General features: G+C 41.1%; 1 protein-coding gene and 1 non-coding gene across 2 annotated transcripts; both read right to left on the bottom strand.

Moving 5' to 3' along the window:
• Window positions 1–15,103: 15,103 nt before the first annotated feature.
• PPP1R2 (protein phosphatase 1 regulatory inhibitor subunit 2) lies at window positions 15,104–49,984 on the bottom strand. The gene is made up of 6 exons (XM_066241234.1): window positions 49,549–49,984; window positions 33,312–33,419; window positions 28,594–28,671; window positions 27,974–28,068; window positions 21,023–21,190; window positions 15,104–17,542 (listed from the first exon to the last, which is right to left on the bottom strand). The coding sequence occupies exons 1-6, from the start codon at window positions 49,671–49,673 to the stop codon at window positions 17,496–17,498; spliced, it is 621 nt and encodes a 206-aa protein (XP_066097331.1). The 5' UTR covers window positions 49,674–49,984; the 3' UTR covers window positions 15,104–17,495.
• Window positions 34,473–34,548, bottom strand: TRNAI-GAU (transfer RNA isoleucine (anticodon GAU)). Its single transcript has one exon. It is a non-coding gene; the product is annotated as a tRNA-Ile (tRNA).
• Window positions 49,985–72,089: the final 22,105 nt, after the last annotated feature.

Raw genomic sequence — 72,089 nt, 5'->3', positions numbered from 1 at the left:
ACGGCACACCTGTAAGTTAGAGGACGGCCTCTCTAGAGGCTGCCTGTGTTGGGCTCTTGGATGCACCACACACTGTGTGTGGCCTTGGAAATTCACTTACTTTCTCAGTACCTCACTTTCCTTATGTGTAATGTAACCAATATAATGATAATAACAGCACCTACCATATTAGGATTGTTTTGAAGATTTGAGATATTAAATATATAACTCTGTTTCTAAAACAAAAATGCTCAATAAATGTTAGCCATCATCACTTTTAGTTACCAAGTTGTAAAACTAATTGAGCTCTTTAATCTAACTTCCCTAAAATAAAATCTGCAATTTTTTTTGCAAATTTAATTTTAAACAAAATTCACATATAAAGAAAAAACATTTTTAAACAAAGCTAAATATATATTTCTTATACAGTATTGTAGAAATCAGACAACAAATGAAATTAGCCTCCCCCCCAAAGTTCTAAATGATATAAAAGTGCTTAAATATGAAAGCATTTAAATAAGCACAGTGGAGGGTTTGATCTGCACATTGTACCTTCCTTTGGGGCACCAGCCTCCATCCCCACTAGTGATTCTTCTTGGTCCATCTAGTCCCAGTGAGGAATAAAAATGAGATCCACACTCTGCCATCTGCATCCCTGCCCCCCTCTCAAATGTACACACACAATGATTGTTTTTAGAAGGAACAGAATAAAACCCAGACTGGGCCAAATCAGAGTCCTCTTGGGATTTCTGCCAAACTGTAGGGCAGGGGTCCCCAAACATTTTACACAGGGGGCCAGTTCACTGTCCCTCAGACCATTGGAGGACCGGACTATAAAAAAAAACTATGAACAAATCCCTATGCACACTGCACATATCTCATTTTAAAGTAAAAAAAACAAACAAAAAAAAAACAAAACGGGAACAAATACAATATTTAAAATAAAGAACAAGTAAATTTAAATCAACAAACTGACCAGTATTTCAATGGGAACTATGCTCCTCTCACTAACCACCAATGAAAGAGGTGCCCCTTCTGGAAGTGAGGTGGGGGCCAGATAAATGGCCTCAGGGGGCCTCATGCAGCCCATGGGCCGTAGTTTGGGGACCCCTGCTGTAGGGGAAGGATTCTCTCACAGCTCAAGCCTCTCAGGTACCAGCAGTCACCTCCACCTCTGTGTGGAGAGAATGAGGCCAACACAAATAGAAGAAGTAGAGTCAAAATATGTAGACAGCTGGCCGAGAATTCAGTCATAACTAACGTCAGATCTACGTCTATTAAAACTTCCTATTCTGATTAAGAATTTGGTTTCAGCCTTTTGCACCAAAAGTGACACTCCTGATGTAGACTTTCTATGAAAGACACTGCTTTTCTAAGATATCTATAACAAACTGTGTGAATACAACATTCTTTATATAATGCTTAAGAATCCTATGACCAAGCAATTCCTCTTCTGGGAATATATCCAAAAAACCCAAAGCACTAATTTGAAAAAAAAATATTATGTATGCCTATGTTCATTGTGGTGTAATTTATGATAGCTAAGATATGGAAGCAGCCCAAGAGCCCCTCAGTAGATGAATGAATAAAAAGCTGTGGTACAGATACACAATGGAATACTACTCAGCTGTAAAATAAAGAAATCTCACCTTTTGCGACAGCATGGATGGACCTGGAAATTATTGTGCTAAGTGAAAGTAATCTAATGAACAAAAAAACCTAAAAAACAAAATAGAAACAGACTCATAGATACAGAGAACAGACTGTCTCATAGATTCAAGACAGCAGTGTGGGGATTGCAAGAAATGGGGTTGGGGAGCTCGAGAAGGTAAAGAGAGAATAAATGGTGGTGGAAGGAGACTTTACATGGGGTGACACACAATGTAATACACAGATGATGTATTATAGAATTGTACACCTGAAATCTGTATAATTTTTTTTTTTGTATTTTTCTGAAGTTGGAAACAGGGAGGCAGTCAGACAGACTCCTGCATGCGCCCGACCGGGATCCACCCGGCATGCCCACCAGGGGGCGATACTCTGCCCATCTGGGGCATTGCTCTGTTGCAACCAGAGCCATTCTAGCGCCTGAGGCAGAGGCCACAGAGCCATCCTCAGCGCCCAGGCCAACTTTGCTCCAATGGAGCCTTGGCTGCAGGAGGGAAAGAGAGAGACAGAGAGGAAGGAGAGGGGGAGGGGTGGAGAAGCAGATGGGCGCTTCTCCTGTGTGCCCTGGCCGGGAATTGAACCCGGGACTCCTGCACGCCAGGCCGAAGCTCTACCACTGAACCAACCAGCCAGGGCTGAAATCTATATAATTTTATTAACCAATATCAACCCAATAATTCCAATTAAAAAAAGAATCTGACAAATTTAAAAAATCAATACCAATGTTACACAATGGATAAAGATAAAAGTTAAAAATCAATTTGAAGGTTAGCTGATAAACCAAGGCACAGACTTCGTCAAAATTGTTGGTAACCCATGTTTTCAAATCTACAGAGGACCTCATGCTAGTATTAAAAGCACTTTATGAATGACCTATGTCATAACAAGCTTTACCTGTATTTGTTACTTTTCAGGAAAAGTGATTTCAATCTCGGTAGTACTATGGTGGTGCTATTTCTGCCATATTTGTGTGATAATAAAAAGACATCATCTATTTTCAATAGTGTATTCATTTCCACAAACTCACCCTAGTTTATATTTTTATAACTTCTCCCTTACTTTTATATATATATATATTTTTATTTATTGATTTTCAGAGAGAGAGAAGAGTAAGAGAGAGAGAGAGAAGGGGGAGGAGCAGGAACATCAACTCCCATATGTGCCTTGACCAGGCAAGTCCAAGGTTTTGAACCGGCAACCTCAGTGTTCCAGGTCGACGCTTTATCCACTGCGCCACCACAGGTCAGGCCACTTCTCCCTTACTTTTAGAATATTTAGTAAAATCTATTTTTTTGCTGTTTGAATATAGGAAGGAAACTGGAGTAATTGTAATTGAAGCAAACCAGGCTAAGAAGAAAGTAGTTCTAAAACCCAGCTGCCAACCAGCTACTCAGTCACCCATCTTATTTTATTTGTTCTTTTGGGACTGAATAGCAGCCAAAAACAAACCCTCTTCAAAACTGGATCAAGATGCATGTGGATAACAAAAAGCTATTAAATAAGGTTTCCCATATCAATAAATAAAAGGAAAGAGGCAGAAGGAAAACCCCTGGGAATTTATGAAAATATGGCAGAGGTGTTTATCATTTGAGTTATATCAGAAACTAGCCTGACAATAAATAAACACTGAAAAAGGCCTGGTGTGAAGCACAGCATATTTTACCACCATTTGAAATGTATGTAAAAATTTTTTTTTTACTTTTAACCTTTCTAAATTTAGGTACCCAGTGCCTTCAAGAAGCTATTTGTCGTTACGGTACAGTGTCCTGATATCTTCCCTGAGTAAAAATGACAAATCTGCTGAAATTACCTTAAAATTTTTTTTTTAATTTTAGCAAGAGAGACAGAAGCAGAGAGAAGAACAGATAGGGACAGACAGACAGGAAGGGAGAGAGACGAGAAGCATCAATACTTTGTTGTGGCACCTTAGTTATTAATTGATTGCTTTCTCATATGTGCCTTGATTGGGAGGCTCCAGCAGAATGAATGACCCTTGCTTAAGCCAGCGACCTTGGGCTTCAAACCAGCGACCTTTAGGCTCAAGTTTAGTGGCCATTGGGGGGTCATGTCTATGATCCCACACTCAAGCCAGTGACCCCGCACTCAAGCTGGTGAGCTGCGCTCAAGCCAGGACCTTGGGGTTTCGAACTGGGTCCTCTGCATCCTCAGCCGATGCTCTCTCCACTGCGCCACCGCCTGGTCAGGCTGAAATTAACATTTTTATCTCCATGTATTCACTGTATTACTGAAAAATATAAAATATCATTGTGGTTTTCTGCTAACCAGAATTTGGAAGCTGACAGCAAGCCAAACCTGCTTCAGTCGTCTGAGAGAGAGACTTATGTCATCACTACTCCCTATCTCCTTTGATTATTGTAAGGTCTTGCATGAGGTGAGCAAACAGCTCAATCTAAACTGAATAGTTGTGTCTGCGGTAGCCCAAATCCACGTGTTGGAATCTGCGTATAAAATATACCTTGGCAATCCTGCAAATTTGCTGGGGGTGCAAGATCTAGAGAATAGAGGAAGGAACAGCAATGCAGCTGGGATTTTATCTTTACATACAATAGAAAAACAGGTTCACCTGACCAGGCAGTGGTGCAGTGGATAGAGCGTCAGACTGGGATGTGGAAGACCCAGGTTCGAGACCTGGAAGTTGCCAGCTTGAGCGTGGGCTCATCTGGTTTGAGCAAAAATTCACCAGCTTGGACCCAAGGTCGCTGGCTCAGCTCAAGCAAGGGGTTACTTGGTCTGCTGAAGGCTGCGGTCAAGGAACATATGAGAAAGCAATCAATGAACAACTAAAGTGTTGCAATGGGCAATGAAAAACTAATGATTGATGCTTCTCATCTCTCCGTTCCCGTCTGTCTGTCCCTGTCTATCCCTCACTCTGACTCTCTCTCTGTCTCTGTAAAAAAAAGAAAAGAAAAGAAAAGAAAAAGAAAACAGGTTCAAGGCATTGGAACCTAAGCAACCTTTCTTCTTGACTCCCCCCACCTATATCCAGCTGTAAATGGACTCTGGGCTCTATCATCACAGATTAGAATCAGATATTAGTGCTGCACTAGTCTACAATACATCAAGATTCATGAACAAACATTTGTCGTGCACCTTCATACTGTGTTAGAAAATGTAAGAAAATGTCATTAGCCCAGGGGAAGAGAAGACAGGTACAACAATAATTATAACAGAGCAGAACAAGATGAAGGAGAAATAAGCATAATGTACTAGGAATTCAAAGGAAAAAAATATTAGATACAAAAAAGTTCAGTGAAAGACGTAGAATTTTGGTTTTGTTTTTTGACAGAGACGAGTCAGAGAGAAGGACAGACAGACAGAAAAGAAGATGAGAAGCATCAATTCTTTGTTGCAGCAAGTTGTTCGTTGATTGCTTGTTCATTGATGGCTTTTTCGTATGTGCCTTGACCAGGAGGCTGCAGCAGAGCGGGTGACCCCTTGATCAAGCCAGCAACCTTGTGATCAAGCCAGCGATCTTGGGCTTCAAGCCAGCTACTTTTGGGCTCAAGCCAGAGATCCCGCACTCAAACTGATCATCTCGTGCTCAAGCCCGATGAGGCCATGCCCAAGCCACAAACTCAGGGTTTCGAACCTGGGTCCTCCGTGTCCCAATCCAAACCTCTATCCACTGCACCACCGCCTGGTCAGGCTGGAAGAGGTGGACCTTGACCTAAAAGAGAGATGATGATAGAAGGTTGATAGAGAAAGAAGAAGAAGAAAAGAAAGCAAAAGCTATGTTAGAGGAAAAGCTAGCAGTCTAGCTTCATCCAAGCCCCGGGAACACATAGAGTGTAGAAATATGGCTGGAGCCTGACCTGTGGTGGCGCAGTGGATAAAGCGTCGACCTGGAAATGCTGAGGTAACTGGTTCGAAACCCTGGGCTTGCCTGGTCAAGGCACATATGGGAGTTGATGCTTCCAGCTCCTCCCCCCTGTCTCTCTCTCCTCTCTCTCTCTGTCTCTCTCTCTCTCTCTCCTCTCTAAAATGAATAAAAAAAAAAAAAAAAAAAGAAATATGGCTGGAAAGGGGACCAGGGCCATAGCAGAAAAAGGACCTAGGAGCAAACTGAGTTTTGATTTTACACTGCAGGTCTAGGGAGCTGGAGGCTTCTAAACAAGGATTATGTAATGTATGGTTACATTTATTTTCCGAGTAAGTTAACATCCAGGACACAGGGTGGATGTGGATTAGCAAGGGTGCCAGAGGAGAAAATGAAGGAATGAGACTAGCTAAAGAGAGGGTAATAAAGGATTAGAGTGAGAATGGAGAAGCTATATAAAGGACAGATTTACAGAGAAGCCAGAAAAGAACAGAATCAAGTGGTATTTTGAATGTAATATTGACAATTAGTAATTTGTAAGATATAAGGATGAGTGAAAAGAGGGCATCAAAAATGACTGCATTGGCCTGACCTGTGGTGGCGCAGTGGATAAAACGTCAACCTGGAAATGCTGAGGTCTCCGGTTCGAAACCCTGGGCTTGCCTGGTCAAGGCACATATGGGAGTTGATGCTTCCAGCTCCTCCCCCCCCCCCCCCCCCGTCTCTCTCTCTCCCTCTCTCTCCTCTCTCAAATGAATAAAAAAAAAAAAAATGACTGCATGGCCCAGGTAACTGAAAAATACCACTCCACAATTCTGGCATCGTTTTGTAGGAAAATTTTATGTTTAGTTTTGTAGAAATGGTGTTTAAAAAAAAAGAATGTAAACTTAAAATCTGCTTTTTCTCAGATATCCTTTTGAAAAAATTTGTTTTGACTGCTGAGTTCCAAAATTAGCTCCAAGCTTTCTAGCTCTGTGCTCAAGTGTCTTGTTTGGGGCACTGGAATATCCCCTTTCCCTAAGACCTGCCACTTTTCCTGTCCAAAATTTCATTTTACAAAAAATAGGGGGTGGTTGATTCACCAATGTTATCCCAATAAATTCAATAAAAAAGAAAAAATAGGGAGTGGTAATTTTAAGTGTTTGTCTCAAAAGCCTCTTTTTTTGCCAACATTAAATATTTTAATTTTTATTAAAACAAAATTTTGCATGTAGTAACATTTGTTAATAAGATGTGTGAACAAAAAGCCATAAAGTTGGAGGTTCTAACTTAATATATACCAAAGCCTCTGACTCTAAAAATGATTTTTTTAGTTGTTGTGCCATCTGTTTAGAAACTAATTCATGTTTTAAAAATAGATGATCTTTTGGAGGCAAATGACATGAAAATAATGGAAAATATTAATATGGATTTCATAAACCACACTATCAAAAACAATGATGATCTTGGGCATTGCATTAAAAGAAAAGGCTGAGAAGATGCTTAATAAACATTAGGTATTCATTAAATTATGCATTAATGAGGAGGTAGCTACTGTAAAGAACAGCAAGACAGGGTTATTGATTAGGTACTTTCATAGGTATCTTTTCAAAAGGTCATTGCTGATGATTCATTTTTAAACTTTATCTTGTAAAATTGCATCCATACCCATATACAAAAGGTGAAATTCCTCTTCTATATCTTAAGCCAATACTAAAATATTATAAACATACAAATCTCGGCTTAACCTTACCTATTATTCTATCTCCATCTTCCCTTTTACAATTAAACTTCTTAAGCAAGCTGCCTACTCATATAGTATCTGTTTCCACATGTTCCACTCATTCCACAGCCCCTGAATTATGGCTTCCACTTTCACAAAGCCAATGAAGATCAATTCTCATCAAGGTCATCATGATGTTAAGTGACCCTAAATCTAATGAAGACTTTGTCATGTTAGCCCTCTTGTTTGGGGGATTAAATGAGTTAGCTAATGTAATATACTTAGTATTTAAAATATTCAAGAAATGGGCCTGACCAGGCAGTGGTGCAGTGGATAGAGCATCAGACTGGGATGCGGACGACCCAGGTACGAGACCCCGAGGACGCCAGCTTGAGCATGGGCTCATCTGGTTTGAGCAAAAGCTCATCAGCTTGGACCCAGGGTCGCTGGCTTGAGCAAGGGGTTACTCAGTCTGCTGAAGGCCCACGGTCAAGGCACATATGAGAAAGCAATCAATGAACAACTAAGGTGTCGCAATGAAAAACTGATGATTGATACTTCTCATCTCTCTCCATTTCTGTCTATGTAAAAAAAAAAAAAGAAATGTTCACAATTCATCCTTTATTGGTAGATCAATACTCTCTCACTATAAGTAAATCCAGCAAATGAATATTTTCACCTTTTGAAATGACTGAAAAGTAATCACATTAATTCACCTTTACAACTAACCCAGAAAAATATCTAAAAGATAAAGTATGTCTTTCCATTTTAATTCTTTAATTTTTTTTTTCCATTTTTCTGAAGCTGGAAACAGGGAGAGACAGTCAGACAGACTCCCGCATGCGCCCGACCGGGATCCACCCGGCACACCCACCAGGGGGCGACGCTCTGCCCACCAGGGGGCGATGCTCTGCCCATCCTGGGCGTCGCCATGTTGCGACCAGAGCCACTCTAGCGCCTGAGGCAGAGGCCACAGAGCCATCCCCAGCGCCCGGGCCATCTTTGCTCCAATGGAGCCTTGGCTGTGGGAGGGGAAGAGAGAGACAGAGAGGAAAGCGCGGCGGAGGGGTGGAGAAGCAAATGGACGCTTCTCCTGTGTGCCCTGGCTGGGAATCGAACCCGGGTCCTCCGCTCGCTAGGCCGACGCTCTACCGCTGAGCCAACCGGCCAGGGCCTCCATTTTAATTCTTTAGAATGATCTCACCAACATGTTAATTTTCCAGAATTTGGACATAAGAGAAATCTAAGTCTTCCAAGTCTGGTTCTCAAAATTCATAGAACTTTTTTTTTTGTATTTTTTCAGAGAAGGGCGGGGAGAGGGAAGGGAGGGAGTCAGGCAGACTCCCACATGCGTTTGACCGGGATCCACCCGGCATGCCCACCAGGTGGCGATGCTCGGCCCCTCTGGGGTGGTGCTCTGTTGCAACCGGAGCCATTCTAGCACCTGAAGTGGAGGCCACAGAACCATCCTCAGCGCCCAGGCCAACTTTACTCCAATGGAACCTTGGCTGCAGGAGGGGAAGAGAGAGAAGAAGGAGAGGGGGAAGGGTGGAGAAGTAGATGGGTGCTTCTCCTGTGTGCCTTGGCCAGGAATCGAACCCAGGACTTCCACACACTGGGCTGATGCTCTACTGCTGAGCCAACCGGTCAGGGCTCATAAAACATTTTTGACTCATGTTCTAGTTTAGTCACAGAACTTGACAACTGATATCTTTTCAAAAATGTAAAGATCTTCCTAAAACAAGTAGAACTGGACATAGTTCAGGGAGTATTTATTATATTATATAACAGCCCGTTTTCCCTGGTGTGAGTTTTTTGGCATTTATAGCCATAAACAAAGACAGGAAGCTGAAAATGAAAACAAGCTTTGTGACATCAAGGAAAGGTCACAAAGTGCACATCCAGAAGCTAATAACTACCCTCAGATGTCTTACTTCTGAAAAAGACCTGAATGTTAAGGCTTGGGAAAAAGACCTTCAATGAGTTCTTGAAAGCAAGACTGTATTTTAGATAATACAATGATTAATGTTCATAAGAACAAACTGGAGTCAATAAGTAAAGATTATGTCTGGGGTCCTTGGTTTGTGAATATTGGGAAATGCGCCATTCTTTTGCAAGATGTATTCCCAAAATGCTTAAAAGTCAGAGATTTGGTACTAGGGCTCAGTTTTGAGAAATTCTACTTGGGTGAAATTTTCAGATGATCCTGAATAATGAGTTCTTAACTCTCTCCACATAGAAAAAAAATACAACCACTAGACCAAGACAAGGACACAGCTGTTTAATCCAAGGAGAGATTTATTGTGAATATAAGGAGTCAGAGAAACTAGATTTTAGTCTTTCCTCTGCCAAAAACCAGCTGGGTAATCTTGACCTCTCTTAACCTGGGCTGACTTCTTTGAAAAACAAGGACATTAGACTACTTGATTTCTAAAATCCTTTCCAGTTCTAATATTCAAACATTAAATATATGAAGATGCTATAGGGCAACAAGAAAAAAAAAAGGTTAATCACATTATGAACAATTAGCTTTCCTTTATTCATTCAATCAACATAGATTGAGACTTCTATTGAACTGGCCTGTACAAAGCTCTAAAAATACTGGAGTTAGTAAAAGAACTGCTGTCAGGCAATAGCCAAGCAAATCAATCAGATAAGGAAACAAGAGTCTGAGAATAACAGGAAAGACATCTTTTTTAGAAAAGGTGGACAGGGAATGGTACTCCTGGAGAAGTTATGTCTGAACCTAAATAATGAGGAGAAAATTCATATGAAAAATTAATGAAGAGCATTTCAGGCAGAGGAACTTAAACTAGTGTCTAGGCCTTAAAAAGGGAAAAAACTTTGTGAATAGGAGAAAATGAAAAAAGTATGACTGTAATAATAAAGGAGAATGGTACAAGAAAGATTTAAAGAGGTAGGTGGGGCCAGTAGTTTTGTAAGTCATTCTACAAATGGTCTTATTTTTAAGTGTGGTAGAGAAATCACTGAGGGCTTTAAGTAGGACAACACCATTTGCTGTTATAAAAAATGGATTGGAAAGGCATATATTGGAGGTGAGGAAATCACTTAGGTTGTGACAGGAGTACAAGCAGACTATAATGGTGGCTTGATTGCAGTAGAGATTGGAGAAGAGGAGAGATTTAAGGTACATCATGGAGGTAGAGTCAAAAAGGTTTACTCATGGGCTAATTTTTAAGTATTTGAGAGAATGAAAGCAATCAACATTGATAAATAATATGGTACTAAGTTATTGATTTGGGGAGAATGTTTTGAATGAGGATAACACAGTTAAGAATAGTTGGAAGAAAAATAAAGAGTTCCGTTCTGGACATGGTGTTTGAGATCTGTGAGACATCTTATGTAAGCCATAGACATCTTGAACTCTCTGTTCTACCTATATTATGTTTTGATTTTGGCCACAGTGACTACACACCTTTTTTCTAAGAACCACCCTTTATTTACCTTTTTATGCACACTACCCAGCAAATACCTGGGCATATAGTTGGTGCTTAATAAATATTTAATAATGTACTAAAAAATAAACACCTTTTCCCTTCAACTTGACATTACCAGAGTGCCCTCATCCAGGTCATAAAATTCTAGATGACTCTAGTCTAGGTCTACAGAATAATGCTCGAAACTTAGAGTAGGAGGGATACTGCTCTCTTCTGGTCCCAGGCACTTTGGGTGCCACAGTCCTTGGCACAGATATGACCAAGTCCAAGAACCACACTACGCACAACCAGTCCCTATATGGAACAAAAATAGCATCAAGAAACCATCATGACAAAGATATGAATCTTCCAAGGGGGTGGACCCCAAGTTCCTGAGGAACACGAGCTTTGCCAAAAAGCACAAAGAAGGACCTGAAGATGCAGGTCAACAATGCCAAGGCCATGAGTTCATATGCTGATGCTATCAAGGCCCTCATAAAGCCCAAGGTGGTCAAGCCCAAGAGTGAACCTCAGGGCGGCAACTTCAAACTCAATTGACTTGCCTACATTGCCCACCCCAAGCTTGGGAGTGATTTCAGACTCTGCTGGCCTAAGGCCAAGGCCAAGGTTCAAACCAAGCCCCAGGCTGTGGCTCCAGCTCAGCCTCAGGCCCCCAAAGGAACCCAGGTCCCCTTGAAGGCTCCACTGAAGAGGTCTCCGCCTGCCAAAATGAGGATGGAAGGACTGGTGTGACCCTGAGCAGCTGTCTGCATGGAGTTGGTGTCCTCCTGTGCTATTTGTATAAATAAACCTGAGGCAGGATTTGTAGGGAAAAAAAAGAGGAATACCATTCTGGGCCCAACTCACTTTGCTATCTGGCCAATTATGTGTGTGTTTTCCCTAGGGCTGCTTTTAAAAATCCTAGATTGAATTCCGTACTTTGTGATTTACCATGAAAAACTCAAGACACTCCAATTTGGGGAATTGAAGACCCATTTGCTTGTTAAAAGTTAGAACTGAACCAGAACACATTTCCTGACTTTCAAACTTGAATGGGGCTCCCATAATTGTGGTTTTGACCCAGACCCTCCCCACTCCAATAAAGTGATTTACTAAATGACAGCAGCTTAAGGGGCAACAATCCACAAGTTCAACTTTTGTTTTCAATCTTTTTTTTTTTTTTTTTTTTTTTTTTTAGTGAGAGACAGGGACAGACAGGGAGAGGGATGAGAAGCATCAACTTGTTGCAGCACTTTAGTTGTTCATTGATTGCTTTCTCATATGTGTCTTGACTGGGGGGCTCCAGCAGAGCCAGTGACCCCTTGCTTAAGCCAGTGACCTTTGGGCTCAAGCCAGGGACCATGGGATCATGTCTATATTAAACGCTCAAGACAGTGACCTCGGGGTTTCAAACCTAGGTCCTCGGCATCGTAGGCCAACATTCTATCCACTGTGCCACCACCTGGTCAAGCTCAAGTTTAACTTCTGAAAGTCAAGATTTGATTGTTTTGTTTTTAAAAAATCATTTGATATTTCTGATTTCTGTAGGATCTTTCTATATTGCCAATTAACAATTTTGTGGCAATGACTAAAGAGATCTTACTTTGTTTTTTTGGGAAACTACATAAAATTCTGCTAAGTAACAAAGTCTTGCTAATTGAATTAGCTTAGCCTTCCCTACTATAGAGGCCCCCACAGAAAGGCTGAAGTGTACTGTTTACTTCTTCCTTGTTCCCCCAAAGCAGCCCTCTTAGCTCTGTATGGACATGAAAGCTTGAGAGTGTTTTTCTTTAAGATTTTATTTATTGATTTTAGAAAGAGGAGAAAAAAAGGGGGATACGAGTAGGAAGCATCAACTCGTAGTAGTTGCTTCTCGTATGTGCCTTGACAAGGCAAGCCTGGGGTTTCGAACCAGTGACCTCAGCTCTATCCACTGTGTAACCACAGGTCAGATGGAAAGACAAGAGTCTTATGCTCACATCTCCCAGTTAGTTTGGCATGGTGCCCTACAATAAAATGCTTTTTTTTCACTTGGGCATCTCTTATACATAAGGATATGAAAATATACTGTCTTTTAAGTAATTGTTTAGGTAAGAGATTCTCAGATACCAGAGAGTGCAACTAAAGCAAGAGTACAACTAAACTTTCTTCCTACGTGTTAGGTTTGTTGCTGGTAACAATTTTTCAAGTTGAACAACTTTATATTACACCAAGGCATACTGCAAAGCTGCTTATACTCTCCTTTGCCTAAGTGAGGTCAAACTATATTAAGACACAAAAGATCAGTCTGCACAATCCTCTTCTATTTCTAGTCATCAATCCAAAAAGAATTAAACAGAGAACAAAAATATATAGGTATTCTCTTCCAATTCCAATAATTCCCATTGGTAGTATGTAACACGTAATATATTAACATTCACTTGGCAGATCTAACTGAAAAAAATTTACGGTTGGGCAGTTGAGATAAAATCATGACTAAACATTTGCCAATTCCACCCTCACTTAACCTACTCTCAGAATTACCTCCCCCAAATAATTCCTCAAATAAAAACCTAGATGAGTCAAACCCACATTCAAAGTGTAGGAGCCAAACCCCGAAACCCCTACCACTTTAGCTGGGGGAAGATAACTAAGGCTTGGGGGTGTGATCCAGACCAGGGAGACTTGCTATCTGCTCTTTTATTTTACCAGTGAGTAACAGATGTACTCTTCCCCCCCCCCCCCCCAGACAGAGAGTCAGAGAGGGACAGAGAGAGATGAGAAGCATCAATCATCAGTTTTTCATTGTGACATCTTAGTTGTATATTGATTGCTTTCTCATATGTGCCTTGACTGTGGGCCTTCAGCAGACTGAGTTAACCCCTTGCTCAAGCCAGCGACCTTGGGTCCAAAGCTGGTGAGCTTTGCTCAAACCAGATGAGCCCGTGCTCAAGCTGGTGACCTCGGGGTCTCGAACCTGGGTCCTCCGCATCCCAGTCTGACGCTCTATCCACTGCGCCACCGCCTGGTCAGGCGCAGATGCACTCTTGTCAGCCTGCTTAAAGCAAGTCTTTGAGCAACACAGGCGTACCTTGGAGATATTGTGGGTTTGGCTTCAGACCACCGTAATAAATTGAGTTACACAAATTTTTTGTTTCCCAGTGCTGTTGAAGGGTTTAGCCTTCAAATTGTAAAAGTGCGGTATCTGCAAAGTACAATAAAACAAGGTATGCCTGTAGTTACAGCAATGGTAAACAATAGTAGCATATACCAACCACATCAAACACACCCTCATCTGATAAGTAGTTTCTGAGTAATTTACCAAAATCTAAGGTCTTATGCTTGGGAAATACGTATAATCCATAAACCATACAGTACAGTTATTTTTAACATGCCTTCCCTCTTACTGTTCTCTTCTTTTAGGAGGAAGTTTAGTTTTCATGAGATATTGAAGACCCTGGTCTACCTCCCCTATTCTTACTGGGATGCTACTTGATGAAAAGGAGAGGAGTGGGGTGATTATGGTGAAATATGTTTAAAAACAGCTAGGTTAAACCAAGTATTAAGCATGTTTTTTTTTAATGCAGGTTGTCTCAAGTCCTTTAATATGATGATGTAATTATAAATCTTCATGAGGGTAAGGGAATAATCTGAGTTTAAAACATCCTGCTTAGAAGCAAACTTGCAGAATGAAACCAAATTACATGCATTTAGACATTTCCAGCCTCTGAGTATTTGTGCTTTTGATTTTTCCTAAATGGCGTATAACTCTAAAACAAATTTCCAAATTTTCCTGTTTAAAAAAACCTCAAACACCTAAAGCAAAGGATGTGACTAACCAAAATTTAATTTGTAAAGTGTAACTTCTAAAATGAATTTTCTGTATCTAAAAAAGCATGGATAAAGAGCATGAAGTTTATAATTAAACCTGGAATTGAATCCTATAATTTAGCATGAATAAGACATACATGGAGACTGAATAACGTGACCAAGAGCTTTTTTCTCCTTTACAAAGTGCTGATAAGAGTAACTGCTTTACATGGTTGGTTTGATTATACGAGATTTAGCAAAATGCTGGGCAAGAGCAAATAAAAAGTTCCTAAGAAATTGTATCACTTTCCCCTCCCTCCCTCCTTTCTCTCTCTCTTTTCTTTCTCTCAAGATTTTATTCATTGATTTTACAGAGAGAGAGGGAGGGAGATGGGCAGCAAGAAGCATTAACTCAGTTGCTTCACTTTAGGTGTACGTTGATTGATTGCTTGTTGTACGTGCCTTGACCGCGCAAGCCCAGGGTTTCAAACCAGTGGCGTTATCATTCTGGGTCAACCACGCTCTATCCAACATACCACCACAGGTCAGGCCCTTATTATTTCTATCACAACTAAACAAATTATCCTACCAAAAATGTAGTCTAAGATCCTTTCTTGGTATCCAGAACACTTGGCCAATGGAATCCGATCCTGATAGCTGGATAGCAAAAAGTAAAACCCATAGACAGGCTATTGTCATATCACTGTATTTTATTACAATGTTTAGTGTACCGATTTAAAGGGAAAAATATAAACAAAATAAGTCTAGGGAAAATGGCACTTCACCATAATCTCCAATTTAAAGTTATTCTTAGTTTAACAATCCATTTACACTATTTTATTACTATATTTTAAAGAACATCTCTGCTGAATTTCAGAAGGAAAAATGAACAGAAGAGATGACACCAGGAGTTAAGCAGAGGAAGTGATATTGATTAAAAAGCTGAACATAAATTTTACCTTGGCTAGAACTGAACACTGACAGATAACTTTCTCCAAAGGAAAATCTAACTTGAATCATAAAGGTTCATTTTTTTATGGTCCAATACCATGTCAATTAGGAACTCATGACTTAATGAAAGTGATTTTTTTTACTCAATTACAGTCAACTACCTAAAATCTGACAGGTCATGCTATTTGCCATACCTTACTTCCCTGATACAATTGTCTACACTTCCTAAAATGAGAAATTTGTTTGCCTGTGATTGAAGTTTCAAAAAATAGTTTGTAGAAAACAACAAATGAATCTGTTGTTAAAGGTCATAACTTTACAGCAGCTTTTCCTACAAATAAAAAGTATGTGGATAATTTCTAAGAAATCAAAATGAGAAAACCAAAAACAGAGGTCTGTGTGCATGAACATATGTACAAACACATATAAGCTTAAATCCCCCCAAATGGGTTTCAATAGGTAATACCTCAACATTCTAAATTCAAAAAGCAGAGATAAACACCATTTTGTGATTTTACTAGCTAACATGTTATATTTAGAATACTATACCTATAGTTCAGAAGTGCTTTGACTGGATCCCATTTTTTAAAAAGGACATTCAAAATAATAAAAAGATTCTTCTAACAGCACAGAATACTCCCACTTTTTTATTTTGACATACTGATATTTTCATAAACTTGTAAGTGGAAGATAAGCTGTTCAATAAAAGCCATTTCATATATACAATATACAGAAACTACTTAAAAAGTCTGTTTATATAATGGATTCTCTGGGTACTAACAAAAAATTAAAATACAGACACAATAATTGCCTAAAAATGAAACTATCACTAAACCAAGATACACAGGAAATGCACTTTATTTCAGAGAAAAAAAAAATCTCAGTCTTACTGTGTTAGAAGAATAAAGTACATTTGTCATAGTATATACATTATCATAGTCCCTTAAAGCAGGGAATAAAGTTTTTAAATTAAAAAGTGTTTAGGATTACTTCTGCCTATACATTCAGGAACTATCATCATATTCACTGGTTAAATTCTGTCAACATGCAAAAAAATAACAAAAAACCTCAGTTGTTTTCTAAGGTCTATTTAAGTGAAACAATAAACTAGTAATAGCAATTTAATTAGCAAGCTGTAAATCAGAGCAGTGTAGAAATTCTGCAGTTGAATTTATTTCCTGTCTATAGTACTGTGGCTATCAAATACATTTTCTCTATGTATTAGGAAAAAAATATGAAAAATGTGCATTGATAGTCAAAATAAGATTTTCATTGTTGCAGCAAATGATAGAATATGTGAGAGAAGAGTCCCTAATGTCATGACAATCTTTAGAATCCTTTATAAAGGTCAAGGATTACTGTACGGGAATATGTGGAAAGGAGTAAGAAAGAAAGGCAGGTGGTTAGGACAGGAATATAAAGGGAACGCTGAAATAACATTAGAATTATATTTATTAAAAAAATGATCTGAAGTCTGCCAACTGAAGTGTACAAAAAAACAGCAGACGTTAGTGCAAGTATAGCCTGATAACTTATTTGTAAATAAAGCTAATTTTGGTGAGAAAAAGCTCAATCCTTTCCTTGTAAACATAAAAAAACTCAAAAGGAATTTTAAAGGCAGTAGGCCAGAAAATGCAACATAAACTCTTACAATACTTTTCAATCTGACAGATAAATCAAGCTGAGGTGTCTGTTAAAATACTTCTCAGGCTGAATATTTACCAGCCTGTTGTTCCAATTGGATTTTGATTAAAAAAATCTTTTTATAAGAACTATTACATTTAGAAGTGAAGAAAATAAATTAGATCCCCTGCCCCTCCCCAAGTATTGTTTAACCTCTAAACATAAAAAGCTATCTAATATTTTATACAAGTTAACCAGTGTTCTTACAAAAGTAACACAGTTTTGGACTGGTTATATTATGCTGTATTTGTGGTGAAGTACTAGGCACAAGAATATATGTATCAATTAGGCTTTTTCAGTCTAATTAGTCTCAAGTTATTTAATTCTTGGCAACATATAATAACTGGTATACATTTTGGTACTTGAGTCATGAATTGTAGAGAACAAGAAGCAGAATATATAGTAACAGGGTTTGTATTCAACAAGTACAGTGCTGGACAAATCTCTTCTATGAACTCGGTGATTTATTTTGCAGTTGGTCACCTGTAGTAGATCCTGCAATGACAAAAGAAAAAAACAATCAACGTAAGTTGTTTCTTATGTACTGCCAAACTTGGAACTCCCTGAGCTATAAAGGGGCCTTCCACTGCCATTGATGATAAACAAATATAAAGATCTAAAAAATAAAGTATGTATCATATAGGCAAATTAGTCAGCTATGAAAGAATCTGCATACCCCCTAAATATTCTAAAAAGTACAACTAGAGGGTCTACTTGGTGATAGGATAAATGGGTTTCAGACTAAATATTTCTGTGAATAAATCACGAGTGGATAGCTGGATTTATTATAACTCAAATATTCAAAGCTATAAAAAGATTTGCATTTATGGTATCAAAATTCCAAAATATTTCCTTAGAGTCTAAACATGCAGCTTTTCTTTTTAAATAAACAGTAATAAAATGGAGGTCAGGGGACAGAGGAACAGAACAATGCTTAAAAAGTAATGGATTCCGCCTGACCTGTGGTGGTGCAGTGGATAAAGCATCAACCTAGAAACACAGAGGTCGCCAGTTCGAATCCCTGGGCTTGCTTGGTCAAGGAACATATGGGAGTTGATGCTTCCTGCTCCCCCCCCCTCTTCCTCCTCTCTAAAATGAATAAATAAATATTAAAAAAAAAAAAGTAATGGGTTCCATAAAACCAGATTTTTTAAAAAGAACCAGAGGGTAGAACAGGGGTCACCAAACTACGGCCCGCGGGCCACATGCGGCCCCCTGAGGCCATTTATCCGGCCCCCACCGCACTTCCTGAAGGGGCACCTCTTTCATTGGTGGTCAGTGAGAGGAGCATAGTTCCCATTGAAATACTGGTCAGTTTGTTGATTTAAATTTACTTGTTCTTTATTTTAAATATTGTATTTGCTCCCATTTTGTTTTTTTACTTTAAAATAAGATTTGTGCAGTGTGCATAGGGATTTGTTCATAGTTTTTTTTATAGTCCAGCCCTCCAACGGTCTGAGGGACAGTGGATTGGCCCCCTGTGTAAAAAGTTTGGGGACCCCCGGGGTAGAAGATAAATAAGGAAGTTTCTTCCCTATGCCTTGTGTAATCTTGTCTATCTATCTTTGTGGACTTTATGAAGCTAAGTAGAATAGACCCCTATGTAAGGAGTACTTCATCTCCACTGAAGAAATATCAGGCACTGAGCTAATGCAAATTTTAATAATAATCTTAAACTGAAAAAGGTATTTATGTACAAAATGTGTGAAACTACTGTCTTACAAGTAGAAATACACGATAGGCCAGAGTTGTTTTTCAAAAGCTGTGGTTTAAAAAAAGAAATCCCTTTAACCTTTGGCACAGTATTGCTGTGCAAATTCCCAGTGGCAAATAAAGGAAGTATTCCCAGTCCTTGGCCAAAATCATTAAGAATTGATAGTGAAAGTCTGAGTGGAAACTGATGAAAACTTATAACCAAAGAAACATTCACTTCGAAGACATAAAAATAAATCCCATATATATATGTAAATAGAAAACAAAGACCAATTAGAATATAGGGCAACTAAAAATGGATAATAAATAAAAAGAGACATATTAGTCAAAATAAAGTTAAAGTGAAATATAAGCTGGTCCTGGCCAGCTCTGTGGAAGAGCATCAGCCTGGCATGTGGATGTCTGGGTTTGACTCTTGATAAGGGCACACAGGAGAAGCGACCATCTATTTCTCCACTCCTCATCCCTCCTCTCTCTCTTTCCCTCTCACAGCCATGGCTCTATTGGTTCAAGTGAGGTGGCCCGCAGGTGCTGAGGATGGCTCCGTGGAGCTTCTGCCTCAGGCACTAAAAACAGCTCAGTTGCCAAGCATGGCCTCAGATGGGCAGAGATGGATTCTGGTCGGGGCGCATGCGGGAGTCTATCTCCCCTCCTCTCACTTAAAAAAAAAAGTTAAATATAAACTAAATAGAGTATAGTATATAAAATGGAAATAAGCTGCTGTATAAAGCAAACTGTATGGAGGGCTAAAATGAAGTAACAAAAATCCATACAATAATATTTTTATTATAATGAGACACAATCATCAAGTTCTATCACAGAATCACTCATATTTCGTATATGCTAACCAAAACAATAGTGTAATTACTTATTTTCCTAAGACTTAGCCATCCCAGGCACAACAACAAGTTACAACTCCACTGAAACACATCCATTTGCAAGTACAAAGAGTAGGTAAACAGGTACAACATCTGCATTAGTGATATAGAAGATTCACTTTCACTGAATACCAAAATAACAGTTTATTAAAAATAAATAAATTTAAAAAATCTTTTTCCTGTAACTAATCAAGAGTTGGTAGGCTGCAGGGACAGATTGAGATTAAAAAAAAACAAAACAAGCCCTGGCCGGTGGCCCAGTAGATATAGTATCGGCCTGGCATACAGACATTCCAGGTTTGATTCCTGGTCAGGGTACACAGAAGCAGCAAACATCTGCTCCCCCCCCGCCCCTTTCTCGCTCTCTTCCACTCCTGCAGCTAGTGGCTCTATCGGTTTGAGCGTGGCCCTGAGTGCTGAGAATAGCTCCGTTGGAGCACATCAGCCACAGGTGCTAAAAATAGCTCGGTATTCAAGCATCAGTTCCAGATGGGGTTGCTGGGTAGATCCCAGTCAGGATGCAGGCAAGAGTTTGCCTCACTATCTCCCCTCCTCTCCTCTAATTAAAAAAAAGAAAAAAAAATAATCAGAAAACCTGATAATCAACATTGGAAAGATATGTAATATACTTTGTATCCAAAGGGATTTTAATCTTACATATTACATGTATTTTTTTTCTTCTTTTCCAAATGAGAGGGGAGATAGCCTCCCGCATGTACCCCAACTGGGATCTATCTGGCAATCCCCCATTTGGGGCTGATGCTCTGCCCATCTGGGACCATGTTTGCAACCGAGCTATTTTTAGTGCCTGAGGTGGAGGCTCCAAGGAGCCATCCTTAGCACATGGGGCTAATGTGCACAAACCAATTGAGCCATGGCAGCAGGAAGGGAAGAGAAAAAGAGAGAGAGAGAAAGAGAGAGAGAGAGAGAGAGAGAGAGAGAGAGAGAGAAGGGGGATGGGTGAAGAAGCTGTGTGCCCTGACTGGGAATTGAACCCAGGACATTCACATGCTGGGCTGACACTACCATTGAGTCAACCTACCATGGCAAAAATATGTTTCTTTAAAAAAGTTTAAACCTTAACTTAGATTGACAGATCTAAAACATTAAAAACAAAAATAGCTTAATATGAAGGCAAACATCATTGCTTAAAATAAAGTAAATGAAAACACACAGCCATATTATATGTGGTCTTAAATCTACTCTGGGCATAAAAATCTTATTATTCTGAAATTGGCCACAGGGGTTTAAATTTTAGAAACTTTTGGCATAATTGAATGCCAGTAAAATACTCTGAGGTTCTTCAAAAGTGTAAGGCAAAATAAGTATATTATGTACGCACAACGGATCACAAGACTCTCGAGATATTTCTGAAACATCTCACCTTGATTTGATTCTTCCATATTCATATTTTCTCCAGCTGCAGTGTCTGACATTTCTTCATCTTCCTCATCATCATGTAGGTCTTTTGAGATTAATTGTCTAGCTAATTTAATATTCAGTCCTTCATTGTAGTGAAGCTTCCTTTTCATTTCAAACTGTCGCTTTTTTTCTATGAAAAAAAAAAAAAAGAAAAATGCTTAGGAAGTCTTTAGCACAACGACTGGCAAATGATAGCCTGGGTCTGTTGGTAAGTATTATTGGAACACAGTCATGACCACTTGTTTTTGTAATGCTTAAGGTTGCTTTTGTGCGCAAAGATAGAGTTGACTAGTTTCAATAGAAACCATGTGGCCCACAAACCAAAAATATTTACTCTCTAGCCCTTTCCAGAAAAAGTTTGTCAACATCTGCTTTATATGGTTCAAGTACATTTTGATTGAAATATAGGATTAAAGCCATTACTAATTCTATTTGTGAAGAGAATTTTAAGATACTGAATGGGAAAAAAAGTAAGGTATAATACTGTGTATGTGTGTGAATATCAATAGTCTGAATAGAACTTCGTAAGTATTATGTACAAATATTATATACAAAGCTTGCATATATGTGCATGCAAACACACAAAGAAAAACACAATAATTAACAGTGGTTAATTCTGGGTCAAGGAAGTACAGGATAATTTTAATATTTTCAAGTTCTCTATTTTTATAATTAATAAAAATTCCTTAAAACATCTTTATAAGCCCTGGCCAGAGAGGTCCGTTGCTTAGAGCCCCCTCCTGGACGCAGGTCGCCGGTTTGGTCTCCTGTCAGGGCACATACAGGGACAGACCAGTGCTTCTCCTTCCCTACTCTCTCCCTCCCTCTTCGTCTTGCTCTAAAATCAATAAATTTAAAAAAATTCTTATGATTCATTAAGAAATTGCCATGATTTAGATTTCAACAATCCTGGGTAAAAATACAACCTCATTCCCAGAGTAATTCTAAGAAAAACCTGTTATTAATAGTGAAGTAATTCTGCACTATTCTTTCATTATATTCTTCACCATAGAAACATTAACAGCAAATAAACATAGCTGATCATATTTAATTAATAGATCTTTTAAAGATCATTTGTTTATGAAGAAATAATTCTGAGATTTAAAAATTTCTAAGGCCAGTAAATTAAAAATCATAAAAGGGGGTTGATATAAAATAGCCAACTCCTTAGTCTGTCAAACAAGAGAGTGCTACAACTCAATCACCACAGTTTTATTATGGTATTCATAAACATATTTTAATGCCAAAAAGGCATAGAGAGAAATCTCTCACATTCAAAGTACTTTCTCAATGTCCTCAAATTCCAAGTTTGTACCATTGTGTATACATATGTTTTAAAAACATGTATTTACAGTTCACATCACCACTCATCAACCACTTTTGAGGAAAAGTTCTGAGACCAACATCCCTTTCGGCATCCCTTGAAGATCTTGCAAGGCATCTTTCATCTTCTCTGGTTATAGACAACTTTTGTAATTTGTTTTACTCTTTCAGAGTACCGTATTGTAAAGAGGAGTGAAATTAAAAAAATTTAAAGACCATTAAAAAACCAAGTCCTCATGATTAGTTATATCTTTAAGTATTCAGATGATGTACAATATAAAAAACAAAACAATAAAAGATCCTAATGGCCTCCAATACCAGATAAATTTACTAAAAAATAACTTTTTTTCTCATTACATAGTAACAATTTCATGGGAGAAACAAAAACAAAAAACCTTTTAATTTCCTTAGTCAGAAATTAACATTAATATTTTATGACTCCATACTTTCCAAAAATGTTTTTATAAAAAACAATCATATATTATTGTATTTGCTGTTTTTTTTCCCATTAGGATGACCATAATGTACCAGTTTACCCATGCAAGCCTAGTGTCTAATAGAACTGTAACAGCAACCTTTACTTTAATCTTAAAATGATGCAGAGTTTAGACAATAGTTTAGATCAGTGGTAGTCAACCTGGTCCCTACCACCCACTAGTGGGCGTTCCAGCTTTTATGGTGGGCGGTAGCGGAACAACCAAAGTATAAATAAAAAGATAGATTTAAGTTACTTCCCTACTTTATAAATCACCATTACTGTGGAACCAGTGGACGGCTAGAAAATTTTACTACTGACAGAGATACAAAAGTGGGCAGTAGGTATAAAAAGGTTGACTATCCCTGGTTTAGATAATAAAGTATATAAGTAAAATTCTGCCAGGTACACAGAAAATTTATATAATTTTTAAATGGCTATAAAGTATGAGGTGTAACTTTATCCTTTGTTCTTGATCAAAGAGTCCTGATCTCCCCCTTTATACTTTCTAAGTTATTATGATGTAATACACATACATTTGTGTATTTGTTCCACTATTTTCTCAATACTTAGCATTTTATTCCAAACTATGCCTCATGGCTCTTTAGTGAATCAAAGCCAGCATTTAAAAAAAAAAAAAAATGAAAACAATGAGATAAAACATATCACATATCGTAAAGGTGAGTACTCACATTTGTGAAATTTTAATTTTGGTAATTTTATGCAGACATGTATATTAATTGAGACTTGGTTAAATATATATTTTAAAACATTAGAATAAACCCTAGGAAAAGAATTAGTACATCAAATACATTCCATACTATACTCCAGAAAAGCCACACCATTTTACATGCCCACCAATAGTATATGAATCCCTTATTTCTCCACTTGCACACCAAAAGATATACTGTTCTTTTTAATCTTTGTTGATCTGAAAGGAAAGAAAGGTACTATGACACCTTTAATTTGTAATTTCTTGTTCCTAGCAGTTGGTATTATAGTATTTAATTTTTGTGAATTATATTTATAGTCTAAAAAAATTACTTCTTTTCAATTCTAAGAGATACTAAACTTGGTTTTGCTTGTTACAGATATATTCCAATTTTGGAATACTAAGTATTTATTATATAATTTAAAAACATACAATGTACCCATTTCATAGAAAGCTGCTAACACAAGTTAGTAGCTAACAATATAGAAAGCTGTTAACTCAATCTTCTTTGAATATATTCATTTTATTTATAATTCTTGTACAGCAGAGCAACACAATGCAAATAGTACGGGACATTCAGGTTTCATGTTTAGCTGTAATAATAATTAACCAAGTGGACTAGACAAGTGAATTATCCTTTTCATACTTTCTTTACTATTCTACAAAATAACATAATGATATACCAATTATTTTAAGTTCTTAAACTTAATATTTACTGAGCAGTGATACTATATATACATATAATATATATATTTATATATATATATATTTCCCCCCCCCCCTGAAGTGAGAAGCAGGGAGGCAGAGAGACTCCCACATGCACTCCACCAGGATCCACCCAGCATGCCCACTAGGGGGCGATGCTCTGCCCATCTGGGGGCATTGCTCCGTTGCAACCGGAGCCATTCTAGTGCCTGAGGCAGAAGCCATGGAGCCAAACTCAGCGCTTGGGCCAACTTTGCTCCAATTGAGCCTTGGCTGCAGGAGGGGAAGAGAGAGATAAAGAAGAGGGGGAAGGATGGAAAAGCAGATGGGCGCTTCTCCTGTGTGCTCTGGCTGGGAAACGAACCTAGGACTTCCATAGGCCAGGCTGACACTCTACCACTAAGCCAACCAGCCAGAAACTATAAATATTTTTATAGTTTCTAAATTAGAAATGAGAAAATGGAGGCTCATAGAAATTAAGCAAATTAGGCAAGTGACATACCTGGAATACAAACTTAGATCTGTCTGACTCCACAGTCAATAGCTTAATTATTATGCTATCAGTTACAAGACATTTTTTTCTAATTATTTCTGTCAATAAACAAGAATTTTCAGACATATAATTTGTTTAAATTCAATAGGCATATATGCATCAGTAACTCTACTAGTGGGAAATGATATATGAAATTGCAACTAGTCAATGGTTCCCCCTGCTGGCTAATGTTCAGCAGTACAATTTGAGAAAAAAAACCCTTAATGAAAATTGTCAATAAATAAATTCCCTGTTCTCAATAGAGTATAGTTTTAGAGAATAATGAAGAAACAATTTCCACTTGAAATCTTTTTTCAACGGCCTTTTGGAGTATACTTCGGAAAAATAAGTCAGGAAGTCACTAAGGGTAGAAGAGATATAATAATATAATACAACTTGAGATTATGCTTTTACGTAAAATTTCTCTCTTTCATAATTAAGCTCAGACCATCATAATTGTTGAATAAGCTATATTCTAAACATGAGAGGATGGAATAGCAAATTATACCTTAGCAGCTACATATGACAAAGATACTGACATTTAACTAGCAAATATTTGGAATCTTAGTTCTGAAGTCTCTGAACTTCTTTTACAATAGAATATAGGTAAGTCCCCACATTGCCAAGCTTCAAGTACACTACTACTCTCCTTTTCTTTTTCTGAGTGTGTGTGTGTGTATGTTTTTACATCTTTTGTCTCTGGACATAGGCTTAGTTTTTTTCTCCTTTTATAAAGTTAAAAATAAACTATACAAAGAATTTTTAATTCTTAGAAAGATTATACATTCATTCACATGGTTCAAAAGTATAAAAGCAACAAGGTGAAATATCTTCCTTCTCGCCTTACCTCCATAGATAAACCACTGTTACTTTTAAAAACAGGAACAATGTATAGGTAGCAATGCCCTAAACGTGTTATGTGCTATATGGGCTACAATACAGTAGCCTTTTCCATCCTGGTTGAGAGGCTATCTTTATCTCCTTTCCTAAGACACTACCATTCCTTTTGTTGGATGAAACCTAATAAAAATCTTCACACTATGTCTGACTATCCTGGATCATTAAGTTTCACCAATGACTTAAAATAGAAAAAGCACAAGTAACTGGGATATTAGCGTTTATTTCCAGCCACTTTCAAACCATCCAAACACTCAATGACTCTAAAAGCATTAATTTAATAAATATTTACTGAGCATGTACTCTACTAGGCACTAAAAATTCTACTAAAGAACACCAGTAATACTTTCAAGATAGAAATTTTCCCAAATTCTGGAAATCAATGGGGGAAAGGCTATTATACAATAAACCCACACAGGCCCTGGCTAGTTGCTCAGTGGTAGAGTGTCAGTACTGTGTGTGGATGTTTCAGGTTCAATTCCTCATCAGGGCACCTGCTACACCACTCCTGTCCCCTTCTCGCTTCTCTCTCTATTCTCCTCCTGCAGCCATGGCTTGACTGGAGCAAGATGGCACTGGGTGCTGAGGATGGCTCCATAGCCTCTGCCTCAGGGGCTAAGAGCTCGGTTGCTGAACAACGGAGCAAAGCCCCAGAAGGGCAGAGAATTGCCCCCTAGTGGGCTTGGCTTGCCGGGTGGGTCCCAGTCGGGGTGCATGTGAGAGTCTATCTTTGCCTCGCCTCCTTACAATGAATAAAAAAACAACAAGTCTGACCTGCGGTGGCACAGTGGGTAAAGCACTGACCCAGAACGATGAAGTTGTAGGTTCGAAACCCTGGGCTTGCCTGGTCAAGACACATATGGGAGTTGATGCTTCCTGCTCCTCCCCCCTTCTCTCTCTCTCTCTCCTCTCTCTAAAATGAATAAAATCTAAAAAAAACAAAAAAACCAAACACCCAAACAACAAAAAACAATAAACCCACACAAGTAGAATATGAATTTGAAAATGTTGCTCCCTAATCTCTCACCACCAACTAACCTACCTCCCTCCCTCCCTCCCTCCCTCCCTCCCTCCCTCCCTCCCTCCCTCCCTCCCTCCCTCCCTCCCTTCCTTCCTTTTTTCACAGCAATAGAGAGAGAATCAGAGAGAGGGATAGATAGGAACAGACAGACAGGGACAGATGAGAAGCATCAATTCTTCGTCGCAGCTCCTCAGTTGTTCAGTGATTGCTTTCTTATATGTGCCTTGATGAGAGGGCTATAGCAGAGCGAGTGACCCCCTGCTCAAGCCAGCGACCTTGGACTTCAAGCCAGCGAACTTTGGCTCAAGCCAGCGACCCCTCACTCAAGCTGGTGAGCCCACGCTCAAGCCAGCAACCTCAGGGTTTGGAAACTGGGTCCTCTGCATCCCAGTTTGAGGCTCTATCCACTGCGCCACTACTTGGTTAGGCTCACCATCCACTTTCCAAAAAGGAAAACCATTTTAAAGACTTCCAAATAATGTTTTTTTTGTTTTTTTTTTAAGTAATAGAGACAGAGAGAGGGAAAGATATGGACAGATAGACAGGAAAGAAGAGAGATGAGAAGCATCAATTCTTCATTGTGGCACTTTAGTTGATCATTGATTGCTTTCTCATATGTGCCTTGACGGGGGGGGGGGCTCCCGCAGAGCGAGTGACCCCTTGCTCAAGTCAGTGACCTTGGGGTCATGTCTACAATCCCACACTCAAGCCAGTGACACCCCCTGCCCCAAGCTGGTGAGCCTGTGGCTCAAGCTGGCTACCTTGGGGTCTCGAACCTGGGTCCTCAACATCCCAGTCTGACGCGCTATCTATTGCACCACTGCCTGGTCAGGCATCATGGATTTATTTTATTTTATTTTATTTTCTACAGAGACAGAGAGAGAGTCAGAGTGAGGGATAGACAGGGAGAGACAGAGAGAAACAGAGAGATGAGAAGCATCAATCATTAGTTTTTCGTTACGCATTCCAACACCTTAGTTGTTCGTTGATTGCTCTCTCATATGTGCCTTGACCATGGGCCTTCAGCGGACCGAGTAACCCCTTGCTTGAGCCAGCGACCTTGGGTCCGAGCTGGAGAATTTTTGCTCAAACCAGATGAGCCCGTGCTCAAGCTGGTGACCTTGGGGTCTTGAACCTGGGTCCTCTGCATCCCAGTCCGACGCTCTATCCACTGTGCCACCGCCTGGTCAGGCTTATTTTAGAACAATTATTAGCATAATGCTGAAAGCAGAAAAGGAAATAAACCACCTTGTTCTTCAGGTGAGAGGTCGCTTTCTTCATCTCCACTGCTTTCTTGTTCATGAACCCGATACTTTGGCTCCGAGCCTTCAGCAGCAGCTAATCTAAATAATCATTTACACAGAAATCAACAGTGTGATATTCTTAGATTATTAGCCCAGTAACTTCTTCAACTTCTGTGTCTCATAAAAATATCTAAAGTTCATTCATATACTAGCTATAACCTAATAAGGAAAATAAAAAGAGACTGGGCATGGGTGCAGAAATAATAAACAAGGAGAGTGGGGGGTGACATATCAATGAACAGCAAAGAAAAAGAGCTTTTGTTTAGGAATTAACTTATTTTTGCCCTTCTTACTTTCTACTTTAAAACCCAGGAGGCAGGATAGTAAAACAAAACAATAAAACCCACAATCTGTGTATTAGGCTCTGGTATCAAATCTTTCTGCCACTTGCATACCTTGATTTTAATAAAAAAATCAAGATTATAAAGTTTGTTATAAATATCCAGATAACTTAGCACATACTTTTTATTTACACTTGTACAAGTAAAGTAAAGTAAGATGCCTTTAACTCTGCATAATTAAAAACAGTGTAAGTGAAAAGGCTTTATAATCATCAGTACTTACTTCTTAGCTAACATATCTGGGGTCAGAGCTTCAGTGGTTTCTGAATCACTCAATGCACCTTCATCATCAGCTACCATACTAGGACAGCAAACAGATCATAATAAATAACTACAATTTTTCAAGCAGAAAAACAAGCTAAACATAATTCTGTTGACTTACTTAAAATATCAACATTTAGAGTTCTGTTGTCATCTTTAAAGTTTAATATTAGTTGCAATTCAATGCAAATATTTTAAAGTAACACTACTACAACCATGAAGATATTGAAAAGTCAAATTATCTGAAAAAAATACTTCAATTATTCCATCCAGTAGGGAGGAGTAAATAACAGTAGGGAGTTTTGCAAAAAATGCAAAAACAAACACACAACAACAAAACATGCTCACTGTCTGGTTTTAGAATACGTATTGGGGCTCTGGCCGGTTGGCTCAGCGGTAGAGCGTCAGCCTAGCGTGCGGAGGACCCGGGTTCGATTCCCGGCCAGGGCACACAGGAGAAGCGCCCATTTGCTTCTCCACCCCTCCGCCGCGCTTTCCTCTCTGTCTCTCTCTTCCCCTCCCGCAGCCAAGGCTCCACTGGAGCAAAGATGGCCCGGGCGCTGGGGATGGCTCTGTGGCCTCTGCCTCTGGCGCTAGAGTGGCTCTGGTCGCAACATGGCGACGCCCAGGATGGGCAGAGCATCGCCCCCTGGTGGGCAGAGCATCGCCCCTGGTGGGCATGCCGGGTGGATCCCGGTCGGGCGCATGCGGGAGTCTGTCTGACTGTCTCTCCCTGTTTCCAGCTTCAGAAAAATGAAAAAAAAAAAAAAGAAAAAAAAAAGAATACGTATTGGTACATCAACCTAAAGATGTGATAGAGGATCTATGCGACCTAAGTTTAGCTAAAATAACAAAATTGGATCCTAAAGACCTAATTCAGGAAGTTTAAAAGTTATTTAGCTTTCCCAATCTACCTTCTAATGAAAAATCTGCTCCCTACACTAAATTGTAAAAATGAGCATCTTTACTACTTAAGCCACCGAAAAGTGTATAAAGCATTATTTGGCTATATATATGTAAAGTGCTGGTTTATACCTTTCTTGGTTTATTAAGAAGGCAAGTTAAAGTTAAGTAAGTGCTCTAGTTTTAGATGATGCTTTTTTCCCCAAGGGAATCTGAAATAAATTCATTTACATTACTGGATATAATTAATCAGAGTAGGATAAAATAATCTATCAATTTGTGGAATTATTCTATAGAAAATTTTAGTTTATGTTACAAAGAGGAATTATATGTATACACACATGCACACACATATATACATACATGCACACATATATACATTATAGAAGCACACACATATATACTGCTCATAAGAATTAGGGGACATTTCAAAAATGAATTTGAAGCTATAAATTATCTCTTAAATTTTGTGAGTAGGGTAGAACAAAAGTAGGTTTACAGTTGTGAGTATGCAAAACACATGGTTTATTCTTGTATTGTTTTCCATATGAACAACTATAAACTTACTTTTGCCCCATCCCGTATATACATAAAAGCAATTAACTTTTTGTTATACTAGCATGTGAGATTCTCAGGTAGTATAACTTGATCTTTCTATAAAAAGTGTATTTTTGGGGGGGAAAAACCTCTTCCAAAAAAAAAAAAAAAAAAAAAAGCTGGTAAACCGAGCACTAAACTGATAAAGTTGAGTACATACATGTATATAGCTTCAATCAGTTAGGGACCAAATAACTTTAAAGACTCTCAGAAGAATAATATAGGTAAGGAAAAGAGAGAAAAAAAGCAGCAGCAAATATCTACCTACCATTCTGATTTATTATATTTCAAATGTAAAGCCTAAAAATAATAACTACATTTTTTGACTCATGTTTGATCTAAATTCTTTCAGGATAGCTATCTCTAACCAACACAGATAAGTAAGGGATATCAACTAACTTTATTTTAATTTTTAATTCTTCAATTACAGTTTACTTTCAGTATTATTCTGTATTAGTTTCAGGTGTGCAGCACAGTGGTTAGCTATTCATATGCTTTACAAAATGTTCCCCCCAATATTACCAGTGCCCATCTGGCACCATATATATCAACTACATTCCCTATGTTGTATTTTACATCCCTGTGAAAGTGGTGAAGGGATTAAGAAGCACAAATTGGTAATTACAAAATAGTCTATTTTTATTGAAAAGGAAGAAGACCCTGACTTTTGCTTCTGGTACAAATAAAAGTTTTAAGATACATTTTCAAGTATATATCTGTAATTAGGAGAAAAGAATATAAACTTTTCATAAATGATATGTCTATTTCTTCCTCAAATTTATTAGCATTAGTTTCAGGATCTGTACTTCCTATTTTACTATTTCTCTCTACCCTTGACACAATCATCATGTTTATTCTTGTTTTTACTGTTTTTGCTATTATCAAGTTATTTCAACGTATCTTCCAGAATTCTCATCCAATCACTTAAAATTAAAAGGTGAAGGGATTAAGAAAGAAAAAAAACCTTAGAGACCCAGAGAACAGTGTCGGGATTGCAGGAGGGAAAAGGGGGGGGAGGTAGAAGAGGGTAGAGGAAGGACAGATGGTGAAGGGAGATTTGACTGGGATGGTGAACACCCAAAGCAATACACAGATGATGTATTATAGAATTGTATAACTGAAACCTGTATACTTTTATTAACCAATGTCACGCTAATAAATTCAATAAGAAAATAAATTGTTAATTTTTAAGATGTATAGATTGCAACTGTTTAAGAAAGTTAATAAATTTTGAAAAAACAATTTCTTAACTATAATAACAGTAACTTCTGGATTTATGATGTCTTACTTTCAAGACAAAATATTTCAGTCCTGAAAATTTTTATCAATTCAAGTTAAGGCATGATCTGAATTTGGTATTTCTACTTATTTTAACACATTGTTGACCACTCCCGAGGTAACTCGTGTTTGCACTTGCATTAGCTATTTCAATTTTTGAAACTCAGGGTAATACAGGATTATTGTATTTGTGACTCTTTGCCCTGAGGGTCGAAGTTCGAAAAACAGCACACAGTTCTATGTTCTCCTGCGGACTCCTTTTCTTCCCACTCCTCCAGGCAGGAGACCGCAAAATCCAAGGTACGTAAACAAAAACAATCCCAGTGTCCAGTCGTTTAAACTTGGACTGTCTTCTAGCCGCTCGCAGTTTGAACATACATATCAAGGATATTGTACAATCTTCTTCATCGTGTTCAGTTTATTTTCTTGATATTTAGGTTTTTAGAGCAATTATAGTGTTACAAAAGTTTCAAGCATAACGGATTGTGAAGGTGAAGAACTTTTCAATGAATTATATGCAGACACTTTATCTGATTGTCCAAGTGATTTTGAAATATATTGTAGTGATGTAGAAACTAACAGTTTATGAGAAGACAGTGATGAGTTGGATATTAGACCACCAAAAATGACAAAAAAGAAATGTAGTAAGATCTGATAGTGAAAGTGATTTTGAACAAGAGAGGATTGAAAATGATATTACACCAACTTTGGAGGATTATTCAAATATTTCGGGTGTAACTGCCAACCTCAGTGATCCAGGGAGCATCAGCGAAGTGACAGAATTAGGTTTTAGTGATGATTTTTCTGATTTAGTTGTTTCTCAAACCAATTTATACCACCACCAAATGGAACCGATTTTACAAAAAATCTACTAAAACTGTACCTTAGACGAAAGTTACCAATACCGATTTAAAGAAGTTTCTCAGTTTGTTGATATAAACCAAGTATACTGAAGTTTATTTAGGTTGCTCCACTTTCATACTCAGTTATGAAAAAATAGCCAGCGACATGAGATAACGTCTGCGTAAAATTGCCTGCCGGTCAACAATGTGTTAAAACTCCATCTTCTCAAAATGGTTATTGGTACATTATTTTTGTCTTTATACTAACCATCACCACACATTATTATTATTTTAAATTTTATTTTAAAAATTCTAGAAGACTCAAAATTGCAAATAATCACAATGCAATTATCCAAATTACAATATTACATAAGTTCAAAAATAAGGACATCCAACAGTAGTAATGACTTTTCCCCCCATTGACTTGAGAGAGAGGAAGGAAGAGAAAGAGAGAGAGAAGGGAGGAGAGGAGAGGGGAGGAGAGGGGAAGGGAAGGGAGGGGAGGGGAGGGGGGGGAGAGAAAGCATCAACTTGTTGTGCCACTTAGTTGTGTACCCACTGATTGCTTCTCACATGTTTGTGCCCTAACTAGGACTTGAACAGGCATCCTTGGGGTTGAACCAGTGACCTCAGTGCTCCAGAATGAAATTCTATCCACTGTGTCACCACACCAGCTAGGGCATAACCACTTGTTTTTGAATGGGTTAAAAAATAGTTACCATCTATGAAGTTATCATTTTCTGCAAAAAGACTGAGTATGCTCTGATTTTTATTTCAGAAGCTAACAAGCCCAATCCTCATCTTCCTTCTTATAAATAGATTAGCAGCTAGAAATCACTGAGACAAAACAAATAAACACTACTAAAAATATACTGTACAAAATAATCCCATGATTTTAAAGTTATATATTAATCATATTACTACACAAAAATACGCAGTTGGGTTAATTAGTGCTCCAATAACAAATATAAAAAAATTCAAATCAGCCATTCTCCAGAAGTTCATATCAAATACAAAATGTAAACAAGTCAAAAAAGAAATGATGTCTACAAAACATTACCTATGGTATGGAGTGCTTGGTTCATCTATTTTCATTAAACCATAGTCTTTGTCTGCTGGATGATACGTTGCTAGGATGTTCATTTCATCCCACTTCTGGGACTTTTTCCTAAAAATTAAAAGAAAAGAATTTTTCCTCAATGCAATAAAAAAGATGTGCACATCTAAAATTCACAAACACCTAAATCCTACATTTCAATTTCTAGTTGACTGCTAACTTCTATTTGTATACTTTATTAGAATAGAAACTGACTTAGGATAAAAGCCTTTAATTAAAACCTCAGTAAATATTTTATGGCTCTGCGCTAGAATGTTGGCTGGATATGTGGAAGTCCCAGGTTCGATTCCTAGTCAGTAGACACAGGAGGGGCGACCATCCGCTTTGCCACCCTTTCCCCCATCTTCTTTCTCTCTTTCCCTCCCACAGTCATGGCTCAAAGGGTTTGAGCAAAGTTGGCTCCGGTTGGCTCCAGATGGCTCCATGGCCCTGCCTCCAGTGCTAAAATAGCTTGTTGCCAAGCAATGGAGCAGCAGCCCAGATGGGCAGAGAGTATCACCTGATAGGGGGCTTGCCAGGTGGATCCCTGTAGGGGCACATGTGGGAGTCTGTTTCTGCCTCTACACATCTCACTTAGTAAAAACAAAAAAATTATGAAATACTTAGTGCCCACATATTAGAAGCATATTTTTAGAATATGCTTATTCAAACACTATATGACGTTTTGTCTTCATCGGGTCTAGAGAATTTAAACAACAAAAATGGAAATTTATACATTGTTCTCAATAGTTAAGGATTTCTTAACTACTATATATTAGTAACAGTTTGCTAAAAAACCTAACAGGAGTATTGATATTTTCCTTGGCCTCATTTTTTTTTTCCCCCCTGAAGCTGGAAACGGGGAGAGACAGTCAGACAGACTCCCGCATGCACCCGACCGGGATCCACCAGACACGCCCACCAGGGGGGCGACGCTCTGCCCCTCCAGGGCGTCACTCTGTTGCAACCAGAGCCACTCTAGCGCCTGGGGCAGAGGCCAAGGAGCCATCCCCAGCACCTGGGCCATCCCTGCTCCAACAGAGCCTCAGCTGCGGGAAGGAAAAAGAGAAACAGAGAGGAAGGAGAGGGGGAGGGATGGAGAAGCAGATGGGCGCCTCTCCTGTGTGCCCTGGCCGGGAATTGAACCCGGGACTTCTGCACATCAGGCCGACACTCTACCACTGAGCCAACCGGCCAGGGCCTTGGCCTAATTTTTTCAGATATGTCCCTAACAATCTAAAGAATCAGAATATGAAACTGTAGGAAAAATCTAATTAAATTAAATTAAAATTTCTATTGTGTATTTTTATTTATTTAGGTTGCAAAAAATAATTTTATAGCTTAGTTTTTCTTAATCTAGAAAAATATGGCTTTGCTAAGAAATGGTACACTGCAGTCCCCCTTTATCTGTGGGAGATACATTCAGACACCTGAAATAGCAGATAATACTGAACCCTATATATACTGTTTTTTTTCTATACATACATACTTATAATAGTTTAGCTTATAAATTAGACACAGTAAGAGATTAACAATGATAATAAAAAAGCACAATTATAACTATACACTGTACTCCTCACCTTTCTGGTGATGATGTGAGATGACATAATGCTTACATGATGAGATGAAATGAGACAAGTAAATGATGCAGGCATTGTGATATGGCATTAGGCTAATACGAGGGTTACTTGAACAAAACTGCTATAGGCCTTACCAGGCAGTGGCGCAGTGGATAGAGCACTGGACTGGGATGTGGAAGACCCAGGTTTGAGACCCTGAGGTCGCCAGCTTGAGCGAGGGCTCATCTGGTTTGAGCAAAAGCTCACCAGCTTGAGCCCAGGGTCGCTGGCTCGAGCAAGGGGTTACTTGGTCTGCTGAAGGCCCGCAGTCAAGGCACGTATGAGAAAGCAATCAATGAACAACTAAGGTGTCGCAATGCGCAATGAAAAACTAATGACTGATGCTTCTCATCTCTCCGTTCCTGTCTGTCTGTCCCTATCCCTCTCTCTGACTCTGTCTCTGTAAAAAAAAAAACAAACCCAAAACAAACAAACAAAAAACTGCTATAATATCTCAGTAGTTTATCCGATAACCAAATGGTGACTAAGTGTAGTGTATACAGGGTAGATAGTATACAGTGTGAATATGCTAGACAAATGGATGATTCACACTGAGATTTCATCATGCTACTCAGAATGGTGTGAAATTTAAAAGTTAGAAATTGTTTATTTCTGGAATTCTCCATTTAATATTTTTATTTTCTTTTAAAATTTCAGTCTTCAATTAGTTTACATTTAATATTATATTGTACTAGTTTCAGGTGTACAGCATAGTGGCTGCAACAATCTGCATTCACACAAAAAATACAGAAGGGTTCCCTTTTTGCCACATCCTCACCAACACCTGTTTGCTGAATTACCAATCAAAACCATTCTGACAGGTGTCTGGTAGTATTTCACTGTGGTTTTTTGTTGTTGTTTTTTTTTTGTATTTTTCTGAAGCAGGAAACTGGGGAGAGACAGTCAGACTCCCGCATGCGCTCGACCGGGATCCACCCGGCACGCCCACCAGGGGCGATGCTCTGCCCCTCCGGGTGTCACTCTGTTGCGACCAGAGCCACTCTAGTGTCTGGGGCAGAGGCCAAGGAGCCATCCCCAGCGCCCGGGCCATCTTTGCTCCAATGGAGCCTTGGCTGTGAGAGGGGAAGAGAGAGACAGAGAGGAAGGAGAGGGGGAGGGGTGGAGAAGCAGATGGGCGCTTCTCCTGTGTGCCCTGGCCGGAAATCGAACCCAGGACCCCTGCACGCCAGGCCGACGCTCTACCACTGAGCCAACCGGCCAGGGCCTTTCACTGTGGTTTTAATTTGCATTTCTGATGATAAGTAATGTTGAGCATCTTTTCACTTGTTTGTCTATTGGCCTTCTGCATGTTCTCTTGGGAGAAGTGTCTATTCCAATTCATTGCTATTTATTTATTTATTAAGTATTTTTCTGAAGTGAGAAGTGGGGAGGCAGAGAGACAGAGTCCCATATGTGCCTGACCGCGATATGCCCACCAGGGGCCACAGAGCCATCCTCAGTGTCCAGGCAAACTTTGCTCCAATGGAGCCTTGGCTGCGGGAGGGGAAGAGAGAGAGAGAGAGGAAGGAGGGGGGGGTGGAGATGCAGATGGGCGCTTCTGTGTGCCCTGGCCGGGAATTGAACCCGGGACTTCCATCCTCCAGGACAACACTCTACTGCTGAGCTAGTCGGCCAGGGCTCATTGCCCATTTTTTAATTACACTGTTTTTTTGGTACTGGGTTAGATAAGTTCTTTCTACATTTTGGATATTACCCCTTATCAGATGTACCATTGGCAGATATCTTCTATTCAGTAGGTTGTCTTCATTTTGTTTATGGTTTCCTTTGCCATGCAAAATATTTTTACTTTGTTACAGTACGATTTGTTTTATTTCCTTTTGTTTCCCTTGCCCAGGGAGATAGATTAGAAAAAATGTTGCAGCCCTGGCTGGTTGACTCAGCAGTAGAGTGTCGGCTCGGCTCAGCGTATAGAAGTCCTGGGTTTGATTCCCAGTGAGGGCATACAGGAGAAGCGACCATCTGCTTTCCCACCTTCCACACCAATGGCTCCAATGGTTCCAGCAAGGTGGCCCTGGGCACTCGCCCATGGCCTCAGTTCAGGTACTAATAGCTTGGTTGCCAAGGAACAGAGCAGTGGCCCCAGATGCATAGAGCATTGCCCAGTAATGGACTTGCCAGGTGAATCCCGCTAGGGGCCCATGAGGGAGTCTGTCTCTCTGTCTCCCTGAGTTTCACTTATTAAAAAAAAAAAAAAAGTCACTATGAGAAATGTCCAAGATTTTACTGCCTATGTTTTCTTCTAGGAGTTTTATAATTTTGAGCCTTAAATTTGTCTTTAATTCATTCTGAGTTTGCATATGGTGCAAGAAGGTGGTCTAGTTCAATTTTAGTTTTTCATTTTTCTGTTCAATTTTCTCAGCATCATTTATTAAATAGCCTGTCTTTACCCACTGCATGTTCTTGCCTCTTTTGTTATATATTAATTGACTATATAGGCATGGATTTATTTCTGGGCTCTCTATTCTGTTCCATTGATCTATGTGTGTTTTTATGCCAGTACAATGCCATTCTGATTCCAGTGAGTAAGCAGACCTTGTTTTATACTGATGTTCAACTGTCTTATCAGTAATAGCTGGTCTTATGGCAGGAAAAACAACAAAAAACTTAACTTGAGACATATTTAAGGTTCAATTTCAACAAAAACATTTTCTTGGGCTATACTTACTCTACGTGGAAATTATAATAAAATATAAGTTTTAATAGCAGTCTTTCTTTCTTTTTTTTTTCTTTTTTCTTTTTCTGAAGCTGGAAACGGGGAGAGACAGCCAGACAGACTCCCGCATGCGCCCGACCGGGATCCACCCGGCACGCCCACCAGGGGCGAAGCTCTGCCCACCAGGGGGCGATGCACTGCCCATCCGGGGCGTTGCTCTGCCGCGACCAGAGCCACTCTAGCGCCTGGGGTAGAGGCCAAGGAGCCATCCCCAGCGCCCAGGCCATCTTTGCCCCAATGGAGCCTTTGGCTGCGGGAGGGGAAGAGAGAGACAGAGAGGAAGGAGGGGGTGGGGGTGGAGAAGCAAATGGGCGCTTCTCCTATGTGCCCTGGCCGGGAATCGAACCCGGGTCCCCCGCACGCCAGGCCGACGTTCTACTGCTGAACCAACTGGCCAGGGCCGCAGTCTTTCTTACTATACAGAATTGTTGTAAGAATCAATTGGAATAGCATCTGTGAAATCAAATTATTTAAAAGAACCATACAAACATAAGTTTTTAAAATTTATTTTATATTTTTATGTGACAGAGAGAGACAGAGAGAGGGACAAATAGGGACAGACAGGAAGGGAGATGAGAAGCATCAATTCTTCATTGTGGCACCTTGGTTGTTCATTGATTTCTCATATGTGCCTTGACCAGGGGCACTACAGCAGACAGAGTGACCCCCTTGCTCAAGCTGGTGACCTAGGGGTTTCAAACCTGGATCCTCTGCATTCCAGTCCAACGTTCTACCACACTGCGTCACCACCTGGTCAGGCCATGAGAAGTTTTGATAATTTCAAAATCTAAAGCTTTGGGTTAAAAATCCTGAAACCAGATCTCACTTAGCACTGTAGAAAATGGTTTGAGATAAGCCATTCCGAAAAGATAATTAAATTGCTTTTGTACAGAATGTCTTCTACCTTTGCACTGCAGGAATCAAAATTTAAAAGATTTTGAAATATTTAAGATCTGCCATAGAATGAGGTTTCTAAAAAGTAATCAACTTTCTATTTGACTAAACCTATAGTTTCAGACTTTTTTTTTTTGTTAAACAGTTCTACTATTTACAAATTACTGTAAATTTATTATAGAAAGCAAACAATTGGTCTGTTCATGGTCCTATTCTATATAAGGAAACTCACAGTGAAAAGAGATAGGCTTCTCTAAAGATTATAGCAGAAATGATCAAGAAGTTTCTGAATAGAATAATGAAAGAAAAGTATTCAAGTTTTAAGAGAAGCAGATTAATTTTGTGAAGAAAGCAAATTAAAAAGCAACAAGAGAAGGGAGACCAACGCTATAGTTACTAAATGTTCCCTCCTGATAGACAATGCCTTTGAAAAGATAGCCAGAATTAAGTCCAAGTTCAAAACAGAAAAGCACAGCTAAAAGTTTCATGAAACCTATATGGAGAGTCCCATTAAGATTTCCTATTAAAGATATTATAAAAGAAAGCTAGCACATCTCTATGTAAAGTTCAAAAGCAGGCAAAACCACAAGTCGGTAGAGATGTATACTTAAGTGATTACCTTAAGTCAGGATGATTGGTTAAATTAGGGGGGAGGAGATTGGAAAGGGCAGGAAGCATTTCTGAAATAAAGGAAACATTCTTTTCCTTGACCAGGATGGTGATTACAGAGATATCTGTTTTATAATAATTTCTTAAGTTTCTAAATATACTTTGTATGTGTATAAAATATTTTAAAAACAAACACATATTTACAACCTTATTAATCTCAAAGTAAAACAAGTTATTTTCTAAACAATGTTAACAATATTGAATTAAAAATGACAATTTATCATTATTACTGCTTAGGAGAGAAGAATAAAGATGGCCTCTTAAGAGTTTAAAAGACTTTTCTAATGGGGGACGAGGGCCCAAACAACTTGTAAATCTGTTTTTTGAGTCAATGGGTAGAAAAATGACAGTAGGATAAAAACAGAAATGATGTTTTCTTTAAATTAAGGATAAAATTTTAATTCCAGCACCCTAACCCATTAATAATTTTAACTTCTGCATATTCTTTCCATTGTGTATAACATATAAAAAATACATAAGTACATATAAAAATACACATACTGTGCATATATAAAATACACTATTTATAAAATATACTGATATAAAAGCTATCAGTATATGTACTTTATCATAAGCTGCTCGTATTTTCTAGTCCCTGCGTTTTTAATAACTTTATATTATTCAATAATAAACTCTTAACCTTTTTTTTCTTTAGGTGAAAGGAGGGAAAATAGTGAGGCAGACAGCCACCCATCTGGGCCGATGCTAAAGTACTGAGCTATTTTAGCACCTGAGGTTGATGCGCTCCAAGGGAGCTATCCTCAGTGTCAGGGGCCACACTGAACCAGTCCAGCCATTGACTGTGGGTGGAGAAGAGGGAGAGAAGGGGGTGGGGAAAGCAGATGGTCACTTCTCCTGTGTTCCCTGACCAGGAATCGAACCCAGGGACATCCATATGCTGGACCAAGGCTTTACCCACTGAGCCACTGGCCAGGGCCATGAACTCAATCTAATATTAGATATTTAGATTGAATCCAAGGTTTTCCTATTTAAAATAAAGCAGAAATGAATGTATTCGTGTATTTTTTTTTTTTTTTTTTTTTTTTTTTCTTCATTTTTCTGAAGCTGGAAACAGGGAGAGACAGTCAGACAGACTCCCGCATGCGCCCGACCGGGATCCACCCGGCACGCCCACCAGGGGCGGTGCTCTGCCCCCCAGGGGGCGATGCTCTGCCCATCCTGGGCGTCGCCATATTGCGACCAGAGCCACTCTAGCGCCTGAGGCAGAGGCCACAGAGCCATGCCCAGCGCCCGGGCCATCTTTGCTCCAATGGAGCCTTGGCTGCAGGAGGGGAAGAGAGAGACAGAGAGGAAAGCGCGGCGGAGGGGTGGAGAAGCAAATGGGCGCTTCTCCTATGTGCCCTGGCCGGGAATCGAACCCGGGTCCTCCGCACGCTAGGCCGACGCTCTACCGCTGAGCCAACCGGCCAGGGCTCGTGTATATTTTATTCAATGATATTTTTAGGAAAATTTGCCAGGACTGGCATATCTAGATTAAATTTTCGCAAGAGCTTTATAGTTTACTCTATGCTGCCATATAGCTTTTTTAAAAAGAGAGGAGTATTTGTAATGTCCCCAAATAATTACTAAAACTTTGCCAAGATTAGGTATTTGTGTGTGTTTTACACCTGAACAAGTAAAATCAGTATTTAAAAACTGTTTTGCTTATTACTGAATAAATAATATGAAAAAAAACTTATTTTACTTTCTTTGAATTATGTTTAAATCCTATGCCTATCGCTTGGGAACCTCTTATAAACTTATAACAGGTTTAATCCCAAAGGTACTAATAAGGTATAAACTACATTATATACAACCCAAAATTTTCCCATAGGAATATTTGCCATATTCCTTTCCTCTATAAACAGAATCAAAGCTTTATATATTCAAAGCTTCACTCTACTTCAACACAATACTACGAGGAAAATAAATCCTTAGAACAGCGGTTCATATTTTCCGATGGCTTTAGGCGACCCCGACCCCTGTGTTTTAGTCGTTCGACCCCCGCCAGGGTCGCGACCCACAGGTTGAGAACCACTGCCTTAGAAGTACTGTCTTCTGAGTCAAAGACAGTAACAGTATCTTGCAAAAACATGAATTTAAAGGCATAAAACAATTTAAAGGCTCCAAAAAAATGCCAGGTCTTCTTAGGTACAAAGTAGTGAAGTAGAAGAATCTTAGCAGAGTACACTACATATGGAAATTAGTATCTCTAAAATTTTGGCAGAATATTAGTTGTGGAGTAACAAAGCCCAAGGAGTGAAGCTGAGTTTATTCCAACAGTATCAGAAACTCTTCTTTGGGTCATTATCTCCACTTAAAAAAAAATAGGGGCACCACCACTTACCCTGCAGACCTGCTGTGAGGGTAAAAGCACTTACTGGTTTCAGTTTCTCTTCTCACTCTTAGATGAGCAGTTTTCCTGCAGCCTAAATCTAGTCCAGAAAAAGTCACCACTTCTCACTTCCACTCTGATAGCTCATATAATGACAACTCAAAGACCTACTCCTACCTTCCTTGTTGCTTGTGACCTGATCATTTGACAGTTTTAGCCGCCTTTGAAGTGGGAAGCTTCCAGGTGTTAAAACTTTAACTGCACATTTTAAGAAATGATTCTTTCTATAAATGAAGGCTCTATTTATGCAGACTGACAAGACTTTGAACCCTAACACCATTATTGAACTATTACAGTAAGACAACAATAAAAGCAATAAAAGCTATATCACATATTCCTTTATAGGCAGAAAAAGACAAAGTTAAAGCATGCTTGTATAAAATTACTAAAGGAAGTTAATTCAAGCACAAATTTTTTTTTTCCCCTGAAGCTGGAAACAGGGAGAGACAGTCAGACAGACTCCCGCATGCGCCCGACCAGGATACACCCGGCACGCCCACCAGGGGCAACGCTCTGCCCACCAGGGGGCGATGCTCTGCCCCTCCGGGGCGTCGCTCTGCCGCAACCAGAGCCACTCTAGCGCCTGGGGCAGAGACCAAGGAGCCATCCCCAGCGCCCAGGCCAACTTTGCTCCAATGGAGCCTTGGCTGCGGGAGGGGAAGAGAGAGACAGAGAGGAAGGAGGAGGGGGGTGGAGAAGCAAATGGGCGCTTCTCCTATGTGCCCTGGCCGGGAATCGAACCCAGGTCCCCCGCACGCCAGGCCGACGCTCTACCGCTGAGCCAACCGGCCAGGGCCCAAGCACAAAATTTTTTAAGCAGAATATGCCTTAGGTAACTGTAGTTACCTAAGACTACTAGAGAATTTGAATCACACAATTATTCTAAAGCATTTTGTGTAAAACCACCCACTGAGATGTGGGAAAAATGAATTTTTATATTTATTTCCTAGAATAAGACTTACATTTGAGGATAAGGTACCATATTAAATACATTTATTAACTCATTTAATAATTTTTTTTTTAGCGGGTGGGGGAACAGACAGACAGGAAGGGAGAGAGATGAGTTGCATCAATTCTTTGGTGTGGCACCTTAGTTGTTCATTGATTGCTTTCTCATTCATGCCCTAACTGGGGGCTCCAACCGAGCCAGTGACTCCCTTTGTCAAGCCAGCGATCATGGGGTCATGTCTATGATCTTATGCTAAAGCCAGCGACTCCACACTCAAGCCAGAGACTGTGCTCAAGCCTGATGAAGCCGCACTCAAGTTGGTGACCTTGAGGTTCCAAGCCTGCATCCTCAGCATCCCAGACCAATGCTCTATCCACTGTGCCACCGCCTGATCAGGCAACTCATTTAATAATTAAACTAGGAATGGACATAATGCGTAACTCTGGCAGTCACAGAAATAATAAGTAGCAGACAAGATCCAAACCCAGGCAATCTGGCCCCTGATTAATTACTAGCCTATATACTTCTTGTAAGAGAACTTTCATAACATATTTTCAATAATTCCAAATGTATGTTTTCTCATTTTAATATCTCTGGAAACAGAATATATCTTAAAATAGATAGCATCTTGCCTGACCAGGAGGTGGCGCAGAGGATGGAGCGTCTGACTGGGATGCAGAGGACCCAGGTTCGAGACCCCGAGGTCGCCAGATTGAGCGTAGGCTCATCTGGATTGAGCAAAGCTCACAAGCTTGGACCCAAGGTCGCTGGCTTAAGCAAGGGGTTACTCGGTCTGCTGAAGGCCCGCGGTCAAGGCACATATGAGAAAGCAATCGATGGACAACTAAGGTGTTGCAACGAAAAACTGACAATTGATGCTTCTCATCTCTCTCCGTTCCTGTCTTTCTGTCCCTATCTATCCTTCTCTCTGACTCTCTGTCTCTGTAAAATAAATAAATAAATAAATAAATAAATAAACAAACAAAATAGATGGCATCTTATAATTAGTGATACTTTTTTCTTTCTTGGTGGTACATAAAATCATGGTACAGCTTAGAATCAGTGGTGGCTTATGTTTGATGAAATAAATGCACTTCGTCACTAGACTTGTTATATTTGACAGAGGTTTTCAACCTTTTTCATCTCATGGCACACATACACTAATTGCTAAAATTCTGCAGCACACCAAAAAATACTATATTTTTTGATCTGACAAAAAAATAGGTATAATTTTGTTTTATTCACACTGGATGGCTATTGTGTTGGCTGTAATAATTTTTTCTTATCTGACAATCTAAGGGAAAAGAGATCAGTGCCCCTGACTAAATAGCCAGATACTGTATGTTTCAAAAATTCTTGTGGCACACCGGTTGAAAATCACTGTTTTAGACCTTCACAAGTATGCAACATATTCAAGATATCTAAAAGAATGGGAATTCCACAGTCATGGGAGCTAACATTAGAGTTCTAACTATTTCCACAGTGTGCTGCAGTGTGCTGAGATTTACCTATGCCTAAGTAAGTGGATCTAGAGAGTCTATTAAGTTTAATGGTACCTGAAGAAATCAGTCATTGAAGATAATAGTACAAATGCAAAGTATAAAGAGAATAAGAAAATAACAGCAGAGACATAAAAAAAGATGGCTTGACAAAAACTATAAAAATATTCTAAAAACCACTTGAAATATGGCATTATATGAACCTCACTTTAAGTTTATATTTAGCCTTGAGATATTAATGATAGTAATATATGTAGATATAAATATCTATATTTATAGATATATATAGACACATATATATTATGAACATGAAGCATATTTGAAAATTTTCCCACTAAAAAGATTCACAAAGTTTAGAGACCATAGGAATAAGACAACTTAACTCTGGCCTTAAAAAATAAACCCCCTTGATAAAGTCCCTTTTTGTTAAATAAAATGGGTATGCTAAATCAGTGGTCCCCAACCTTTTTTGGGCCACGGACCAGTTTAATGTCAGAAAATATTTTCACGGACAGGCCTTTAGGGTGGGATGGATAAATGTATCACGTGACCGAGACAAGCATCAGGAGTGAGTCTTAGACAGATGTAACAGGGGGAATCTGGTCATTAAAAAAAAATAAAATTGTTCAGAGTTAAATATAAATAAAACAGAAATAATGTAAGTTATTTATTCTTTCTCTGCGGACCAGTACCAAATGGCCCATGGGCCAATACTGGTCCGCGGCCCGAGGGCTGGGGACCACTGTGCTAAATAATAACATCATCTTGCAACTGATGGAGGTGGGAGGGGAGAGTGATGTGTGCAGAAAGAGGAAACTACCACTGCATTTCAAATGATAAAGGCACCAATAAAAGATAGGGTTACTCGAAGATTCCGTATTTGCAAATAAAAGCACTTGCTGAAATTTATCTGCATCTTCAAAATAAATACTCAGAGGCACTTTCTCTGTCTCTCAAAGATATTTGCAGAGCAAGGAAAAATTTGAGTTGCCCAATGCACATTCCCAGCTGAGGCTAAACAAGGGGATGCTTTACGCTTTTTTTCAGCTCTCAGACTGTAAATAAGTGTCATTTTCACAGTATATTTAGTACCAAGTTATTGTTTTTTGTGTGTGTGTGCTTTTTGTTGGTGAATTTGTGGCTTAAAATGTCTCCCAAGTGTAGTGCTGAAGTGCTAGCGTTCCCAAACGCAGGAATGCTCTGATGTACCTTAAGGAGAAAATGTTCAACTTCATTCAGGAATGACAGTGCCATGTGTTCAATATTAAATAAAACAATAATATTGTATATATTAAATAAGATGTCTATAAACAGAAACAACATCTTTAAAAAGTTAAATTCTGACTGGTTGATGAAAATGTGACCAGAGGCTTACAGAAACCTAACTTTGTATTTCCCCTGGGAGCAATGATTCAGTATTCACTAATTCAGTGTTTGTGGTGACTTTATAGAACATACCCACCAAAAATAACCAGAATTGACCTACAACCCTGGTCATTTTTATAATATGAGATTCTTTCTTTTTTTCTTTTTTTTTTTTTTTGGTGACAGAGAGAGACAGAGAGAGGGACAGACAGGAAGGGAGAGAGATGAGAAGCATCAATTCTTTGTGTCAGCTCCTTAGTTGTTCATTGATTGCTTTCTCCTATGTGCCTTAATCAGGGGGCTACAGCAGACCAAGTGACCCCTTGCTCAAGCCAGAGACCTTAGGCTTAAGCCAGCAACCTTGGCCTTCAAGCTAGCGACCATGGGGTCATGTCTAAGATCCTATGCTCAAGCAAGCGACCCCACGCTCGAGCTGGTGAGCCTGCTCTCAAGCTGGTAACCTCAGGGTTTCGAACCTGGGTCCTCCATGTCCCAGTCAGACATCCTCTATCCACTGCACCACCGCCTGGTCAGGCCATACTATGAGATTCTTTTACCTTACACTCTGTTTCAACATTTAAGGTTAGACCACTACATTACACTTATTAGTTTCTTATAAGTGCACTGTAATTTAAAGTTATTTATTTTCAGTCCTTTTATATAAATGGGGGTGGAGGGTAGGGAGATACTGGTTGTATTTAAATTAAAATTATACATTACAAAAGGTTTGTTTAAAATGTGTTCAACTATACTTTTATTGTTTCTGCTCAGAGTCTCTCATAAAGTCACTAATATTGTTTGCATGAGCTGTAACATAAATACATAATAATGTGTATTGTACAGCTGACCACAGAACAACTCTGGGGTTGAGGCGCCAACTCCCAAAAAACTTAACTACTAATAGCTTATTGTGATGAGAAGAGTTACTGATAAAACAAAAGTCAATTAAGTATTTTGCATGTTATATGTATTACATGCTATACTCTTAAAGTAAGCTAGAGAAAAGAAAATGTTATTAAGAAAATGGTAAGAGAAAATACCCATATAAGTGGACCCATGTTATTTAAGGGTCATTATTACCAATAAGAGTAGTTCCTTTTACAGTCATATAACACTGATCATGGAAAAAGCCCACCTCCCCCTATATTGCTTAGAGCCAAACATCATGAACCTCAATGAATTAGGGCTTAGTAGCTCCCTTTAAAGAAAAGATTACGACACTCCACCTAGACAAGTCAATAAAAGCCACCCACCTTGTAAAAGGCCCCTTTGAGTTAAATCTGCCCTGCTGGCAGCTCCTACAGAAGGAGCAGCAATAGGTAGCTGAGTCAGTCTAATATAGTGGCTTTTGAGATAGAAAGATCTGGAGATAAGTCCCAATTATAGAGGCCAGCCCATATATACAGTGTGTCCGTAAAGTCATGGTGCACTTTTGACCAGTCACAGGAAAGCAACAAAAGACGATAGAAATGTGAAATCTGCACCAAATAAAAGGAAAAGTCTCCCAGTTTCATATCTATTGAGTGCAGTTCGATGTGGGCTCACGCACAGATTCTTAGGTAGCTATCCCGTATAGCCTCTACAGACTCGTCACTGGCTGATGGCCTACCAGAACGGGGCTTCTCCACCAAACTGCTGGTTTCCTTCAACTGCTTATCCCACCAAGTAATGTCATTCCTATGGGGTGGCGCTTCATTATAAACACGCCGATATTCACGTTGCACTTTGGTCACGAATTCAAGTTTAGTGAGCCACAGAACACACTGAACTTTCCTCTGTACTGTCTACATCTTGACTGTCATGGCCGTGGGCTGCTCTGCTGTATACACGGTGTTACGTCATCATCTGCACGTGTGCACATGCTGCCACATCATCCTACAGAAACTGGGAGGGTTTTCCTTTTATTTGGTGCAGATTTCACATTTCTATTGTCTTTTGTTGCTTTCCTGTGACCTGTCAAAAGTGCACCATGACTTTACGGACATACTGTAGAGTGAGGCCACAGGATTTAATTGGCAAATCAAAGTTAAGAAAGCAAGAAAGACATAAGAAAAATATAAGCCACTTGGTAGCCAAACAAAAAGAAGCTCACACTGTAGAATAGCTAAAACCAAAAAAGCCAGTAAGAACTGTTCTCCAGCTGCTGAGATACCCTGAAGCTACATAAGAGCCTTCTACAGTTTGATTTTTTAAAACTATTTTGGTCTTCCTGTTGTATCAATGTTCTGGTAAGATTCTGCTTTTTGAAGACCTACAACTACTGACTACCACCCCATCCACATTTCAAGTGGCTTTTCTCCAATAGAAGTTGGAAAATTGTGTTAGTGAATGTAAGAGTCAAGCATTCAAAAAGAGTAAGGGTGGAGTAGTTGCTAGTCAAACTAAGATTCCTTTCAACTCTGAATTTTATATTATTTTATTTTTTGTTTTAGTGAGAGGAGAGGCAGAGAAACAGACTCCTGCGTATGCCCCAACAGGGATTCACCACCTGCAAACCCACTAGGGGGGATGCTCTGCCCATCTGGGGCCCTGACTTGTTTGCTCAGCAACCCAGCCATTCTTGTTAGCACCTGAGGGGAGGTCATGGAGTCATCCTCAGTGCCCAGGGCCAACTCACTTGAACCATTGGGGCCATGGCTGCAGAAGGGGAAGGGGGGGGTGAGAAAGGGAAGGAGATCAGGGAGGGAGAGGGGGAGGGGTGGAGAAGCAGATGGTCACCTCTCCTGTGTGCCGACCAGGAATTGAACCCAGGATATCCACACGCAGAGTGGACGCTCTACCACTGAGCAAACCAGCCAGAGCCCGAAGGTCATGATTCTAGGCTGTGATCCTACTTGTTTTCAAGGTAATTCAAATCCAAATATATTTACCATCACAGAGTAGTAGCTCCTTTTATAGACCTAAAATGGTCCTTTAAACAGGTGTGCCCTAGTTCCAATATTCTAAATTTTCCTGAACATATTTATTTTAGATTTATGACTTTACAGACTTCAATAAATTTTCTTAAGCCTTATTCCCAAAATGTAGAGTCTTTATACTTTTAGTATCTTATACCAAGCCCCTTAGCACTAACCCAGTGGAATATTTTACAATATGTATGCCGTACTACAATTTTTTTTCATTGAGCATTGCTCCTTAGGTATCTTTCTCTGTACATAAAACACCTATCTCATTTGTTTTAAAAGGCTGCTATGTGTTCCATTATACAAATGCACCATAATTAATATTTCACCAGTCTTATTAATGGACTTTGGGTTGCTTCCAATTATTTATTATTACACCCAATCCTATGGGTCAGTCAGCATCTTTTCACATGGGTACCTGTGAATAATATGCAAGAGTAACTCAATTATCACCAAATTATTTTAGGTTGCTACTTTCTGAACTGCCTGGTCTTAGATATGTCTTGCAAGAAGAACAAAGACTAGAAAGCACTCAAACTCTCACGGCAGATGCAAATATAATAAGCATTAAGTAGCTTTCTATTAAATATAGATTTTTAAAAAACCTCAGAAAATGTTGGTCCCATCTAGGTGCAGAGATAATGACAAACCAGGACCGGAGAGTTTGTAGCATGATGCTTTTGATAATCTTCACGTAAAAAGGAATGACTGTGAAAGAACAATAATTAGAAAAAGAAACTGTCTTTATGGAAACTCGAATTCGCAAGCCAATAAAGTATTTTTAATTACTGAAGAATTTTAGATAGCTCGGATACGAAGAAATAATAAAAGCTTAACAGGTGAAGCTTTGAAACTTCAACTTGGTTCGTTCTTTAACATTCCCAATATCCGAAAGTTCAAAGGTTATGACGGATGCTTTAAAATATTATATATGTGTATATACTTTTAAAAAAAAGATAAACACGTCATAGCTCCTGCCTTCTTTAAAAATCACTCCACCCTTCAGCCTGGCCAAGAGGAGGGAGACCCGAGCGGCGCCGCAGCCGCACCCACGCAGCCGCCCCGCCTGCCCGCCCGCTGCCCCGCGCTCGGGGTCGGATCCGTAACCGCCGGGCGGGCGAACGGCTTCCCGGGCCAACCTGGGCGATGAGCAGCCGTCCTTCGAGACTCTCACCTCAGTTCTTCATCAACACTCCTGCCCGGCTGCAGTTCCGCGGAGGCCACCACAGAGGAAGTAGTAGAGCTCTTGTTCTTCAGGATCCCCTTTATGGGCCGGTGGGAGGCCGTGGAGGCCGCCATTGCCCGCCACTCCGGCGGCTGGCTCAGGGTCGCTGCCTGGCGATCGGTCCCGGAAGGAAAGCGGTAGGCGCGAGCCGAGACTCGCCAGGCAGCCGCCGAGCCCGCTGGGGCTAAAGCGGCCGCACCTGCTGTCGCGGAGACAGCGTCGTTTTCACGGCACAACGACCCCGACCCTTTGGCGTGTCGCTGACACCGCGCAGCTGGCGGTTCAACGCGCGCCCTTGGCCACCGGCACTTTATCTGCGGTCTACACGGTGAAGCCGCCCTAACGCTCCGCGCCGGAGCGACGCCGACAGTCGAAGCCAAGCGGGCCCGCCCTCTCGCGATATCTAGGGCGGGGGCGGGGCGAGAACAAAGCTAACCTTCTCGCCCCGCCCACTCCTGGCTTTGTGACGGTACCTCTGGCGCATGCAACCCAGGCGTCGTTTCAGAGAAACTTCGGAGAGGTTCCTACCTTGGTTCTGTGCAGAGTTAGTTATACATCTCTCCAACACCCACCATCTTATGAGGTCCATACTGGTATTTTTATATCTTGTAGATGGGGAAAGTATGAGGCTCAAATGTGACATTTTTCTTTAAAGGTATTATCAGAGAAATATATCTCCTCTTTTCTTCCATGTAACTTGCATAAAAAATGTTTAACTCTCCATTATAAATTCGTGGGTTATCAATGTTGAAATGATCCTTAAACACCTATTGTGAAATCATAGAAGGTCAGTATTGAAACAGCCTAATTTATTTTTAGAAATAAATTTTGGAAAAATTGAAGAACACAGAGGGGAAATGACCTGATCACTACTGTCACACAACCCATCCATAGAGTATGGTCATAGAACTTTAGACTTATGTCTTCTAGCCTGATGTTTTCATGTTTTACCACATTCTCCCTCTGCGTTGGTGATTCCGTGAAAGGTATTACAGGCAGAAGTTCCCAGAGTTGTGGTTTATAATGTGTTCCCCTAAAATCTAGGGAATTCAATTAAGGTAACCATGTATGCAACACTGGGTGAAGTTGGAAGCTGTCCAGGTCTTTGTGAGCGTTTGAAAGAAGAAAAACAAAAAACAAAACCCTCATTCACAGGTTTTCTGTGTTTGGATGTAAATAAAAGCTCTCAGGGAGGACTTTGATAAGAGAGAAGGATAGAGCTCAAAACTCCAGGGTGTCAGGCTATGTGAGTGTCTGGGTTACTGGGAGTGCTGTGGGTATCATGAGGGGAAGTGGTTGTATGGAGCACAGGTGAGGGCAGAAGTTTGAAACTCTAGGAACAATCTCAAAACTATGATGTATCTGAAGTCCAGCAGGGCCAGCAGAGGGAGTGGTGCCCGCTCTAGTCACCCAGCCTCTCTACATGCAGTGTCAGCCCTGGGGTTGTACCAATGGGAAAAAAGGAGGTCCCGGTGATTAAGCAAATTGCCTCCTGTTATGTGTTGAATTGTGTCCCCCTAAAATTAAGCCATGTTGAAGTCCTGATTTCCAATATCTCAGAATATAACCTTATTTGAAAATAGAAGCCCTGGCTGGTTGGCTCAGTGGTAGAGCGTGGGCCTGGCGTGCAGAAGTCCCGGGTTCGATTCCCGGCCAGGGCACACAGGAGAAGCACCCATCTGCTTCTCCACCCCTCCCCCTCTCCTTCCTCTCTGTCTCTCTCTTCCCCTCCCGCAGCCAAGGCTCTGTTGGAGCAAAGTTGGCCCGGGCACTGAGGATGGCTCCATGGCCTCTGCCTTAGGCGCTAGAATGGCTCTGGTCTCAACAGAGCAACGCCCCAGATGGGCAGAACATTGCCCCTGGTGGGCGTGCTGGGTGGATCCTGGTTGGGCGCATGTGGGAGTCTGTCTGACTGCCTCCCCGTTTCCAACTTCAGAAAAATACAAAAAAATGAAAATAGAGTAGTTGCAGATCAAATTAGTTATTAATATGAGGTCATACTGGAGTAGGATGGGTCCCAATCTAATATGACTAGTGTCCCTGTAAAAAGATAGACATGTGGAGATAGATGAGGAAGACTCCATGCAATGACAGAAAATTGTAGTGATGTGTCTACAGGCCAAGGAACATCTGGGCTACCCAAGGCTGGGAGAGGCATGAAACAGTTTCTCTTTTAGGACTCTCAGAAGAAACCACTCTGCAGATACTTTAATTTTGGATTGTGAGACATTGTTACTGTTGTTTAAAGCCACCCAGTTTGTGGTACTTGGTTATGGTAGCCCTATTATATATATACAGTGTGCCCATAAAGTCATGGTGCACTTTTGAGTGGTCACAGGAAAGCAACAAAAGATGATAGAAATGTAAAATCTGCACCAAATAAGAGGAAAACTCTCCCAGTTTCATTCCCATTCAGTTCGATGTGGACTCATGCAGATTTTTAGGGCTCCTTAGGTAGCTATCTCGTACAGCCTCTACAGACTCGTCACTGACTGATGGCCTACCAGAACGGGATTTCTCCACCAAACTGCTGGTTTCTTTCAACTGCTTATCCCACCAAGTAATGTTATTCCTATGGGGTGGCGCTTCATTATAAACACGCCGATATTCACGTTGCATTTTGGTCACGGATTCAAATTTAGCAAGCCACAGAACACACTGAACTTTCCTCTGTACCGTCCACATCTCGACTGGCAGGGCCATGGGCTGCTCCGCTGTATACACGGTGTTACGTCATCATCTGCACGTGCGCACATGCTGCCACATCATCCTACAGAAACTGGGAGGGTTTTCCTTTTATTTGATGCAGGTTTCACAATTCTATTGTCTTTTGTTGCTTTCCTGTGACCGGTCAAAAGTGCACCATGACTTTACAGACACACTATGTATAGACCTCCTTCCCTTCTACTCCTAGTCCTAGTCCCCAACTTCCTCATCACCAGGCTTTTTTCTACCACTCTTTTCTGATCAGGCCTTTTCATCATCCTTATGGCAGGTCAGAGCAGAGCAGACTAGTCCACACAGAACTGGCCCCACAGCAGACCAGACCCTGGTGAGTTCACAGACTACTAGGTCTGGAAAGGGCCTTTCCCACCAGGTAGCCATCTAGTCTCTTTTCCAACAACCCCGGTGACCAGGAGCTCACCACCCCACCACACAGATCATTTTATCTTTGGCAGAGCTAAGAAAGTTCTTCTTTAGATTGAGCTGACACCTACTTCCCATCAATGTCTTGGCCACTGGTGTAGGGGCTGGGAGGAGAGAATGTGGATGGGGAAAGGACTATTTTCGTCTTACACCAATGGCATAGATCTAACTCAATTCTCCTACCTCTGGGCCCCAAATCTCATCTCCCAACATAGCATCTATGCCTAGAAGAGCAACATTCAGTTCATTGTCCTTAGAACTCTGCTCCTCAGGAATGACTTCATGACTTCACAGTTCCTGAAGATGACTTGTTTTTACTACCTCGCCCCCAGCCTGTAGCTGAGCTCCTGGCGTGGAACCAGTTTCAGTAAAGAATGGAATGTTGAATGAAGATGATGGGGCAGGGGGGGAGTGAGCAGGAGTGAAGAACAGCAACAACTTTGCCAGTTAGAGCTGTATGTGTTCTCGACGGATTTCCCAGGCAGAGACCTTCACAGCGACCCCATGGCACCTCCCTCTTTTGGCCCCACCCCTGTTCCTAGCCCCAGGTTTCCCACTGTTTGGTGGATCTCACCTCACATTCTGACAGCGCTGTCCAGCCCCTGAGGCAAGAGAGAGGGTTCTCACTCCGGGACACCGGACAGTCACCTCCCCTCCTGAATCCTTTTTACCACAGGTTCCAACACATGCTTCCCCTGCCCTGTCAACAGGAGCTCCAGTCAGTGGCGGTAATGCTGTTTTCAAGGGGATATGTAAAACCTCCCTCAGTGTTCTAAATTGTTGGGCTGATATGCTTTGTTCCTGCTTGGCCCCTGCTTGTCACCTTCTTGAACCTAAGGGTGACTGGGCCCTCAATTAAGCACTGCCTTGTTTTGAGACCCTTTAATGAAAAAGGCTACCACAGTATGACATGTGTTTTATTACAGTTAATAAATAAGCACAGGAACAGGTGATGAAGAGTTCTTTGAAAAATGTTTCCCTCATTAAGTCAAACTTTTGCTTTTATTATTTCTTCCACTCCCAACCCCACTCAAAGTGAATGCAGATTAAAAGGCCTTTTTATTTTAATGTTTTATTTATTGGTTTTAGAGAGAGGAAGGGAGAGTGAGAGAGACAGAAATATCGATTTGTTTCTGTATGTGCTCTGATCAGGGATGGAACCAGTAACCTCTGCACATCGAGGTGATACTCTCCAGCCAGGACAAAGAGGCCTTTCTTAATGTTTTAAAAACTAATAAAATATTAGTTTGACTGCAAGATTGTGAATGCCAGTACAGTACACATATATATACTTATACATATACATCATATACATATACATATACACATATAATAGAATCATTGAACCACTTCATTCCTCAGTGTAGTACGAAGAAGATTTCCAAATGCCTCTAACCAAAGCTCTCCTTCTGTGCCTCCGCTGAGATCGGCCCTTGTAGGAAATCATCCAGACCACACCCTGAATTTTGCTGTAATTGTGTTGTGTTTCCTGTGTGTCCAAAAGATGGATTGTGAATGGAATCTTCCATTCTCCTTTGAGTTTTTGGAATTAACTATCGAGCTCAAGGCAAATCGTATGTGTAAAAACATATACATGTTTAAGGACTATCTGTCAATTATTTCTGCTCCTTTTTTGAAGACTTCATCAGTTTTCTGATTCAGAGCTATTTATAGGGAAGAGGAAAGAAGACACTTTTAATTTGTACCCCTTTATGTGGCTGAGCTAGTTGGCTCGTTGCTCATTGGAATAGGCTACTGAGGTCAACACTACTTGGTTTCTCACCAAGAACAGAATTCCAAAGCTGGAAATAGCTTCTCTGGCTGGCTTCACCCAGCCTGCCTAAGTCATCAACCAGGGTTCACTGAGCAGAGATGTGGTATTGCCCAACCCCCAATCTCTGGAAAAATACCTAAAGGTTCTGACTTAATGACCACTGAGTCAGCAGCATCTCTTTACTTGCCAAGAATAGCACATTGTTTCTTTGTCAGATAATCCCTTCACGGGACAAGAAAATCACAGTGTAGTACATGATAGAAATTTTTGGTAGCAGGGGCAAGATTATTTAAACAAAATATTTGAAGTATTAAAAAGAGAAAGAGCCCTGGCCGGTTGGCTCAGGGGTACAGCATCAGCCCGGTGTATGGAGGTCCCTGGTTTGATTCCCAGTCAGGGCACCCAGGAGAAGCACCCATCTGCTTCTCCACTCTTCACCCTCTCCTCTCTCTCTATCTTTCTCTTCCCTCCCGCAGCCAAGGCTCCATTGGAGCAAAGTTGGCCCGGGCGCTGAGGATGGCTCCATGGCCTTCACCTCAGGCGCTAGAATGGCTCAGATTGCTGCGGAGCAATGCCCCAGAGGGGCCGAGCATTGCCCCCTAGTGGGCATGCCGGGTGGATTCAGGTCAGGCACATGTGGGAGTCTGTCTGCTTGCTTCCCCCTGCTTCTCACTTCAAAAAATAAAAAAGTAAGTAAATAAATAAATAGAGGAAGCCGAGGACAAAGATTAATCATTTTCTGTTTACAAAATGGCTTTGATTTGCAACTGTGGCACTCTTCACTCTTATCTTCAATGATCTCTACCAAAAGGGTTCCCTGTTCTCACCACAAAAGCCTTCAAGGTGTCAAATTCTTTTCTGAGGAGACTGCACACTTCTCAGTTCCATAAAGATTTCACTAGTTCTTAAGTATTTCTGATCCTTTAAAAACTGGTTAAACCAAGGGAATCTAGAGAAGAACTCCCTTTTTTTTCAAACCCTATCAGACAAAAAATGGAAAGAAAAAAGAAGGCATGATATGTAGTGTGAAAAGCTTTGGAATGGTAAATAGAAAATGTTCATTATTTTCTTGGCTAAACTACAAATTTAACTTGTGCCAGAAATCACTCAGGTTTTTATGACTAAATTTTTCATAGTGTCAGCTGGTCTGGTTTGTAAATTTTGTGAGAAACAAGTAATGCCTTTTATTGTAATTTTATTATGCTAATTTTGCCAGATTCTAATGCATTTTTGTATTCTGTGAACTCATAATGGAATAAGGATTATAGACTTTGATACAGAATACATGTAATATTAAAGCCTATGTAGTCAGTCATTGCTTAAAATAGGAAGATTTTTTTGTTTTAATACTGTGTTCATGTCCCTTGCATTTGTTCTGGTTTGAAATTTCCCAGATATACAATATTATTATTATTGGTCTAGGGACCAATCTCCATTTTTTTTCACCTCCATATTGCTCTCTACTAAAAAAAAAAAATTGGTTAAAATGAACCTTAATTTGTAAGTTCAATTCTGCTTTTTCAGACATAGTATTAGGCACGGGGCAAACAATCAGACCCTTCTCTCCTTTTGTCTTCTGCTCAGGAACTCGGTCTTCAGTGACTGCTCGTTGCATAGCATCAAGTCCCAACTCCTTGGGTCTTCACAATCTGGTGCCTTCTGTTTTTCTAGGCTCCCTGTCTTTTCCTATCCATTTCCTTTCTCCCTGTGTTCTTCACACCAGTCAAACTACCCTTGAAAGGTGCCAGACTACCCCTTGTTCTTTCATTTTTTTATGCTTTACTATTCTGTGTGAAATGCCACCTTTATTCTTGCCCTGGAATTACCCCAGATCAAAGGTCGCCTTCTTCCCTATTCCATTCAGTCAGAGGTTAGTCTTTGGCTACAGTGAGATCCCGAGGAACTGTTTGCATTCCTTTATCTCATTGTATCATAATTCTCTCAGTGTCTGTCTCCCACTATGGCGCGTTTCTTCTAACTAACTCCCCAACAGCATAACTTAATGACTGCAGTGTCTGTCCATGAGAAACTCTTGATAAGTGTTAGTTCAATCAGTGAATACATAAATAAATGAATAAACTGTTCTAAAATTTCTTCCCCAAATAACGGTGCTCTTAAAAGACATTAAAGGAACAGTCAAAAATCTTTATTGAGGGCTTACTATGTGCCAGGCCCTTTTGTAGATCCCCACTATTGCTTAGTTTCATAAATTGAACTATAGCTGCCTTGGCAAGATAGCTCAGTAGTAGAGCGTCGGCCTGGCGTGCAGGAGTCCCGGGTTCGATTCCCAGCCAGGGCACACAGGAGAAGCACCCATCTGCTTCTCCACCCCTCCCCCTCTCCTTCCTCTCTGTCTCTCTCTTCCCCTCCCGCAGCCGAGGCTCCATTGGAGCAAAGATGGCCCGGGCGCTGAGGATGGCTCTGTGGCTTCTGCCTCAGGTGCTAGAATGGCTCTGGATGCAACAGAGCGACGCCCCGGAGCAGGCAGAGCATCGCCCCCTGGTGGGCGTGCCGGGTGGATTCCGGTCGGGCACATGTGGGAGTCTGTCTGACTGCCTCCCTGTTTCCAACTTCAGAAAAATACAAAAAATAAAATTAAATTAAATTGAACTATAGCAGGTATTGTTTTTCTTTTCATTTTAAGATCAGAACACTTACTAAAAAACAGTTTTTTGTTATTAGACAGAAAGAAAGACAGACAGGCAGACACACAGACACACACCTCTAGTTTTAATTAGGTCTCTCTGAGCTTTGGTGCTGTGCTCTGTGAGAACAGTGTTGCTCTTTTCATGAATCATATCTTTCTCAATGTGGAAATCACAAATTTACATTCCTTACTCTTTTTAACATTCATCTGTGCAACAGTGTATTCTAAGCACCTGTAGTAATGTCCATAGAATGAGATCCTACCACTACAGTGAAAAGATGGTTAAGGATAAATCACACACCTGATGATGCCCAGATAAAAGCAAAGAAAATTGTAACTAAGGATGCCAATCAAGAAACAATATGGAAATATATTAAATAACAGTTTTATTGTTTTATTGTCAGGTATTATTTAATATTTTTTCATTAATATTTTAAAATTGTTTTTTATAACATAATCTAGTTTTGTGTACCTCTTTTATTGTTCTTATTTAAGTCTTAAATGCATGAAATAATAAACTACCTTTTGGTATATTGTTTTGTTTTGTTTTTCCTTAAGTAAGAAGAGAGGAGGCAGAGAAACAGACTCCCACATGCACCCTGACCAGGATCCACATGGCAAACCCCCTACTGGACGATGCTCTCCCTATCCGGGGCTGTTGCTCCATTGCTCAGCAACTGAGCTATTTTAGCACTTGAGGCCAGGGCATGGAGCCATCTTCAGTTCCCAGGGCCAACTTGCTCCAACTGAGCCATGGCTGAGGGAGAGAAAGGGAGAGATAAAGAGATAAAAGGGAGCTTGACCTGTGGTGGCACAGTAGATAAAGCGTCGACCTGGAATGCTGAGGTTGCTGGTTCAAAATCCTGCACTTGTCTGGTCAAGGAACATATGGGAGTTGATGCTTCCTGCTCCTCTCTCTCTCTCTCTCTCTCTCTCTCTCTCTCTCCTAAATCAATTTTAAAAAAAGGTTAAAAAAAAAGAGAAAAGGAAGGGGGAGGGGTGGATAAGCAGATGGTCGCTTCTCCGGTGTGCCCTGACTGAGAATTGAACCCAGGACATCCACACACCAGGCTGACACTCTACCGGCAGGCCGGTATAACCTTTTTTTTTTTTTTTCTTTCATTTTTCTGAAGCTGGAAACAGGGAGAGACAGTCAGACAGACTCCCACATGCGCCCGACCGGGATCCACCCGGCACGCCCACCAGGGGCGATGCTCTGCCCACCAGGGGGCGATGCTCTGCCCATCCTGGGCGTCGCCATGTTGCGACCAGAGCCACTCTAGCGCCTGAGGCAGAGGCCACAGAGCCATCCCCAGCGCCCGGGCCATCTTTGCTCCAATGGAGCCTTGGCTGCAGGAGGGGAAGAGAGAGACAGAGAGGGAAGCGCGGCGGAGGGGTGGAGAAGCAAATGGGCGCTTCTCCTGTGTGCCCTGGCCGGGAATCGAACCCGGGTCCTCCGCACGCTAGGCCGACGCTCTACCGCTGAGCCAACCGGCCAGGGCAATATATCCTTTTTTTATACTTAAAATGGTCATTAGGGCAGAGAACCGGTTGTTAAATTATTTGAATCCTACCACCAGTTGATGGTATTGTAAACAATCTCATCTGAGAAACATAAAGTAGGAAAGACTGAAAGATTCTAGTAACCTTTTTTTTTTTTTTCCTTTAGAGAGAGAGAGAGATAAACATCAACTTGTAGTTGCAGTACTTTAGTTGTTCATTGATTGCTTCTCATATGTGCCTTGACCGGGGGGTTCCAGCCAAGCCAGTGACCCCTTGTTCAAGCCACTGACCTTGGGCTTTAAGCCAGTGACCATGGGATCATGTTGATGGCCCCATGCTCAAGCCAGTTACCATATGCTCAAGCTGGCTAACCTGTGCTCCAGCCAGCAACCTTGGGGTTTTAAATCTGGGACCTCAGCATTCCAGGTCAATGCTCTATCCACTGAACCACCACTGGTCAGGCTCCAGTAATCTTTTTAATATCTCTATCAAGAACATTCTAGGAAGACAGAGATTGCCCGGTGGATCCTGGTTGGGACATATGTGGAGTCTGTCTTACTATCTTCCCTCCTCTCACTTAAAAATGAAAAGAGCATTTTAGGACACAAAAGAACTTTCTTCTCACTGTTTCTTGACTATGGGGTTTTCTAGGCAGTGTCTGATACTGAGTTGAATTAAAAATGAAGCCAAAATGAAAACTAGTTTTGTCCCTGGAATTTTTTTTAACTGTGGCCTCAATAGTGTTGCATTGTAGGTTACTAACTAGAATGTTCTTTCTAATTGCCTGTCATTAATGGTAATCTACTTGGAAACCCAACTCTGTTCAAGATAGGCCCTTAGTGAACATTGATTTTATCTTAATTTTATGAAGGCCCACCCCACTCCTAATATTCTGATATTCTTTTTTTTAAATTTTATTTATTTATTTATTTATTTATTTGTATTTTTCTGAAGCTGGAAACCGGGAGGCAGTCAGACAGACTCCAGCAATGCGCCCGACCGGGATCCACCTGGCACGCCCACCAGGGGGCGATGCTCTGCCCATCCAGGGCATCGCTCTGTTGCGACCAGAGCCACTCTAGCGCCTGGGGCAGAGGCCGTAGAGCCATTCTCGGCGCCCGGCCAACTTTGCTCCGATGGAGCCTTGGCTGTGGGAGGGGAAGAGAGAGACTGAGGGGAAGGAGAGGGGGGGGGGTGGAGAAGCAGATGGGCGCTTCTCCTGTGTGCCCTGGCCGGGAATTGAACCCGGGACTTGTGCACGCCAGGCTGGCGCTCTACCACTGAGCAAACCGGCCAGGGCTCTTATTCTGATATTCTTAAACACACTGCTCAGCTGCACTTGTCAAAGGCAATTGTATTTGCCACGTTTCAGATTAGAATCCAGAAGCGTGCTTGAATCTGCTCGGACCGACTCAGTGTAGGATTGTAGAGCTTTACGGGTGACCATAGCGAAACTCGCTTTGCTTTTACTAGATAGGAAACAATGAATTAAGGGATACATTCCCTCAGACTTTCTCAGGGTCGAAGAGAACACATAAAAAGAAGTTAACTGCTTTGTTTCATGATTCCTCTCCTTTTTAGAGAGACATAGAAATAAAAAAAAATTTATACAGAGTGGACAGGAATAAAATCTTCTTGTTAATTGTTAGTACACATATTAAATGTGATACTATATTTCTTGAAGGATTAGAATATAATAAACCCAAATGTGTTTGTTTCCCTTCCACAAACATTGAAATTTACTTTTCATCTTTCCAGGTCTGGGACCTGGCCAAGGCCTTCCCTCCTGGGACAGCTGCTTTCAGGAGCCAAGTCGGCTGGTGGAGCTTTTCTTCCAGCTCAGCCAGCTTTCAGAGAGTTCCAGTGGCATGGTGGACACACACCCAAGGCCAGTTGCACTTACCAGGCCCCCCATCCCTGTCACTGTCAGCCTTGCTGGACGTCCAGCCTCTTTCTCCAATGTCATCTTCAGGCATCTCAGCGTTCTTTTCTCCTCAGCCCTGTCTGCTGGGCATACCTCACAAATTGCTTATACTCTGGGCATAATTGGAATATTTGATAACCAAAATGTTGTGGGCTGATTTCAACAAAGCAAAAATGGAGAACAGCCATCAAGAAAGTGCAAGCCAGGCCCTGGTCGGTTGGCTCAGCGGTAGAGCGTCAGCCTAGCGTGCGGAGGACCCGGGTTCGATTCCTGGCCAGGGCACACAGGAGAAGCGCCCATTTGCTTCTCCACCCCTCCGCCGCACCTTTCTCTCTGTCTCTCTCTTCCCCTCCCGCAGCCAAGGCTCCATTGGAGCAAAGATGGCCCGGGCGCTGGGGATGGCTCTGTGGCCTCTGCCTCAGGCGCTAGCATGGCTCTGGTCGTAACATGGCGACGCCCAGGATGGGCAGAGCATCGCCCCCTGGTGGGCAGAGCATCGCCCCTGGTGGGCGTGCCGGGTGGATCCCGATCGGGCGCATGCGGGAGTCTGTCTGACTGTCTCTCCCTGTTTCCAGCTTCAGAAAAATGCAAAAGAAAATGCAAAAAAAAAAAAAAAGAAAGTGCAAGCCATATAAGCCACGGTGGCCTCAGATGTGCCCAGGGTTACTCATTTAGTGTCTGGGCTCACAGGGGTGGTCAAATGATGGGGAGCACTCTGGACGCTCACAAGAGTGGCTGCTTACCAAGTGGTATTGTGCTAGGACAGGCCTCCTGAGTGTCAGCCCATCTGAGACCCCAGATGACTTCCAGAATGTTTCTTGGACTCATCACCTTAACAGAATTCAGGGGTTTTTTTCTTCCACACTTTTACAAATCGTGGCTGGCAGCTCACCCCTGTGTGGTGGAGCACAAGGCTGGGAGAGGGTATGGCTTTCTTGATTCTCAAAGCCACTTCCTTCATCACCACTGCCCCTCTCCTGACCCTCACTCCCCAAGGTACAACTCCTTCTGGAGGCTCATGTCAGCTACTGCACCCCTTCTGCCTTTCAGTCCCTGCCGTCTCATAACTCCTGCCAGTCGCTACATTTCATGAAGAACTTTGGCTCATTTTTTCTCATTTGGAAAATATTTATTAAGCATTCTCGGTGCCAAGCAGTGTGCTGTATGAACACTGATGTGTAAGACATGACTCTTGTCCTTAAAGATAAGCTCATACTTCAATTAAGAAATACAAAACAAAGAATTACCAGACTACATGGTAAATGCTTAAATGCACCTACAGTATTTATAAGCATGGAAACATGAACCCAGGGAAATGTTTGGTGTATTAGTTTCCTGTGGCCCCTGTAAGACAGTGCCACCCACTGAATGGCTTACAACAACAGAAATTTATTCTTTCACAGTTCTGGGGTAGAAGTCTGAAATTAAGGTGTCAGCAGGGCCATACTCCCTCTGAGACTCTGGCTAGAATCCTTCCTTCTTCTCTCGAACTTTTGGTGGGAGCCACCAGTCTTTGGCATCCTTTAGTTTATAGCTGTATCATTGTAATCTCTGCCTCCGTTGTCATATGGTGTTATTCCTGTATGTTTCTGCCTTCACATGGCATTTTCTTCTTATAAAAATACCAGCTATGTTGGTCACTGGCTTGAAGCCCCAGGTCGCTGGCTTGAACAAGGGGTCACTGGCTTGGCTGTAGCCCCCCGGTCAAGGCACATATGACAAGCAATCAACGAACAACTAAAGTGCCACAACTACAAGTTGATGTTTCTCATCTCTCTCCCTTCTTGTCTGTCTGTCTGTCTCTCTCAAAACAAGCAAGCAAACAAACAAACAAACAACGAATGAGATTGCTTTAGCCTGCTGTCTGAGCCTCTCAAACCCTTTCCTCATCAGACCCTGGAATCCCCCGCAGTGACCAAAGGCAGAGCATTTGCTTCCCAGAGGACTCCAGCCTCTCATTTGCTCTTTAAGGAATTTTTTTTTAGTATTCTAATTTTATTTTATTTTATTTTATTTTTTTATTTGAGCGCATGTGTGCGCAGGAGAGAGACAGAAAGAGGGACAGGGACAGACAGGAAGGAAGAGAGATATGAAGAATCAACTGATAGTTGAGTCACTTCAGTTGTTCGTTGATTGCTTTCTCGTATGTGCCTTGACCAGGGGATTCCAGCTGAGCCAGTGACTCCTTGCTCAAGCCAGTGACCTTGGGGTCATGTCTATAATCCCATGCTCAGGCCTGTGACCCGTGCTTAAGATGGTGACCTTGGAGTTTTGAATCTGGGTCCTCAGTGTTCCGGGTTGATGCTCTATCCACTGCACCACCACCTGGTCAGGCCTGATTTTATTATTTATTTATTTTTTTATTTTTCTGAAGTTGGAAACAGGGAGGCATTCAGACCGACTCCTGTATGTGCCCAACCGGAATCCACCCAGCATGCCCACCAGGGGGCAATGCTCTGCCCATCTGGGTCGTTGCTCTGTTGCAACCAGAGCCATTCTAGCGCCTGAGGCAGAGGCCATGGGGCCATCCTCAGCGTCCGGGCCAACTTTGCTCCAATGGAGCCTTGGCTGCGGGAGGGAAAGGGAGAGACAGAGAAGAGGAGAGGGGGAGGAATGGAGAAGCAGATGGGTGCTTCTCCTGTGTGCCCTGACCGGGAATCGAACCCAGGACTCCTACACTCCAGGCCAACGCTCTACCACTGAGCCCACCAGCCAGGGCTGATTTTATTTATTTATTTTTTTTAAATTTTTTAAATTTTTTTATTTTTGTATCTTTCTGAAGCTGGAAACGGGGAGAGACAGTCAGACAGACTCCCGCATGCGCCTGACCGGGATCCACCCGGCACGCCCACCAGGGGCGATGCTCTGCCCACCAGGGGGTGATGCTCTGCCCCTCCGGGGTGTCGCTCTGCCGCGACCAGAGCCACTCTAGCGCCTGGGGCGGAGTCTAAGGAGCCATCCCCAGCGCCTGGGCCATCTTTGCTCCAATGGAGCCTTGGCTGCGGGAGGGGAAGAGAGAGACAGAGAGGAAGGGGGGGGATGGAGAAGCAAATGGGCACTTCTCCTATGTGCCCTGGCCGGGAATTGAACCCGGGTCCCCCACATGCCAGGCCGATGCTCTACCACTGAGCCAACCGACCAGGGCCTGATTTTATTTTTTTAATGCAGGTTAAATTACTTCTGGCCCTGGCCGGTTGGTTCAGTGGATAGAGTGTAGGTCTGGCATGTGGACATTCTGGGTTTGATTCCCTATCAGGGCACACAAGAGAAGGGACCATCTGCTTCTTTGCCCTTCCCTCTTCCCCTTCTCTCTTTCTTGCCCTCTCACAGTCAGTGGCTCGATTTGTCTAAGCAAGGCACTGAGGATAGCTCAGTGATTGATCCGAATTTCGGCCCCAGATGGGGGTTGCCAGGTAGATCCTGGCCAGGGCACATGCGGGAGTCTGTCTCTCTATCTCCCTTCCTCTCACTTGGGGGAAAAAAATTACTACTTAGACTTAAATCCTCCAACCACTCCCCTCTACCTTCCTGTTGAAATTTGAACTCCTTGTCATGGTTTACCAGGCTGTGGGGACCTGACCCTGGGCTGCCTATCTAGCTTCACATTTGCTGCTCCTCCACCGACCCTGGACCTCAGAAGCTACTGAATTCTTTGACTTCTCTTGTGTGACAGGCTTTCTTCTGCTTGAAGTGCCACCTCCTCACCCTTCTATTTCTGGCTAATTCCAGTTTGTTCTTCCAAATGCAGCTCAGGATTTGCTGCTGAGTGAAGCCTTCCCTGACTTTTCAGGTAATCTTCCTTTGTGTTCCCATAATGCTCCTTTCTAATCTCTATTATAGCTTCCCAATTCTATGTGGTCTCTGAGTCCTACATTATTATGGTTGATTTTCTTTGTAGACTGTGAGCAATTCAAGCAGACTCCAGGTTAATTCTTCTAAAGGCAATGTCCTTAACATATTTTTCTTTTGGCATCAGTAGGGGTATCCCGTGCTTTTTTTATATATTCATTGTTTTACCAAATTTTGGGCATAAATTTTGTGGGGTTTTATTTCTTGATAGAATTGTGAGGTTTTCATAGACAGTAGCTGTGCACTGTAAGACACTTCCCTTCAAAGACGTAGTATTTGCCATTACTCATGATGGAGGCTGAGCAGCAAAGCCTGAATGAGGTGCAGATGGAGACAGCAGGCAGCGGAAGCATTTCTGTGGGTGAGATGTGGAGACTATGAAGACTATGTGTATGGAGACTATGAAGACCGTTGTCTGTGGGTGAATCCCAATTGTAAATGCTTGAAATAACTTCCTTTCAGTTACCCGTAATGTTTGGTACAAACTAGTGTTTACAATTTATAGTACTGAAATTAAAATTTTAGAATACAGTATATTATTTAGTGGCTTTGAGATAATGACTAATAGTAAAAAAAGGAAAAGAACAGGCGCAAGAGAACTAACAATACCATTTATATAATATTGCAAATCTATTATGAGCTTATTTGAAATACAGAGTCTGAGGTACTTTTGGACAAATCATTTTTTAAAAGTCTTTAAAATGTCAAAAGGGATAGGAATAAAGTATAGAACAGCTTTTCAAAAATGTACTCGAAAGGGAATTGACTTTTGAACTGGGCTCCACGCCTAACTATGTGACTTTACTCCTCTGTACTATAAGTGGGGGAAAAAATGAATAAGACAGGGTTTCTGTTCTTACGGCCTCCACCATCTAATGGGAGAGATGGGCTGGCCAACAGACAGCTAAGAGTCAAGGAGATAATTTAGAGTTGACACATTGGATTTGTCTTTGTAGGCAGTAATTCTAAGACTAAAAATAACTGCCTTCCTGCCAAAGTTAATATGTGAGCTGTTGGTGTCTTTAGGCATAATTTAAATAATGAATCCCACCATCCTCAGAGTGGATAACTGAAAATATTGCATTGGTTACAAATCTTTGTTCCTCAGGCAGAAAACTATCATACTATTTTTTGACTGTATTAAATTTGGTGGCTTAAAGTGATCTCTTCTGAGATGTTCTGTCAGTTCTGTTTTTAGAGAGTTGCTCTACTATCTAAATAGTTTCCTTTTATTGTTCTGAAATCATAGTTATTCTTTATTTTAAATTGCTTTGTGTTGTGATTCTTTTTTTTGTTTTGTTTTGTGTTTAACATTTAGGGTACCATCATTCTTTATTGAAAATTGTCTCTTAGGAAGGCACCCTTTAGTTGCTCTTTGTGACTTTAAATGGAGATGCCTTTCTTTGAGATGGTGGTGGAGGTCCTGGCCAGTTGGCTCAGTGCTAGAGCATCAGCCTGGCATGTGGATGTCCTGGGTTTGATTTCTGGTCAGGGGACACAGGAGAGGTGACTATCTGCTTCTCTACCCCTCCCCCTCTTGCTTCTCTCTCTCTCTCTCTCTCTCTCTGTCTCTGTCTCTCTCTCTCTCTCTTCCCCTCATGCAGCCACAGCTCGATTGGAGTGAGTTGGCCCTGGGCGCTAAGGATGGCTCCATGGCCTCCACCTCAGGTGCTAAGAAGAGCTTGGTTGCTCACCAGATGGGCAGAGCATCGTCCCCCAGTGGGCTTGTCAGGATCCCAGTTGGGGCACATGTGGGAGTCTGTCTCTCTGCCTATTCTTCTCTCACTGAATGAAAAAAAAAATACGGTGGTAGAAATGATTACTACAAAACTACACATAATTAATTAATGTCAGTTAATGATGAGGTTAGTTTGAGAGCTAAGAAAGATTCTTTAAGATAGCTATTCTTTAATAAATTACTGATATTTATAGAGCCTCTCATTACTGTGGTTATTTTATTTTTAATTTATTGATTGATTAGAGGAAGATACACACACACACACATTGATTTGTGGTTCCATTTATTTATGCATTCGTTGGTGATTTTTTGTATGTGCCCTAATTGGGGATTGAACCCACAATCTTGGTGTATGAAAATGATGCTCTAATCAACTGAGCTACTTGGCCAGGGTTCTGTGGTTATTTTTTCACTGTTAGTTGGCAGTAAACTTACTTATGAGAAGATATAGCACCTCAGGGCTTTTATTTGTTTGAGTTAAAAAAGAAATTATTTCTCCTTTTAGGGATAGACAGTGATACTTTGCTACTATAATTCAAATCGGTTTTCAGAGCTGGTGACATTTTCAAGAAGAAAGAAGTAAGAAAGGTTGAATGAACGAGCTGGAGTATACTTTCTATAACATACAAAGAGGAAATGAGGTCCCTGGCCGGAAAGGTCAGTCGGTTAGAGCGCTGTCTGGATATGCGAGAGTTGCAGTTCCATTCCTGGCTGGGCACATGCAGGAACAGCTGGCTGTTTCCCTTTCTCTCTCTCCCTCCATCTCTTTGAAATCAGTAAATAAATTTAAAAGTATTCTTGAAAAAAAGGAAAATAAGAACTGGACACAGATAAGACATTCAGACTTATTAAGAAATTAGGAAAGTTTCTCAATCAATGTATTAAGTACATCTAATCAGTATTTGCCTCTCAAATGACTAGGAGGCAGCATAGTCCCATGGGAGGAGCAAAGTGTGTATGAGAAGCTCCTGGTTTCCATGCTTCCTCTACTGTTCTGACTTAGATCTCACCAAGTCAGTTAATCCCATTTCTTGGCAAAGTTGCTCCTTACCCATATAAAACAATATATATATATTTTTTGTATTTTTCTGAAGCTGGAAACAGGGAGGCAGTCAGATAGACTCCCGCATGCGCCTGACCGGGATCCACCTGGCACGCCCACCAGGGGGCGATGCTCTGCCCATCCAGGGCGTCGCGACCAGAGCCATTCTAGCGCCTGGGGCAGAAGCCAAGGAGCCATCCCCAGCGCGCGGGCCATCTTTTGCTCCAATGGAGCCTCGGCTGCGGGAGGGGAAGAGAGAGACAGAGAGGAAGGAGAGGGGGAGGGGTGGAGAAGCAGATGGGCGCCTCTCCTGTGTGCCCTGGCCGAGAATCGAACCTGGGACTTCTGCACACCAGGCCGATGCTCTACCACCGAGCCAACCGGCCAGGGCCTAAAACAATATTCTTAATGCTAAATATAACTGGAGTCCCAGTCCAAGACTTCATGTTGACCATCTCATGTACCTGGTAGCTCTGGTGAGCAGGACATCCTCTCATTCTTCTCCAGTAATGTACAGTATCATAGAGTAACATAGTGCAAGTTGCCTCCTTAATCATTATTCCTTGACTATAATTGCCTATGTAGTGATTATTGACTTGTCATATGTTACATTGACTTTGTACCATAGCTTTTTGTCTCATGGAGATAAAACACTTTTCCTGTAGAAGGTAGTTCGTTGTTTTATTTGTAGAGGAAAGACACAAAATGTCATAAAACTTCCAAAGCATCCTTTGAGTAAATTACTTCTTTGATAGAAATTAGGGTCCAAGTTCAAGTCACAGCTATAACTAGTCATAATTTTGTTCAAGTCATTTCACTTCACTGAGTTTTAGTCTCTTCAGTTGGAAAATGAATGTGCATCTGAAGGTGATGATGTTTCAGAGGTAAATGTGGGAACATAGTGGAAATAGCAAATTTGGAAATAATAGCTGAATATGATGAGACACATGAATGTCTGGGTCCTGGAGTATTTATTCAGCCTCAGTATTCACTCATTTATTTTTTCATTCATTCGTTCAGTAAAAATTTATTAAGTGTGGCTCTGGCCGGTTGGCTCAGTGGTAGATCATCAGCCTGGTGTGCAGGAGTCTTGGGTTCGATTCCTGGCCAAGGCACACAGGAGAAGCACCCATCTGCTTCTCCACCCCTCCCCCTCTCCTTTCTGTCTGTCTCTCTCTTCCCCTCCCACAGCCAAGGCTCCATTGGAGCAAAGTTGGCCCGGGCGCCGAGGATGGCTCTGTGGCCTCTGCCTCAGGCGCTAGAATGGCTCTGGTTGCAAAAGAGCGATGCCCAGATAGGCAGAGCATCGCCCCCTCGTGGGCATGCTGGGTGGATCCTGGTCGGATGCATGTGGGAGTCTGTCTGACTGCCTCCCTGTTTCCAACTTCAGAAAAATACAAAAAAAAATTTTTTTGAGTGTATAATATGTGTCAGGCACTATCCTAAGCTCTGAAGATAGAAGAGTCTACAAAGAAAAAGTAGGGTTCCTGCCTTCATACAGCCTATGTTCTAGGAGGAGAGATGGATAATAAATACATAAGCAAATAAATAAGATAATTGTAGATTGTGAAAATTGGTGAAAAAATAAAAAGGGTAATGGGATGGAAGGTTACTGGGACAATCAGTTTTAGGTAGATGTCTGTAGAGATGCCATATAAGCTAAGACCTGACAAACGAAATACCAACAATCTTAGCTTCTAAGCCTGCCAAGATAGAGAGGTTATTCATATTAGTAATTCATAGGTGCAAAAACGACCCACCTAGACTCTTCCCCATGCACAATGCAGTTTGTTGACAAAAATGTACTTAGGCAGACTGCCACATATGTCAGCCTCAGTTTTACAGATTTCCGTAGCATTCTCCAGTAGGGTTGGTCCTGGCCGGTCCGACTTCTCCCTCATTTGGGGAGGGAGGGTGCAGTGAGTCCTCTGACTTTGTAGTGCATGTCCTGGTCTCATGAGGCCTGCTTGGACCAGGCTGCAGGCAAAGAATGAAGATAAGCAAATAAATAAGTCACAGCTGAACTATGCTAACAAAGGAGTGGCCACTTGCTTCCTCTTGCCCATTCCAGCCAGGGTGCTCCTGAGCCCATTTGTAACCTCCTGGGGACCAAGCTGACTCATAGTCTTGGCAGCTTTTTTAACCTGGGAGGGGTTGAGACAGAAAGCTTTGATTAAAAGCAGGTGGAGCTGGTGACTTCCTATGTTATATGACTGGAATCTTTTTCCTTGACCTGTCCTCAATGCTTGAAATACTACTGTTAGAAGTTAGTATCCAAACACTCAGTTTTGAAAGGTTTGTTTTTTAGTTGTCAGGTCTCATTAATTTTTGGAAGAGGTGCCACTCTGTAAACATTTTATTTTAACATCTTAAAAAGGACTCACAAAAAGTACTAAAATAACAAGCGTCAGGTTTTAGGTATCATATTCTGGATCTCAACTTGTCCAGAATTGCCCCACCTGTGAAATGGCAAATTCACACACCCTACTCTTAGAGCTTGACTCCGAGTCTTCTCGCTTTTCCACTGCATTACTCCTATTATGCTGCTCTGCAGCCTCCTGAGAAAGTTCATGGTCTGTGTCTGATATATGACACATGCACATATAACTGTACCTCAAGGTAGAGGGTCCTGAGTCTATGTCCACTATTCCCACCATTCACCTGTAAAATGCCCTTTCTCCTAAAGATATCAGGTCCTAATCTTTGCAACCTGTAAATATTAAATTTAGAAAAAGGATCTTTGCAGATGTAATTAAGGGTCTGAAGATGGGGCAATTATCCTGGATTATCCAGATGGGCCCTAAATGTCATCACAAGTGTCCATATAAGAGAGGGGCAGAAGGAGATTTCACACGCACGTGCTCATGCGTGTGCGCACACACATACACACACAAGAACGTTTTGTGATGACAGAGTAGAAAGATATTGAAGATTCAAGTGATGTGGCTGTAAACCAAGGAATGCTGGCAGCCATCAGAAGCTGGAAGACATGAAGAACAGATCATCCCTAGAGCCTCCAGAGGGAATACCACCATGCCCACACCTTCATTCTAGCCCAGTGATACTGATTTTGGACTTTTGTGAGATAATAAATTTCTGTTGTTTTAAGCCACCAAGTTTGTGGCAATCTGGTTCAGCAGGCACTGGAAACTTATAATTATTAAATCAATGGAAACCACCTATATTTTCTTGCCCCTACCAATGCCTTCTCTCCATCCCCTGAAGGTAATCAGGACCTTGAATATAGTGTTTATTATTTTCTGAACTTCAATATATTATTCTGAAATATATTCTGAAATATGTCATTTTATATATAGGATTTTATTGTGTCCTTCTGCATATTGCTTCTTGCTTTTACCTTTCTGTATATTTTTATTTATATAATATATATATATTATAAATTATATATGTTGATACATATAACTATAGTTCATTTTTACTGTTGCATGGTATTCCAGTGTGTGTGTGTGTGTGTGTGTGTGTGTACCACAGTTTTAAAATCAATTCTTCTGTTGATGGATATTTAGGTTGTTTCTAGTTTCTTGGTCTTTCAGACAGAGATTCAATGAACAGTTTTTGCATGTATCTCCTTGTGCTTATGTGCAAGAGTGTTTCTAGGATATTTACCAGAAAATATTATTACTAGATCAAAGTTGTGTCATCCTTATCTCTGCCAGATCTTGTTAAGTTGCTCTGCAAAAGTACCGAAGTACACTTGGTGGGTTGGATTTTGACAGCCTGAGATTTCAATAAGAGGAGTGATGTGTACCAAAGCTGTGGAGAAGGGAGACGCAAGAAGTGGTAAGTAGTCAGTTCTCTTGAACAAAGCAATGGCTCTCAGTTGAGGCATGAAAGCAAATCTGGATTGCTTGGGAGAGTTTTTTTTTGCAATTTTTGTCTGCTTTTGCCTACTCTCTCCATATTCTGGGATGTCTTTTCAAAGAACTGATACAGGCCCTGGCCGGTTGGCTCAGTGGTAGAGCGTCGGCCTGGCGTGTGGGGGACCCGGGTTCGATTCCCTGCCAGGGCACATAGGAGAAGCGCCCATTTGCCTCTCCACCCCCCCTCCTTCCTCTCTGTCTCTCTCTTCCCCTCCCGCAGCCAAGGCTCCATTGGAGCAAAGATGGCCCAGGCACTGGGGATGGCTCCTTGGCCTCTGCCCCAGGCGCTAGAGTGGCTCTGGTCTCGGCAGAGCGACGCCCTGGAGGGGCAGAGCATCGCCCCTGGTGGGCGTGCTGGGTGGATCCTGGTCGGGCGCATGCGGGGAGTCTGTTTGACTGTCTCTCCCTGTTTCCAGCATCAGAAAAATACAAAAAAAAAAAAAAAAAAGAACTGATACATTCTCCCAGGAAACCAAAACATGGCCACCATCCTCTGGCTCCACAGTTCTTTTACCGTCTGCCTGAATCCAGTGGGAACCTACATGGCCGTGGCAACAGCCACTGGCCTTACAGGTGGGATGGGAGAATAATCCAGAAAGTGCTTAAGATCTGAGATAATTATTGGAAGATGTTGGGTAAATGAGTTTGTAAAATTTGTATTTTTTGAGTTTGCTCACTTTTAATGTTAAAAAATGGCACCAGGCAGCGCCAGGTATGTGATCTGTGAAATTGCAAATTACCTTCCTGCTTGGGAAGGGCCATTGTCTTGCTAATGTTTGCTGGAGGAGAGGTTTTTTACACCAGAAAGTTTTGAAAAGAGCAGAGAAAAGAAGAAGGAGAAGAGATAGAAAAAAGGAAACCATGTTTTGCAGGGAGAGCAGAGAGAATGCAGAGTGCTGAAGAAGCCAGTTAGTGCAGAGAGGAGAAGGTGTGGAGATGGGGAACCAGAGCTGAGGGGCTTTTGTGAGCTCCGCTGAGACTGGTG

Source organism: Saccopteryx bilineata, chromosome 8 (assembly GCF_036850765.1).
Source record: "Saccopteryx bilineata isolate mSacBil1 chromosome 8, mSacBil1_pri_phased_curated, whole genome shotgun sequence".
Taxonomy (NCBI): domain Eukaryota; kingdom Metazoa; phylum Chordata; class Mammalia; order Chiroptera; family Emballonuridae; genus Saccopteryx; species Saccopteryx bilineata.
Note: the sequence above shows the minus strand (reverse complement) of the source record. Positions and strands in the feature narration are given on the sequence as shown.

Excerpts from the sequence above, each read along its gene's own strand:
- PPP1R2 (XM_066241234.1), bottom strand. The coding sequence starts at position 49,673 with ATGGCGGCCTCCACGGCCTCCCACCGGCCCATAAAGGGGATCCTGAAG. Across the intron at positions 28,069-28,593 it reads CCAGATATGTTAGCTAAGAA|ATTAGCTGCTGCTGAAGGCT; the intron begins GTAAGTACTGAT and ends ATGATTATTTAG. Across the intron at positions 21,191-27,973 it reads CCTCTCACCTGAAGAACAAG|AAAAAAAGCGACAGTTTGAA; the intron begins GTGGTTTATTTC and ends TTTTTTTCATAG.